The sequence below is a fragment of the Neolamprologus multifasciatus genome, chromosome 13, assembly GCF_963576455.1.
Source record: "Neolamprologus multifasciatus chromosome 13, fNeoMul1.2, whole genome shotgun sequence".
In the NCBI taxonomy this organism is placed as follows: Eukaryota; Metazoa; Chordata; class Actinopteri; order Cichliformes; family Cichlidae; genus Neolamprologus; species Neolamprologus multifasciatus.
The window spans coordinates 9,880,626-9,952,714 of NC_140451.1; the positions used below are offsets into that span (position 1 = coordinate 9,880,626).

General features: G+C 39.7%; 1 protein-coding gene across 2 annotated transcripts; it reads right to left on the reverse strand.

Annotated features, from left to right (window-relative positions):
- Positions 1–20,326: 20,326 nt before the first annotated feature.
- Positions 20,327–60,057, reverse strand: rab11fip2 (RAB11 family interacting protein 2 (class I)). 2 transcript variants are annotated; one of them, XR_014877735.1, is made up of 7 exons: positions 59,865–60,057; positions 58,581–59,157; positions 55,078–55,484; positions 53,208–53,562; positions 52,255–52,315; positions 40,580–49,629; positions 20,327–38,737 (listed from the first exon to the last, which is right to left on the reverse strand). XR_014877735.1 is itself a non-coding variant. In XM_085183475.1 (6 exons), the coding sequence occupies exons 2-6, from the start codon at positions 58,931–58,933 to the stop codon at positions 49,405–49,407; spliced, it is 1,401 nt and encodes a 466-aa protein (XP_085039601.1). In that variant the 5' UTR covers positions 58,934–59,157; positions 59,865–60,057; the 3' UTR covers positions 20,327–49,404. The 2 variants fall into 2 exon arrangements, 1 of the variants encoding a protein (XP_085039601.1); XM_085183475.1 differs by having other exon boundaries at positions 20,327–49,629.
- Positions 60,058–72,089: the final 12,032 nt, after the last annotated feature.

Consider the following 72,089-nt stretch of genomic DNA (forward strand, 5'->3'; position numbering starts at 1 on the left):
GCTGCCTGTTGTGTAAATGGATTTCTCCTCCATGAAACCGAGCGAAGGGCCAGAAAGAATGCTGCTCGGTTTCATCATCATTTAGTTGAATACATTAAGCCATCCTCACCATCATCATCCTCAAAATTCAAGAGAAAACAGCACATAGGCTTTCAAAATGTTTTTTTTTTTTTTTAAAGGCACTAATGTTAGCCTCCAACAGATCACAGGTTTCAGCTAGCAGTTCGGTTCTGTGCTACATGTTCTCTCCAGTAGCGGCGTCATTTATTTACAGGGGTGTTGTGTCGCCTTTCAGTACAGAAAAGCAGCCAGGCCTCTAAGAGGAGGCGCTGTCATTGTCACTGCGAGGTGTAGGATAACAGCTCTTGAGCAGGTTGTAATTAGAGTGGCTGAGGTGTAATGAGGGTGCAAGATTCCTGCTCCTGAAGCCGATGCCAAACTGGACAGGGGTGCCAATGGCGCATCACTGAATGGCATCCCAGCCAAACCGCGGTCACCACCTCACTGTCTCCTTGTGACTTAGAGCAGCGTGGTGGACACCTGACAGACGCCTGACAGACGCCTGCAGCATATCAAAAGCGCTTTTTCACAACAGCTTCTCGGCTGAACTGGAGAGTTTGCCACAGGTGGTAGTGATAATAATAATAATAAGCCTACGGAATAATAATAGAGTTATTAAAGCGATTCTCAAGTGGGGAACAGAGGCAGTGCTTTGGCACCAAAGCTATGGAAGACGTGAAAGAATTTGTGGTTTACTGATTGACTCGTAATGAAAACGTTTGTTCTCCACGGGTGTTGTTTGAAAACACAACATTTCACGGCCAACTCCTCTCTTCCTATGGTCACATTTTAACTTATGTTCGCAAGACGTGTACAGTACACCTCTCCGCACGCATGCGCGCGCGCTCACAGCACAGCACGCACAACCACACGCGCCTCTTTTTGCACTCTTGGCAAAATGAAAACTTCTGTCGGAGTCAGATTGAAATTTATATCAGTTTGTCAGGCGCAAGCCAAAAATGATCTTACTGCACATTATTTCGATAAGTTTGGTGCCAGAGATAGAGAAGAAATGGAGGAAAGAGGGAGGAAAGTACCCCACACTCCAAACAGCAGATAAGTGCAGAAGCCAAGATTCCTCTCACTGCTCCATCAGTAAGTGCTCAACCTGACCCTAGAAAAAAAAAACCTTTTGGTGGAGATGCTTCTTTGCATAATATTCCACCCCTGGCTACACTCTGTAAAGTGCAGACACTGTTTTCAGGGAAGAAAAAGCATCAATCACTCTCAAATTTTTCAAAAACAATCCAGCCGCACGGTGGGGTGTGTTTACTCAATGCTCAAACAGCACTGAGCTAATTCCCTACTGTACACACATATTTATTGTATGTGGGTGTGAGCCCATCGCTAGCTGTGATGTGCCAGGAGTTCGTCAAAGTACAAACTGCTACTACTGTACGTGATTGAACTTTTAAATTAGTTTGTGAGCAGTTCTCCATCTGACACTTTACAGACAACATAGCTGAGGAATCGTAATGAGACAAAGGGAGGGGGGGTGGAAAAAAGTGTCAATAATGTGTTGACATATCATTTTTCTCCTTTGTTTATTTATTTTTTTAATGAGGAAGGAGTCTTTATCTGTGGCTGAACCACCACCATGAAATTCTTTTCTTACTGTCTGCGGAGTCAAACACAGTGTAACACAGTTACACCGTGTCAGAGCTGCAGCGCCGAGCAATGGGACTCATTACTGCTCTGCTAGAGAACATAACCACAATAAAACCACCACTTTCCACGAGGGCAGGCAGCAGGGGCAGTTCCTTTATTTGCGTCCGGCTCCGAGGGCAAAGAAGTGAGCGAGCTGCGGTTTTTCTGACTGGGACAAGCCATGGTTGACTTTTAGAGTACTCTATTGTTGTAGAATATGAAATACTATTACATAAAGATGACGCCAGGCTAATAATGAATGTATTCCTTGTTTTATTTCATTTTTAAGTAATGCATAATATTCGTGGGTACAGCTAGAACAGCACGTAACGGCATCTGGAGTAAACTAGAGCCGAGAAGTCTGGGGAGCCAGTCGGGGACAGGCATTTATCCCAAAGTCCTGTTGGGCTAGTGGGAGCAGACCCCCACAGGCCATAAACTCCATAATGTAGGCCATCACAGCAGCTAGTCCATGTAAGTATGACTTCTGAGGGGCCTCCAAAATACCACGGCAGCGCTTTCATTTCCCCACCGCTCGCTAGGCAGCCGCAAGAATGTCAATACAAATGAAAGAATGTCTCCGGAAAATGTCCTGAGGATTAATCAACACCTGCACTCCTTGGATATGGATTCACAAATCGCTCTAGACTAACAAACAGTGCAAGTGAAGAGTTTGTATTTATCATGTCATAAACAGAAACAGACAAAGATCGTTGGGTATATGATGGCAAATACACAGAAAGTATGATTACTATGTGAAATACTCTACAATGGAATTTTACTATTTTTGAACTAACACGTTGGGAAGAATATTTTGGATTATTGTCAGTGTTTCGTTTGTCTGCCTGTCAGTTTGAGGGTAAATCTAATAAATGGCAAGTGCACTTTGAAAGAAATTTGACAAATTAATGTAAAATTGGAAACAAAAGAGTAACTCCAAACCACAGGTGTGAAATATCAATTCTAGTGGAGGAAAAAAAACACTAAACTTTAAAATGTGGCAAAGTAGGACCATTAAATCATCATAAAACAAACATAATTAATTAATTTACTCATTCAAAAAATGAGAAAAAAATACTGTCAAATTAACTTGCTGTTGCCCTGATATTCAGTATAATTAAGCACAATCTGACATTTGTTGTCAACATAGCAATTTGAATTTTCATTTCTGTCTTTCTTTAATCATACCACCGCTTACCTTCTTCTTCCCGTGACCCTTAATGGTTTTTGCACAATCCCCTCCAAAAGGTCTGCACACACACGGGAGAATGACAGGTATCACAAATGTGCTTATTAGCGCTTACATCTCTCACACTCACACTTCTTATAATGAACTCATTTTGCCGCATTAGCGCAGCGAACACTTAGCGACCTAACACTAACTAATACACAGCTATGTTTTCCGTGCCGATACGTGAGAGCAGATGATGTCTTGAGGTGATAATGACCAAGTCTGGGTAATTGCTCTGCCAGTAGGAGACCTGTAATCACTGGCGGTGTGATTATGTAATGGGCCTCGCTGATACGGAACAGGTGAACAGAGAGCAAGTCGATTCACTGAAAGGATCCACAACAGGGACTTCATTTACATGCCTGCAACAATCAAGATTGCGATGCTATTAAGACAACAAAGTATGCACACCCAGATGAATGTTTACATCTCTGTTATTGCTATTAACAGAAATTCATATGATCACAGTATGCTGATGTTTATTATCATTAGAGGTAGTTAGACTGGTAAACACTTATTTACCTCAATCATCCTTTTTCCTCCTTCTTCATATAAAATGAATTAGGCCTCCAGGTTGTTCAAAATGACTCTGTTAGAATACATTTGAACTTGTGCAAATAGTTTTGAAGGCATAAACGGCACCGTGGAACTCAAACTCAACTGATCTTTTAAACAACTTCTGAAAATTGAATTCTGCTCTTAGGCTTCACAACTATGAGTCTATGTAACTGGTGCCCTTTTGCATCAATGTTTTAGTATTCAGTCTAACAGCTATTAATAATAAATTTATTATTATTATTGTTGTTGTTGTTATTGTTGTTGTTTTTATTAGTAGTAGTAATAGATAGATAGATAGATAGATAGATAGATAGATAGATAGATAGATAGATAGATAGATAGATAGATAGATAGATAGATTAACATATTCTATGGTTTTCAAAAACACAACTTTTAGTGATTTTAAATTAAATCACTTAAAATCATGGAGTTCTACTGATTTCCACACATGGGTAACCCTGACTGTTGCCATGTTCCTTCACTGTAATGACCTGAAGCACTGTGGTTTAATTTCAGGTCGTTTCACATTCACTGTCCTGTAAACACTAAATAAAAGACCATATATGTTAATCTGCAGCCGCCAACAAATACTAAAAGCCATTAACATTGCTAAACATAAAAAAGATAAATTGGGGGTTTTGTTTTATGAGAAAAAGCCTTGGAAAAATTATTGATTTTTAGTCTCAAAGTCATTAGCAACCTGAAAACTTTATCTGTTTGGGCATTTCAATAAGTTTTTGATAATAATAGTAACATCCCTCTAAGCACCACAAATATATATATAGAGGCTCTACGTGTAGTATATATCTACATCACATCTAGCCTGTGTTTCAAAAATGCAAATGTGTGTCTGGTTTTAGTTATCCAATGCTGACTGGCATTTTATTTGGTTGTGGCTACATTTAAAAAAAATATAAAAACATATTTTTTTGCTTTTTATGATTCAATATATTAAAAGAAGATTGCTTCAGTTTCATTGTGTGTTGCATGTTGAGCTTATTTGTATGAGCCCGTGGACAGCAAAACTTATCGTTCCCACATGGCGGTGCAGCACTTAGCACTGCCGTCTCAAAGCAAAAAAATTCTAGGTTCGAATCTGTTGGTCATCTGAGGAGTTTGCAGGAGGCGTTGAATCTGTTTTCACTTTTCAACCACATTTAGACATAAAGGGACATCTTTTCATCGACCCAAGAAGACGGCTTTTCACTTTTTAACCAAATCATCTTCTTTATTGTCTCCTCAGCCTCTTTGCGTTGTTTTCTGGATGTTTGAGCGGTTCATAACTAGTACACTTAAAAGACTAAACTTTAGAAAAATGTTAATAATAATTTTAATAATCAATGCATAAATAATTTGTTTGCTGTTTAACTGTGTGCTACACAACCAAATCAGTTATGAAAGTTAGAAACAAGGCCTTCAGCAGAAGCCTTCGGGTATTCCCATTCTTGGTTTACCCTCCTGGCGTCAACCTCAGAATAATGTCGTTATTATTACCTTGCGCAATAAATCAGCAAAGTAAACCAAGAGATCTCAATCTCCAGCACCTCAGATACATCACTTGCACCCAATTGCCTTTCCACCTGTGTGTCAGAACAAGGTCACAGTGGCGAGAATATTGAGCAGAGCTCGACCTCCCTCAGAGCGCCAGACACCGTCTCACCCTTCACTGATCGGACACTATCTGTCTCCCTAAACAGGAAGATCCACAATTCCCAAGCAAGGTGCAGCGCGTTGCTGTCACTGCCCACCTCTTCATTGTTTGCACCTGCTAAAACATTTGAGGTATTTGAGCAGCAGGGCAACACATTTGCTTTTCATTTAACCTGCCTTTGGAGACCTTTGAAGTACATAATAGAAGAGCAGCATAGGTCCCCCTCCCATCCCCCTTAATCATTTACCTAGTAAAGGCACATTCTCTGCAGCTAACCCATCAAGCGGAAAACGAGTTTGGCCCACTATTTCTCTCCCTCCCTCCTCCCCCTCCCACCCTTCCTCCCTTGCTCTCTCTCTCGGCCTGTTTTGCTCCGTATGAGTCACTCCCTCCCCTTCCCATTGTGAAGCCATCATGCAGTTGCTCACTGACTCCACTGTATATGCACGAGGGAGGCACGGAGTCAATTTTTGGCCACGTCTGGGCGTGAAGGCTTTCAAGAGCCGTTGTGGCTGGCAGCCCATTGATACAACACGGCTAATTATCTGATGGGTCCAATCGTGAGGAAATTTATTGGCATAGGGAACACGGCCTTTGTATTTTGGGCAAGTTAATGAGACTTGCATGCTGTAACAAGGCACATGAAAAAGATCTGGTTGTAAATTTGAGTTGGGACCGAAGCCAGATTTAGGCTAAATGTTTAATCATCTTCACTGATAATAGCATATGCTTTATTTTTGCTTGTGAATGTCCTTATTAGACAGATGGGACTGTCTGTGTGTGCAAGAGTGTGTATGTGTGACGTTCTGTGTGTCCAAGGGAGAGTAGAGATGCAATTAGAGTAATTCTCTTTCAACTGTAATTTGATTATTATGAATTAGATAAACCCAATGTCTCTTTACATGTATTTCTTATCTGAGCTGTGTGAACTTTCTGGGAAATAGAAATATTTCCTTACCAATGAAACAGCTGCGGATGTTTTACATTATCCATTAATGAGAACCACTGAAGTGAATAATCTGTTTCAGATGATTTGGGCAAATCGCATAGCAACACAGAAGCATCAGCCAAATATATATCAAACACATACCGCAGAGGATGTTTATGGATCATTTCTTCACAGCCACATGCTAACTATCCTCACCTATGATGGCTCACCTGGACCTGGGAACCTTTAACAGACGTTATTAGTTACATTAAAGACACAGCCAAGAATCGGGAGATGCTTTGCTGTGGAATGTACTTAGGAAATGCCAACGGGCAATTTGCCCCACCAGCTAAGGCTATTTGTGCATTATAATGTGACTGTGCACAATAGCAGACCGTGAAAGGACATTCCTGTTAGAATGTTAGAAATAGCTGTGGTTGCAGATACTGATTTTCATGCTATTTGCAGCAATCTGTTGCAAATATTGCTTAGCAGCCAATGTGTGCAGCACAGTTGCACATAATTAGCTCTCTCTCAACCACTTTATTTGAAAAGTTAAAAGTCAACAAAAGTATATGTATTAAAACTACTGTCATATACAAAGGTCCTGTGTGTACACTGTTCAGTGTTGTGCATTGACAATTTAAGGTGCAGATGTTAACAGTGGGGTTAGAAACTACCACTTTATAAATATGTGAATGAGGGGCTGATAACAATCATGGCGAATCGGGTCTGTCCCTACTATAATGTATAAGTTGCATTCTCCAAAGTTACTTTGGTGCATCAAAAATTCAATAAAAGAGCAATGAGACAGAATGATTCTGTTGTCAGTCTGGTATCAATTTGCAGTTGAATAGGGTCAAGCTGGGAATTACATGTAATCTTTGATAATGTGTGATCTGTGATAAATCAGCAAAAAAAAAAAATCACAAATCTGTTGTTGTTTGGTTACAGAGAAATTCATATTAAAGAGAAATGCAGACTCCAGCCAGACCCTCACAAATTTGAAATAGGAATTCCTCCACAAATAGTGACATATTTGTTGCATGATGGTGATTTAAATTCAAAACTGTAGGTGCTCAGCAAAACTGCTTTTATATAGGGCTATAACCTAAATAAAACCAATTGTCAACCAGTTTAGTTGCTATTGACTGCTTAGGCTGTGACTCTGTTTACTATAAAAAAAAAGGAACAATGAGAGACCCAAGGTGTAAAATGCACACAATATTGCTAACGACATGAGCATATATAATAACTCCTGAACAGGATTTTATTACAATGGTTCTAACTATAACACATACAAAATACTGATGTGGGTTTAAAAGTGTCTTTGAACATTATTGGGTCAGCCAAGCTGCATGTTCTTTGTTTTTCCTGCAACCAGCCAAAGTGAATGTAACTTCATAAAATAATTCAAACAGCTTTGTACTTATCTTCTTGGACATATTGAGGAGGAAAAAGGGCTTTTTAAGACAAGGTTCTGATTAAAAGTGACCATACTGACATCTGTGGTCATCAAGTCTAAAAACGTCAAACATCAAGTCAAAATGCCACTAAAAAACCGTTTTAAACAATGCCAAAGTTCTTTTACGGCATAAAGAAGTGTTTCACTTTTGCAAATGGTCATTGAAAATCAAGGAGCACACTTGATGATCTAAATGTGGAAATATTTTAAATGGGTAAATTCATCACTCGAGATGAAAAACAAATAGCGAGCTTTTCTTTGGGCAGGAACATGAATCATCTTTGGTGGTTTAGCGTCAACATTTATACAGGCTGTGCAGAAATCAGTAGAACCACATGGTCGAGGCCTTACTTTATTTTTCCAATTCAAATCCATATAAAATCCATATCCATATTAAAATCCTCTTGCCATTGTCTTCTTCCAAGTCACTTGGCTCTGATGCACTCTAAGAACTCTGTTAGCCTTTCCAGCCAACCGGGAGTAAACCATAAACACCCACAATTATCTGAATTTTGAAAGCTAAATGGTAAATGTTCAATTACAGTGCTGCCATTTTTACAACCTTTCTGACTAATAAACTTCTGTGGGGGGAAACAAAAAGCTGAAAAATAAAAGTAGCAAGTGGGTAATTTAAGCCCACACATCATTAAAAACTTACAAGGCAAAACAAACATTAAGGGGTTGTAGGGTTTATGTACACATCACTGAGTATCAGCACACTCAGCCTTTATGGTGCTATCAATGTCAGTCACATCTCCTCACTCACATTTTACTAGGGCCCTTGAGTGGTTCCCTTTAATGCTCAATTTAACACAATCACCGTATGAAAGGACCACCTTAGCCACCTGGCTCTTTCCTTCGGGAGAAAATCGGGCTGCAGATCAAACTCTTGACCCTGGTAACTGAAATTGTTACGCACCCTTCCAAATGAATCTGATACGCATGCTTACTTAACATATCTCCTGTCCTCTTACCATAGAGAGGGGTTTTTTTTGCAGTGTATAACAAACTTGTTAGCAATGCTAGCACTCCTTTAGCCAGTTCTTATGACTGCACAAATTACTGGGCGTGAATGGTGGAAAGAAAGTAAAAAGAGTTTTGAGTCACCATTGAATTAAGTGTTTAACCAACTTGTGTCTTCAATTTGCACCTGCAGTGGATCATAAATCTGGATAGTCTACTTAAAGGCACTTCAGTGAGCCAATGAGGAATTACAGATATATTCATAAACAGGTATTTCCCCTTTTGGTATTTATTCACGTTCATGTGCATGACTCTATCTTTCTTGACTGTGTCAACCAGAACGAAAAGGCTTGTTAATAAGGAACAATTTTCATGTTATCTATAAATCCAAAATAATAAGAAAGGGGTTAAAAAAGATGGAAAAAAAGGACACAGGGATTAAAATCAAATAAATCACACCTGGATTCTTGGTCAAAACTGAGCAGAGCGCTCCCTATATTGCACTCAAATTACTCCATTTGTTCCCTAAGATATTTTAATCCTGACTGACCTCAAACTTCCCATGAACCAGGGCCTGAACAAAAGGCCGCCCACTGTCCCCGCAGTAAATCTGTTGTCTCCCTTCTGGGCCCTCAACAGGGGATCATAGATCAGCACTGCTCTGCAGCTTGCTTCAATTTACTCAATTAACTCTGGTAAAGCACTTGTAAGTTCTGCAGATGTTGGTTTATTATCAAGGCCTAAAATGTACAAGTGGGTTTAGGAGCCCGGGGTTGTGGCAAGGTTCACTAAAGGGAGGCAGGGCAAACTAATATCAACCAACGATATTGGAAGATACTGTGTGCATGTATCTGCAAAGGTTGATGCAAGCTCATGCGCTTAATGAGCTTGAACCACCAAAGCATTTACCTTTATAGGTAGGCAATTCAGCTCTTTGAGAAATCCAAAGATGGCAGTCACCAGGTCTAACTAAGCAACTGCACTGACAGAGAAGACTCCAAAAGATGATTACACACAATGTAAATTATTTCCACTGCTGCAGCTGTTAGGTTTCCAACTATCCTCTTTGAATAAATTTCTCTGAGGATTTTAGCCACATGAAGCTGCTTAGTCCCTTAGCCTGAATCATTTGCAGATGACTAACCTCAGGAGGCCAGCTATAAATCATGATCACAATATTATTTCAATCCTTTAGTTATCTCTAAGAAATAGCATTGCACTTAAATAACGTGTTAAACTCCGTTATCTCCTCCCAGTTATCAGAAAACTAGCGCTATTTCCTGAATCAAAGGAAAAACTGACTTGAGGTATGTAAAGTACACAGTGAGGAGAATGCTAATATTAACCAGGTGCGGTTACCATTACCATAAAGCATTCTGCCAACACCATCCATGTGTGCCCATATATTTCCTTGCTTAGCAAACTACATTTCAATTAAGAGCAGCAACACAGGATGACATTCATAGTGCTTTAAAATAAGGTTTTGACAAATTATCTCCGTCTGTCAGGCTAATATCCTAAGTGCAGGTTTGGCTCTATTGAGCGTGGGGCTTATCTCTATGCAGTTGGTGAGTCACAGGCCAAGTCAAAGTTGGAAGGCTCTACACCAGTTTAATGGCTTGCCGGTTGATGTTAATGTGAAAGGTACTGCTCGCATGCAGGTACAGCCACCGTGCACATTTCTAATAACCTCACTCCTCATAAAAACACATCAACCATTAGGTCCCTTTAATGATGAACCATGTTATCAGTTTGACCAGGATCTTTAATGGATCACTGATTTTGATATCAGATTAAGAGCTTTGATATTTTTTTTCATCTTGAGTTTGACTTTAATTATTATGTTCATCATTAATCTACTTTTACTTTTTCAGTTTAGGCTTGTCGGTGGGCTGGAGGCTAACCCAGCTGCAAGCGGAGGGGTTCACTAAGGAGGGTCACCAGTCTGTCACACTGAGAGCCAATTTAAAAGCACTAATTAACCTAACCCCATGCATGTCTTGGACTGTGGGAGGAAGCCGCAGTACCCACACAGACAACATGCACACAGAAAGGTTCCAGGCAGCTAGGGGATTCAAACCCAAGACCTTGCTATGAGCAGAACAGTGCGAACCACCATGGCATCGTGCCACCTGCAAATTATGATGCATGGATGACAAAAACTATTGCACTCTAATCATGGTCTTAGTTATGGTGGCTATGACGTGCTCTCAAATTGAATTTCTGCACAGTATTTAATGGAATATGTTTAGGAACTATTTGAGTTTTTGTGGTGACGCACTTTAGTGCTACTCATCAAATAGAAAATCATAAAGAAATACTGGAAATATACATAAATATTATAATAAACATGATTTAATTATAGCTGTGAAAGGTATTTGAGTGACCTTTGTGATATTTCATAGAAACAAAACAAGAGGTTATGCCTCCAGAGCATTTACTGTAAAACAGATTAGCGCTTTGCAAATGCGAACTGCGACATGCAGGGCGTTGTGAAAGAGAAGCACCCCACTGTAGACATTTCCTCCCCATTTAAAAAGATGAAAAGTAAGACAAAGTCTTTTGGGAGGCTATAAGAAGGAATTCCCCGCTAATGATATTCCCTGTGGGAAGAATGTAATTTATTCAAGTTAATGCGTCTTATTTTCTGTTCAAGGTGTATTCCATGGAATTACCAAACAAATTTAATTGTTAATCCATCTGCTTTGAAACAACCAAGATCTTGTTCAATAAGCTCTGAGTCAGCGTGATCCAATTATGCTAGAACGGAGACATTTGTAATCATCTGCCATCACACCACCCCTGCAACCTACACAGATACATGCACAAAAACCGGCTTATGCTATTTGGGAGAGAGCTTGAAACTTGTGTTTGGTAAGCACCAGAGTAACGCAAACTGTTTGAAATTAAGTAGTGACCCCAGAGAGTTTGAGGTCAAGGGTCTCGGGGTAGGAATTGTAAATGACATGTCCACCCTGGGGCTTTTCCTAATAACTTTTTGAGGAGAGGATGAGGCTCATTTCTCCACTGTCTTTGCTGACAGGTCTTTGGGGAGTGATATGCAAGTATGGAAGTGTAACGAACTTGTTTTTCTTCTCTAAAGCTCCTCGCTGTCTCTTAAATCACTTGTACAGCAGATGAGCCACCATCTTCTCTCCCACAGCTGCACTTGCTCTGGAGATCTAAACTACACAAAGTGGTGTAGATTGTAAGCAGATACTGACCTCCTGTCAAGTCCGCAGTTGAATTATTGGCCATGTGGACCTTTTCCTTGAATTTGCGCTTTGTGAATTTAAAATTATCTAAGTTAAACTTTCACAATATTAATGATGACAGAGTTCTTCAAACTTTTTATCAGCACTGCTCAATAAATACCAGACATAGCTTGTCATGAACTCTTTTCTGTGTTGTAAACTCTAATTATGTTTGACATTTACCACCAAACTGTCTCATTCTGTATCTGTAATGGTTTGAATGCATTGTTTGCTTTTTTTCTAATTGCAGTTCATTTTTTCCAGCCATTTGGTCTGTGTACTTATGTTTCCAAGCCAAATCTTTCAATGGGGCTAACAGATGCCTTGTGCACACTTCCAACCAAACTTTGTAACTAAAGCTTACATGTTTTGCTTAATTGGGATCTGGTCTGAAATATAGCGCCAAGGTTGTTGCAACTTTTATTCATTCTTATGTTTTAAGCATGGTGTATCCCCACAGTTGCTTGCATGTGATAAGTGATTACCACTTCAGGCCTTCTAAATACCTCGGTCTGTGAAAGATCTGCAGTTGCCATTGGTGTCATATCCCGGACAGGGTGCAGCAATAGGTTAGAACCAGGTCTGCACCTAGTTAGCTGGACAGATCGTAATCTTTTAGGGTAGGCCCAGCATCTGAAGTATTCAAAAAGGATTGATGGGCAGCATTCCTTGATTTTTTTTTTACCCCTGCCCTTCCCTGTGCCCCTCTCATGATGTAATGACATTATCAATTAGACCCCATTAATTTAGCAAAAACAAATAAGCACCTCAGTATGCGTACCTTCAAGCATGTGGTTTCGATTTCCTGAATGTTTGTCAGTGGCCGCTGTTTGGTTAATCCTTTGGCCAAGGTGGTGTGGCCAAGAAAGGTCATGTCTTTCTCCTCCCCTGAGTTTGTTTCCTTTCTGTCCTCTGAAGGACTTCTTTGAAAATGTGGCACACTGCTACGTTTTCCTGATTTACTCTATTTGTCTATAACAACTTTAATCCATATCTAGAAAGTTTAAAGGCATAAAACATAAAACAGCTTTCATTTATATTTCTCAGTGCTGCCCACAATATGGAAATGATCTAAATAAATAATCTAGTTGGTTGAGCAAGACTGATCTGGTTTTTGGCATCCATCCATTTTTATAACCACTTGGCTCTTTCATAGCGATCTGGCTCACGGTCACAGGTTCTACATAAGGTACTATAAAAATAACACAATATTCAAATTTACAAATTTGAATATTGTTCAAATTTACAGCTGGCTAAAGTTCAAATTTAAAAGTGCCAACTTTTAATTAGAAAAAAGTGTAAAGGTAGTACTCAGTAAATATGCTATCAATGCTATGTCCTTAGCTAGCTAGCTACAAACAACCACACTTAAAACAGATGTGTTAAAAAAAAAAAAGAAACATCATAAGTTCATTTTTAATGCATGTGGTCATCTAGTTAACCTTAACACACTGTGTAACTCTCTTTGTTAAACATTTCTACACTTTGTTAAAAGTAAAAACACATGTTATCCTTCACTCTCACTCTTTATGGCATCACTCTTATAAAAAGCTTTTTGACCAATACTTCCTGGACTTTACTGAGCTAGCTAGATATCCAAGTTTCTGTTTCCTTGTTTGTTTTTAATGTTTTACTTTTCTTGTTTATTGAAACAATGAATGCAGGAAACAGCCCAGGAGCCTATAGCAGGGACTTTGGGTCTTACCCAGGTCACCTGTTCCTTCAGGTGAGCTATAGTGGCATCCATCCAAACAAGTTAGCTTCTGATTTAGTGTCAGTGATTTTATATTTTTATGTTTCATGCATATTTTAACACAAGATATGTAATTACTGTGACATTATCATTATCCACTGAGTGATGTGGTTCATCCAGAAAATGAGGAGAATCATTATTTGCTGGTGAAAAGATGCTTTCCCTAGAATTGACTGAATTTGAATAAGAGAGTAGAGAGTTTTCAGACCTATACACGGTCAGTGATTTAGAATGATTTCCATGTATCTTATTGCTCCTGAGGGAAAAGCAAAAGTTCTGAGTAGGCCTGCAAAGACGAACGCAACAAAATACAGCCCAATTATTAACGACTGAACCACTAAAGTCAGAGAAGAAACCAGTACAGGCCTGTGTTCACACTCTACACACACACTCCACACAGCCACAAGCATGTAAAACTACACCCCACTTTACCTTCATGCTGGACATCTGGTAAAATTGCTTATACATTACATGTTACAGAAGCCAACCGACAAACTTGAATGGCAAAGAAAAACTTAGAAAAACATATGGCAATGTTTTTCTTGCCATCATTACTGGATATGGCTTCAGGGTTTAGAGAGGTCCGTTCAAGCGGTTTAGCTACAACAAACCTACAGTAGCTTATCGAAAAGCTAAAGTTGCCAACTTACATCAAAGTCCAGAAATATAACTTTAATAACTTATTTTTAGACTCTTTGGTAACAAAGAAACTGTGTTTCCTTTGCTCCACCCATTGTGGTCTAACACAAAAATTGAAATCTGCCCCCAGAAACCAACGTAAACACTGCCTAAAAGGCCATTGTACTCTTTATAATTGGATAATAGTCTCTGAAAATAGTTATACCCATATTCACAGCTAACACTGGGAAAAAACACACATTCATAAATACGCAAGCAAACAATTAGAAACATATAAATATACACCAAACAATATCAATCTGCATAATATGGATTTTATGTTAGTTACATGGAATTAAAGCTAAGTGGAAATGCATCTAAAATGAGCCAGAGGAGAAGTTGACAACCTCTGCTGCGAGCCACGCCGTCCCAGAGGAGCAGTTCATACATTAATACTCGACCCCTGCAGGAAATTGGGGCTTCCTCCCCCCCTGTATCTCTGTAAAACATATTCCACTGCAACAAAGGCTTTGGAAAGAAGCTCGATTTTTTATACTAATAATGAGGTTAAGACTGACGCTCATAGATTAGAACACAATGTCTAGCTGCATGGCTGCGCAAAGATGAGAAGTTGACCCCCTTTTTCTTTCTAGCTATGAAGTAGCCAAGAAAAAACAAAAACAAAGTCGTAGATCATACAGTTATGGCTGTGGCTAAAATAACCACTTTGGCGTGTTTGACCACTGTTTAAAGTCTGTTACTTGCAAATTAGAACATTTTTTTTATTAAAGCTTTAAAAAAAGTAACAGAAAGCTAACATAAATAAACAGCGGCTCTAATGATTTGGTTTCTTTGAATGAGTTTAATGAACACAAACTCACTTATTTATAAACTTTTTTTTTCTTTTTTTTTTTACAGGAGTCCTTTTAACCGTGCAAATATTCTGTTATTCAATGATGACTAAATAAGTTATTATTCTTTCCATCTGATCATTCAAAGTTTCATAACTTAAGTGTGGCTCCAAGTGTATCAAGTTCATCAGAGGCCTGTTTTCTTCCCCTTCTGTTGTTCTAAACCTTTGCCGTCTGGTTTTAACTGCGAAAAAGATTTCTAATTGTACACACAAGGTAATTCAGGCACACGCTATGGTGAGTGTTTTGTTTGAAATAAAATGAATTCAGCACTTGGCGAAAGGAGCTAAATCCACAATATATAGACAGACAAATAAATGGCAAAGGTTTCAATCGAAGGAAAGGCATCACAGACTGCTGACCACAGCTTCTCAGGTGATTGCAGTCCAAGTAAACAAATCAAACAAGCATGTAGGAAACTTTATGTAAACAAGAAACATTAAAGAGAAACACTAAGATGACTAAAGAGACTTGGTAAACCGCGTGCTACTGGGTCAGTGAATCTGGATTAGCTATAGGGGTCTGTTCCCTTTTCTTTCAGCAAAGCTGCTATGTGAATGGTGTCATGCTGCCTTTGCCCAGGCCACACTGGCACTTCAATCCTCATGGCTCATTTACTAACCACTGCAGATTTTATTGTTTCCGAGGACCACTTTTCAGAAGCGGCGAGACGCTCAAAACACTGTGAACTTTCCCTTATCGCTGGGAAACCATCAGAGGATGGGAAATGTTAAAGAGTTTATCTGCTTGCAGATTAATTTAAACGGCAATGATTTTGATTATGACAAAATCTTAATCTAGACTGCTGTGTTTTCTTGATAGCAAAGCAAGTGTTGCTTATGTGATTGCCTCCCTCTGCCTATCCTATTTACTTTAGACTGAAGGGAACAAATCTCCTGCTTCTCCTCCAGGTTGCCACACAGTAATTCCTGAAGAGGAATCAAGGACCTTGAAGCGTGTTAATGCTCACATATTGAAGTCTTACAGCATGGTTAAGATACAGTACCTATGAGGGAGCACAGATAAGAAGGTGTGGACAGTGATGCGAAGTTTCTGTGCAGCATGTTTTTTGTAATATTGCATCTAAACACTTGGACTTTTCACCTGACTTGTGCTTAGCCAATCAGTAATGCACATATTTATGCCAAAATCAACTCTGGATTAGGAGCCTTCTTTTTTTCCCCCATTAGGTTTTAAAAGTTTAGTGCTACATATCCCACTGAATAATGTTTTACAGAGGAGATTTCTTTATGAAGTTACTCATTATTCTTTAGATCAGACACGATGTTAAGACAGCTTAGTTTTGTAACTGCTGGACATCTTGAGCATTGTGCTTCCTGTGAGGACTAATGCTTATGAGTGGCATAAAAATAGCTTTGTCAGCTTAAAAGAAATGGTACATATATATCAATAACCCTTTTGTTCATTGGAAATAATTAACATTAAAACAAGAAAACGAATGATTAACTGAAATAGAGGGTGCTACACAAAAGGTATGGAATACGTATTGATCTATAATTATTGTGGCGAGGCAAACGGCAAGAGCAAACCAAAGGGGAGGCTTTTATTGTGAAGACACAGGAACTGTGGTACAACCTGTGCTTCGGCCTCCTCACGCTATAGAAAAATTTAAAGGAGGAGGAAATATTTGATATGTAGTCGAAAATTGACATTTAATTTCCTTTTTTTGTCAGAAGGTTTTGTATAAACAGGGTTAAATAATTGTATGAACATCCGCATGCCTTCTAATTTGTTGTGACTTTGTGGGCTCGTCCTCGGAGACTATACATTACAATCCACCAACTGTGCGCGTATACATCGGCCTTCAAGCAGTCGTCAAGGAAGTATTGATGACTACTCAGCCGTTGTGTCTCCAATCCGTGTCCACGTACGTAATCGTATACTCTGTTCTTCTTCGTTTGCGTTACTTTGTTTTGTATTACTCGAGGAAGTAAAGCAATACTCTCGCATTTCTAAAGTCTCGCTGATTACTCAAAACCCTTTAGACTACAAGTCGTGTTTTAATCACAGAGTGATAGTGCTTTATTCTATACACATGCAATTCGTCTACCTCGCCCCTATGACCAGTTTAGAATTAACCTAACATGCCCGTCTGGCCTCTCACACTGTGGCAGTTGGGATTTTTTAAAAATACAAACACAGTCTTATTTATTTTGTTCTATTTGATTTTTTTTAGTGGATATTTATTATTGATTTACTGACTGTTTTGTATAGTTTATATTTTGTATAACCTGTACAGCGCTTTGGTCCGCTGAGGTTGTTTAACATGTGCTGTACAAATAAATGTGATTGAAGACTGAAGACTTGATTTGATTCGACTTGACTTGACTGTGGGAGGAAGCCAGAGTACCTGTAGGAAACCCACACAGGCACAGGGAGAGCATGCATATTCCACAGAGAAGGGTCCCAGCTGGGGTTTGAACCAGGGACCTTTTTTCTGTGAGAGTGCTAACCACTGAAAAGTGCACTACAATAAAATTGTTTGAAAATATATATATGTGTAATATAAACATAATCTCATTCAGCAATTATGCTGTGTTGTTGTTGATTTTGCACCTGCTTTATCTACTCTGCTCTAAATCAGTTGCTGAGTCTGTAAAGCTTTCCCCACCACCCTTTTTTTCACAGAGAAAACTCCAAGCAAACCAAAATGTGTCACTAAAATCCTGTGAGAACATTGAATCCACTTATTGGACAGATGTGCCTGAGGCAATGGCAACAAAAGTAAATACTGGAAGAAGGTGCTGCGTTCTGAACTTGTGCAAAACAAGTGAGCACTTGGTTCATTTTATGGCTTGAGGATTGAGGATGGATTGCATTCTCACCATAAACGAACCGCTCCGGAGTTCATTTGGAACCGCATCGTGACCACCTGCCCCAGAGGGTCTCGGTGCGGTTGTTTTGGTCTGCACTTGAGTGCTATTACCACATCTGCATGAACACACTGCACCAAGGATTGATTTAAAATTTTAAAAACCACACGGGTGAAAACCCACTTTGTAAAACTGCATTCTGATTGGTCAGATGAGCGTTCAAATTCAAATTATTAAAAAGATCTTAAATTCCATGCAAACATCATGTCGTGTTTAAATCCACAGGCTCCTTCCCCTACCATGCATAAAGGAATTTGCTGATTGCCTATTGATTATTAGTGTTAGCTGGTTGCTAGTGGACGTCACAAGCTTGGCTGCATTTAAATCTGTTTCTCTCACATGCATCCTTTATTGGCAGTTGCTTCAGTTGTTCAAAGCTGAAATAGGTTTAAATACTGGATACTCAGTCCAGATGTATCCCTCTCATATATTCCCAAACCATCATTTCTCAGTCAACAGTTTCCTTTGATCTCATTGGTGTCCACTTTAATTGCTCACCTCTGAGTTAAGAGTAGTTTCTCTCGGTACTCGCCCACTTCTCATCACCACATTTTGTTTACATCTCATGGTCTCTGATTGGCAAATAACTTGTCTGATCCTGTGTGTGCACCCGTTAAGGCCACACATATATAAATGCCAGTCCATTTCCCATTGGCTCTAGAGGCTATTACAAAACCAGTAACAGATTAAATAATTACATTATATATGTACACAATTTAGTGTGGCGATGATGCTAAAAACAATCCAAACGTCATCAACATCTGACCTGTAATTACAGCAGGGATCAGTCTCTTTGGCATTACTGCAATAATAAAGCAACAACTTCCTTTTTCTCTTACCCTCACATATCCACAGCTGCATGTATGCATTGGCTGGGGAAAAAAGAGAGAATGGAATTTCTTCTTTGATTTATATGATGGACCTGCTTTTGACCCAGCCGTGCGGCTGGAAGCTTGCCATCACCTCATGCAGTTATCAGTAAGCACTTGAAAGTGACCAGTCAACTATTTATGCTACGCTTGGGTCATTTTGGGCAGGCTGGGCATTTAAGGAGTGGAGTGTTTAGTCAGGTGTATGAGTAAATATTTCACGCACGCATGTACTTCATTTATTAAGTCAGAGCACAATGGCTGCAGAAGTGAATTGATGAAAAGCTGTCTCCCAGTGGAGTAGTTGGAATAGCTGAAGTTGATGAAGACTCAGGGAAAGTAAAGAGTACAGTAGCTCCTTCCTCTTTTATCTCCTGAGGAGAGATGGTAAAACCTTCCAATGAGCACTTGTAAAATGTCTGTTGGTAAGCTGTGTAGTAGTTAGATAAGCAGAAAGGAAATCTAGAAATAAATAAAGTGGATTACGTCCTCTGAAAGCTCCATCTTTGCCCTACAGCCGACTGGGTAACTCTCCTGTCTGCATGATAATGGTTTTGTCAAGGCTTGTGACCCAGTTGGTACAAAGCGGGAAATTACGTCATTTGCAAATATGCTTTTATTCCATGATAGTGTATAATTGTACAAATGAAATGAGATTATCTCTCTAGTCCTCCACAAACAGCCATGCAACTCCATAGGGGGGGATTGGAAAAGACTGATAATTTGCCCAAAAAAAACCCCCATGGGGTGGAAGCATGTACTCAACCTTGGGCCCAGGTTATTTTAAGGAAAGCCAATCTTTGATCAGTCAAGCTGAAATGGCTAAGATAAGTGGGAGCTACATCTCGCGGCAGGACCGCGCACCAGTCTGATATTGCTATTTCCTCCCTGGTTTCTCAAGAGCGGTAAATAGCTCCTGCCCCCGCCAATCCACCCCCCCATCCGCACCACCATCCACACTCCCTCCCTGCATCTCCTCCCCTCCCCCTTATCTGCTCCCCACTTTCTTCTGGAGATCTCTGTCACTTTAATCCACAGAGTCTGCCGCTGGTTAACAAGGAAATCCTGTGTCAATTATCACCAACCACTTCCTGCTGGGAGAGCAGCAGGGAATCAAAGGGGCCTGAGAGTCTTTCACACCAGAGAGGAGCAGTAGGCCTAATTAAATGGCCCTTGTGTCCCGCTGGCTGCTGGTGGCCGGGTGACAGATAGCCCAGCCCAACGATAACCTCCTTCAGCAGATGATTGTTTAGATAGGGGAGCTAGTAGGCACTTTGGGTGCCCTAAGGTTGGCTGATTGCGATCCAGGAGTCCAAATGAAGTCCCATCGAGGACGTAAAGGTTTATGGAGGAAAATGATAGATAAATTCTTTGAAATGTAGGTAATTATAATGTAATGTGGGTATAACGGATATAAGAGATTCAAGCTTGAAATGAGCTCCAAGCGGTTCAAGCTTAACAGTGCAGCGTATTTTTCTGAGAGTCACCATAAGGTTTCCACAAAAAAATAAAGTGAAAAAAAAATTTCAAACTATATGTAAAAAAGTCATTAAAATTCTGGTTTCATAAATCTGGGAATGTGAACCCACGATGCATCATTTGCACACTAGTGGGGGAAGCGTGCATATTAAGATTTGATATGCCACATTTTATCTCAATTCTCAAAACCTTGCGTTTGGGGGGGGGGGGGGGGGGGGGGAGTTACTTGAAGCCCAAATATGCAACGCTCAAAGTGACAATTCCCCAGACCACTTTCAGGTAGTGGTCTGTGAAAGCACAACTTAAGGTTCAAACTGCTTTATATCATCTCTAAGCATCATATGGGGTCAGCAAATCACCAGCCCGCCTGCCTTGTAGTTGTCATTTCACTCTTAACTGTCACTTACAGGTATCTTGTGTCGCCTGCATAATGTCAGATTAAGCTATCACCCACAGTCACTGGTGAAAGTAGCTTTTTCTCTTCATTAAAAAAAGAAAAAAAAGTTACCTTCTAAAAACTCACCAGAATTATCATTTCAAATAGTGCCTGTATGAAATATGCTTCCTGGGGATTGGTTATGGATTGCGCATGATTGATAGAATAGGTAATTTAAGGGATGGGGTGAAGTGAATGTGAATGAACGCGCACAGTAAAAACTTTGCAGAATATTTAAACATTTAAACAGTCTAAATATAGAGCTGGAATTTTACATCGCCACCAAACAGTGAAAACAGAAAACCTGCAGCTGGATGAAGTTCATCACAGTGTCCCCTGGCGCCCCCACCCCTCCTACTTCTCTAAGCCTCCACTCCTGTTGGAGACAGCTTCAACCCCCTGTGCCTTGTCCACCTTTAAATTTTCATATGGAGGAAAAGGGCTGCAGAAAAACCAATTTACTAACAGAGCGACATCATCTGTTTGGCCGTTTATCTCTGACACACCACCCCTCAGTCCAGTGTTGACAGTACATGATATTCCATTAATCTGCCTAATGAAAATTTAACCAGTGTTATAAACAAATAATTGGCCATTATCCTCTCAAAGATCCCGAATAAATTACTTGGGCGTTTTTCATGGCTTCTGAAAGTAGAAGAAGCCGGCCCCTCCTGATTGATGTTGGAATAAATGCGGGGCCGGCTCCGACGCTGCGAGTGGGTCTCGGCTAAGCCTGTGATTGACTTAATGAGAGTCTTTGGGGTGAGTAAATGTTCCAAATTGCTCAGTCATTAGCTTTTGCTCAGCTGTCTGAAGATACCCCCGGATCTGCAGCGCGGGTCTCTCCTCTTGTACCATTCCGCCTGCAATTACATTTTCATTTAGAGCAAACCTCTGAAGTCCGATAGGCAGGCCCCTTTTCATTATGCTGGCCTCCTTTTTCTTTTTTATCTAAATGGTGTGAAATGTCTCTTCATTTAGACCAATTAAAGTTGAAAAAGACTGCGCTGTAATGAATTATCATACAAATTATTTACTTAATGCCACAATCTCTCTCCTTTTCTCCCTCTCCTCCTCTCTCATCCTCCTCTCTCTGGCACCGGGGATGCACCGAGTCAGGCAGACGGGGAATTCGGTGCGAGGGAAGACGTGGTGGGAGTCCACAATGGATCTACTTTGAAACTGAAACTCCTCTCAAAAAAACGATTTTGCTGAGGTTATGTCTCTGTTAAGCATTTATCTGTGTCTTGCACGAACTGAGCTCTGCATATCATATGGACAGTTTCCACTAAATGGAAGAGGATGGGGAACCCGGCATCGGAACAAAAGGGAATAGTATGTCGTCAATATAGCTCATTTCAGATATTTCATTTCAGGAGATGTCTAAGCTCTTCTTAATTAAGGACAAGCTTATGGTTTCAAATTAACTCATTTAATTGAGGGGACCAGTTCTTGTCTGGAAGACGGTGTGGAGAATGTCTCCAGTCTCTGTCTGGAGGCTGTTGGCTCACGCATAAACACTGGAAGAGTTCACAACTATCACAGCAGCACCATCCATACCTCTGGGACTGATGCTCTCCCTCTCTCTCCTCAGCGAGAGACACGCTGCCAAGACTCCCTCCATTAGCTTTTCACCAGCAGAGCAGCTATTCAGTGCATATTCTCCAGCTATTATTCGTGTTAGCAGCCAATGCACCATATTAGGGTTGTTTTTCACCAGACGACATAATGGGGGGAGAGGAATGAAACGGTATATTTTCACTCTTTTTTTTAAAGTCAGTCAATTCACAGGCTGATCGTGCTGGTTGAAGCTGGTGGAGGTGGAGTGACTTGTCACCATGGAGACGGCAGCCTCTACTTCATGCCAGAGCAGTTCTGCTAAAGCCCCAAGATGAGCGGGGCAGCAAAAAGGCGCTGGTAGTTTGTCCCCTTGCCTTACTACAAATGAGGGAGACTTCGCTGACCTTAGATGGAAGCCAGATTTGTAACCAGAGGCCATATTTCAAAAAAAAAAAAAAAAGTAGAACTGGTGAAATGAAAAGTCCCAGCCTGCTGGATAAATTAGTTTTACGTTCTGCAGAGAAGTCTGAAACCTTTGGGGAAAAATAAACTTAAGAGGGGTCAGTTTCGGAGGAGGTGCCAAACTGTTGCTAAACTCACTAGGCAATAATCTTAAGTACTCTGCGATTTGCACTAATTGGTATGAAATCACCCACAGTGCTTAAGTGCAGCTACCGCTTTGGTTTGCTGCATCTGCACCGTGTCAGGGCAGATTCCTTTTGACAGCCTGGAAATACAAATACGAAATTGCCATATGGATCGCCCACCTTTGAGCTTAAGTCACAGGTACAAAGCGGGAATGGATTTGCACCAGAAAATCTTCTCTATTGCTTTATTTTTTTCCCCCTTCCTTATCAGCGGCTGAAGAATATAAGTGCTATTTGCTGTCATTATCAAGAAACACATAAAAGCTGCAGATATTCTCTCACGCAAAGGGAGCCATTCTAAATATGACAAGAAATGATTTACACACAATGACAGGATTGCCATTTGGCAACTTAGACAAGCAGTTAAAAGTGGAGGGGCGACAGAATGTCACAATATTTCCAGATATGTTCATTATACAAAGAAATATTTTGCCTTTCAGCAGGAGACAAGTGATTATGACAGTAATAAATTGCAGCTGTGAGAGGATACGGAATGGGTTTGATGTCAAAGCCTCCACACTTAGATGTGTCTGGGGATAGTAATAACCGCATATGGAGAGATGAAACCATTTGTCTCTGAAATATCAAGCTGTCTGAGTACCCGAGTATGTGTGGCATGCACCTTAATGCATGCTAATTGCTTGTTATTAACCTAATATGTACTTCCATTAATAGAGCGAGCTCATGTTTAAGTAACATATAAACACAAGGAAAGCCGTTTATAATTCTGGATAGCAATTAAGAGAGGGTATGAATCCGTTCGCCTGATGCAGACTCAGATCCACTCTGATTAATACCTGTTCTTACGCTGGTTTGAATGTGAATGAATCTCTGGTGCTTATATGTTTTGTTCCCCTGCGCCTCACTGACCAAATGTGCTGACTTCAAGTGAGATAGCCACCTGTCATGAAACGCCTTAGTCTCAGAGCAGTGTCGTAAGTTGCGTTAAGCAGTTCGGTGACATGAGAGGAAAGTCTTTACAAACCTGCAGGCTAACATTACCTCCCTGTTACTCTAGCACAAAAGGGCTTGTTTCTACAGTATTAATAACTAAACCTCACCTAAAAATTAATTTGAAACTATGCATACAGTCCTGAATAGGAGAGGGTAAAACTATTAATTAAAAGTGGAACAGGTTCTTATTTTAGTGGAAAGTGGAAAAATTACGAGCCTTTGTTAAGGAGGGCCCAGGAGCAAAGCTTTCATTAGCCTACATGCATGGCAAAAGCAATTCATCAACTGTAATTTTGCCTCAATGGGCAAAAAAGAGGGATCAACCTCAGCATGCTATTTATGGAGATTTACGGAAGTCTGGGAAATGCTAATGTGATTAACATTTATCTACAACATGTTTCGAAATGGCCCTCGTGTCCACGTTTTGCCTTTAAGATTAAGTTATTGCACTTGCTCAAGAAAAAAAAGAGAAAATTGTGGAGTGATACAGAATCTGCTTTGCAGTGCAAGAGCACACAATGATGATTTTTTTTTTTTTTTTTAAATTCTCTGTCACATTAGTGGAGGATTTCTACCCCCCCTCCCCAGAAAAAAAATCCCTGCCCTCTCTCTCTAAATATCTCTCTTTATGTGTGTCTGTCCCCAGATGAAGGCGCGGCGAGCAGAGCGGTGCTTTTGTCCTACCGGAGTGTCTCTCTCAAAAAATGTGAACTGTTCCACGGATTAGCTGAGCAGAGATTTATTTAATGCATCCTCATAGAGTATTGTTGAAATCTATTTTGGGATATGGAGCTTGCCAAGCTCTAAGCCTGGTAATATATGCCTGCTACAGTTTAAGAGAGAGGGTTCACAGACCCTCTTTATGTCGGGATCATATGGATCATACAAAAGTCATTGAATATGAAAATATTGAGGGCTGGTTGTGCATTTAGTGTTTTTTTCGTGTGTTTTTTTGTTTTTTTGCACGGGGCACACAAAAGGCTTGTTTCCATGCCCTCCCTCCTGTCTCTTGTTTGCATGGACTGTTTAAATATTTGATGTCCTAGAGAATGATTGTGATATTCACCAGATAAGATACTGCACATGCATATGCCATGAGAGGCCCCTATTTAAGATACCGGCTTAAGGTTTCTGAGAGGCCAACAAAGCCATGGATGGAAAAGACTGCAGTGCATTTGCATTTAAGCTGTGGATTTAGGAAGAGCTAGAGCAGAATGAATACTAATAATGTATCTAATTTAAAATGCTAAGTATTTACCTAAGAATTTATTCAACCCTAAAACCTTATAAATAAAACGAAAAGACACATTTATTCAATATTTACAGAAAACGATAGTCCTTTTTTTGTGGAGCGTTTCTTATTAAAAAAGTAACAAATTCGACATAGCATTCATGTTTTTTAATTTTGACTTGCAATATAAACTGCACTGGACCACTTATGGTCTAGAAAAACACCCCCCAAAATCCAGAAACTTCACTTCCCAGCATGCCTGGGGGTGTGTGGGGGGGATAAGGTTTGGACCGGTTCTCCACACAGTGAATGGGTAGCAATGTAACAGAGAGTGACACAAAAGAGGAAAGCCAGGGGGTGTGCAGGAGTGGGGGAGCGGGAGCCGGACAAAAGAGAAGACATGGGCTTTGCACGGAGGACATGATAAAGCCAGGAGCATTATCGTCACTGTGAAAGACGGGGGCCATACTTCAAACGGGATTTTCTCTCCATGACAGGATACTCCGCTGACGCAGAGCAAATAGCTCTCTGTAGCAGTATATACCTTCAGGGCTTCTAGGCTTCTTTGTGAATTCAACAAACTACAATGCAATGATAGGATCTCATGCAGAGAAACCAGAGTCCTTGGTACCAAATTATAGATAAGGTAAATACAATGGTAGTTAGGACAAAGTGAAAATTCAACTCCAGCATTTGACAAATACTTTATTCCAGTATATTTTATTTTATAGCTGAAAAAAATTGTAGTAATAAGACCAACTTGAAAGCAGTTCAAGCAACTGATGCATTACTTTAGCTGCCATAGTGGAGGCATTAAGCTTTGCAAAAATGACTCTTGCAAAGAAGCCGCGGGGTTCAATCAATTAGTCTGTGATTATTATTACTTCTGTTGTTATTACTAGTCCCAGCAGCAAGGCTGTTATGGTAACCCTAGATGCAGTCCATACTACTAATCCTTGCCCCTTTGCTAACCTTAACCTTTACTCTCTTAATCAACATCATATTTTAAGCAAGTGGGCAAAATATTTACATGTTATCTCTCGCACCGTTCAGTGGGAATTTGCTTTCACTCTGGGAATTCTGAGCTGAAGTTGTTTGCATGTTCGCATGCATTGCTGTGTGTACAAGAGTGCGTGCCCGTGTGCGTGTGTACAGTATGTGCACGTGTGTTCGTGCGTGTGTTATTCTGTCCGGGCTCCACTGTTGGTTTTTCATCTTTTGTCTGAGTTAAAAGTCACAAGGACATTAGGGTCCCAATAAATTAGAGGAAGAAAGGCTCGCATTGTGGATGGGCTGTAGTGGGTGGTGTTGCTCTGACTTTATAAAACTCTGTCTTGCACATTATGGTGTCCCTGACAAATACGAGTTTAGGCTTGGCCTTAGAAGTTTGTTGTAAAATAGAAGATATTTTGAGTTAATAAAAGACAAAAATACAGTAGGAGAGCAACCACAAGTAGACAAGTTTATATCCCAGACTGGTGGAAAAGCTCCTTTTTGGGGATTTATTTATTTATTTATTGAAATTTTGTTCAATATTCAACCCATCTGTCCTAAATTCTGAAAATTACTATTGAGAAGTTTGATCCAATAGCAAACAGAAACTGGACAGCAAGATAAAGGAAAAGCACGAAAACACCGAAGCAAGCAAACATCACACTGAGACAAAGATATTTCCTATGCAAAGCTTGCACACAATGTCATGTGTGATAGCGGCGAATCCCGTCCAAGTCACACGCAGGGGGGTTGGTGGGGAGACAGAAACGAGGTCGACTGCCTGCATCTTCCAATGATTCCCCCCTCTTAGCTTTGATTCTTCTGATCCACTATCTTGCCATATAGCAAGGGGACACAAAGCAGATTTCAGCTTTGGGCTAATCTCATTAAGAAACTCTAACCACCCCTATGAGTAGTGGGGAGGAAAAAAAACAGCAACTCATTCTGTACTATGCCAGAGCCAAGGCTCAGGAAGGCAGGTGTAATGTTACATAATTAGCCTCTAAACGGTAAAAAGGAGATTATTGCAAATGGCCTACTAGCCAGCACATGCAGTGGACCTGGTCCCTGAAGACACGCCAGTCTAGTGAAGCTGAAAACATCCCTGGGGAATTGATGTGTGAAAAAAGAAAAACAGGTTATTTGCACAAAGGGTGGTTGAAACCCTCTGCAATTTTCCCCACTTTAACAAATGAACATGGGTTTGATTACCGTCTAAGCAGCAGATAGCCAGTTCGGAGCTGTTGTTAGTGCCGCAGAATTAGACCAGGAAGCTCAATTGACATGTAGCTTATCTTTCCACCGTCTTTCATAAGTGGAAATATTACTTTAAACTGCAAGCAGGGAATTCGCTGAGGCCAGAGTTTGTTCTCCTGCTGAGATATCCTGTCAGCCACCAGCGGTGAATCTGCAGCCGACTCCTGCATAGAAATGGCTAACAGAAGAATTGATCGAGTCGGTTTGATCCGCGGGCCCACACCTAGTCACACATAACCTCAGCTGGACTACCATGTCAGATTGTTGCCATATGCGGCACGGTGCACCGCTCTGCCAGTGACAGTGATCAACTACTACCGTTCACCACAGCCATCCACCAAACATTACTGTCAGAGTTCAAACGCTCAAGCGGGCTCAAATAAAGGATTTCTGCAGCACGTTGCGGCACAATAGCCCATACTGTCCACCAAACATGCTAATTAGAAAAACAGATGATATGAAAGTCTCTCCGGGCAGAACCAGTTAGGACAAAGAAAGAGAGAAGGGCGGCATTCCTTTGTTGCCTCTTCAGACACGCTGAAGCATCGGCTTGTTGTTACATAAAGTTGTATAACAAATGAGCCTGGGCTCTTTGAACTGGCTGACCACACAAGCCTGGAAGAGTCACTAGGAGCCTAACATGTGGCAGCAATAAGAAGGCCCCGCCCTCCGCAAGACATGTGGGAGACACTGCATTCCAGAGGAGCTCATTAAAGTTAAAAAACAAATCCGACAAACACTGGCGCAGTCTCAGAGGACCGCGAAATATCTAGAACAGGCCAGGGCATATGACGCCTGCCTTTACTGCTCGATTTTTTTATTTTCAATATTTGAATACGTATAATATATTTTTCATAATTTGAATATGTCCATTGTAACACCAGAAAGACACAAATCCTCCCCTCCAAAAAAAATTCTCATAACCCTTAATTCCATTTGTTCATCATCTCCGCAGCTTTAATGAATCGGTGTGAGCGGCAGCTGATTTTTCAGACACATTTCAAAGACAGTGACATTTACCATGCCTTTTTATAAAGTGTACAGATGTGGTTTAGTGTTTAAACCTGTCATTGAATTTGGCTTATTTATAATGCTGTTTGTTCCACCAGTCTGCCCAGTTAAGCTATGTGCTGTCTGTTTAACTTGGCTATAAACAGATCGTTGCTGACTGTTTGAACTCCTCCTCATGCATTCACATGAGCAAAGGGCGTGTTTGAGTTTTGTTTTGTTTTTGTTTTTTTACTGTTATTGTAAAAATGTGACATGATATTCAGTTTGCGTACATGACTTCACAACATGAGGCCGTGCATTACGAGGATCCTAGAGTGTATTCACTTAAGATTCGATAAAAACTCAATAAAATCAAATGCCCACCGGGGAGGTAGTCTGCAGCAGACATCTGGCATGATTATTTTCAGCTCTTCAGCTAATCCTCTCTAAATGTAAACTGAAGAAAAATGTGCCAAATGGCTTTAGAGCAAGACTGAATTTTGGACTTGTGGAAGATTTAAATGAGTTTTATAGAAATGTTAGAGGCATTATTGGAAAACACAGTGAGACAATTGTAATTAGTTTTCAGCCTGTCACATTTATAATCATTATCCCACTTTTTAGACATGCCAATTTTTGACTCCTGTTAACCATTGCAGCTGTGGAGAAGCCACAAAACATAGACCAGTTTTTTTTTTTTAGGTTTTTTTTCCCCGTGTTTTGATGTGCTTTCATCTGTGTTGCTGGGCGTTAGATGTTTGATATGTAGCGCCATGACTGGAAACGCTTGAGTCGTGTGCATGCCATTCAGAGGTGGCCCAGTAAGAGCTAATCTACTTGTCAGGGTTGACTGCCAAGCATATCAGCCCACACACTTCACAATATGACTTTATTCATACTGTAGATCTGGGACATTAACTGTCTCTGCCCACCAGAACACAACACTTACGCCCACCGCTCCCAATCAAAGGAACCAACATTATAAGCCTGTGCAAGTCATAAAATAACAACTGATCCACATCCTTTGCACCACTCATCTTCAACTCCCGTCACCTTAAGACTACAACCTGAACCTGTCTGAGACATACGCCTCACAAGGATCTCTACTTAATTTGTGCTACTTTGGGTTTCATGTGAGGAAGTGCAACACTTCTCTTACATTTGGATGTTTCTATTCAGCAGTGTTTAGGAAAACTGCCAGCAGGATGTTTGGACAATGCTCCACTTTACAATGGACGAGTTCTTATGTTGCCACATTTGAAATAAAAAGGCTTTGGGGCCTACGGGGATTACAGCAGCTGTATCATTAGGGACTTCTCATATGGCTACCACCATAGTGACTACAAAAGATACGGAAACATAAATGCTTTGTGATTAAACGAGTCAAGCCCAAAATGAACATCATCTCTGCTCTGACAAATGCGGTGCTGCCTTCCAAGCAGATGCCCTGGAATCATCTTAAATAAAAAACACTCCATATCGCATAGATGCATTTGATCAGGCTTATAGCACGTTCTAGTAAAATAAAATAATAATGGCTGGCATGATTTATTGAGCTCGAATAATAGTGCCTGGTGGGCATTTCATAAATCTCTAATAGGGCAGTGACCTCAGCCGCTGACACGTCATAAATCTATATCGAGAAAATTGGAACATCAAAACGCACAAAATGCAGCAAATCTGTTTGCTTCAATTAAAGAAACCGAGCACAGGTCAGAAAGGCAGCTTTCATAAATGCATTAAGGGCAGCCCATTGAGCTATTATTTAGAAAGTAATAACTCCCTGATAAAGAAGAGGCGACGCACACACATCTGCAGTCGATTAAAGCCTCACAAATTTACAATGAGGTGGAAAAGGGATGTCAGGTTTTTACACTAATTTAATACGGGGTCTTACTGACCCGGCTATTATGGGAGGGATTCTTTTGCATAACATATTGTAAAGATAATTTTAACTCTAACCCATAAAGCAGGGAAAGCTGTCACAGAAACGGCCATTGCCAGATGGAAGAAATATCACTCTGGACTGTATTGTAGCGAGACAAAATGAAAATAAAAACGTATCCAAAGTTCACAATAGCAAAGCTATTCAAATAAACCAATAAATAAATGAGTGTACAAATGTGTAAGCCTCAGGGCAAAGAGAGGATCTTGCTGCCAAGTCACAATCTCAATCTCAGTTTGTAGTACACCACAAGGGGCAGTGTGCAGTACATGACAAATAAGGGCTGCAGTGCTGTTTCACATTTGATTCACTGCAGGGGTGGGCTCACACAAGTCACTTAAGGTTATCAGCTGTTTGTGGTTCTTTTTCTTTTTTTTTCAGTACAAGTGTTCAAGATGAAGCAAAACGAACGAGTAAAAATGTAACATAGCGCTGTTATAATTTATTACATCTAACTCATGGGACATGTAAAATTAAACTTTATTGTCATCTCGGCTATATACAGTACAGTATATAGAGAGACGAGACAACGAGGCTCCAGTTCCATTCAGTGCAAAAAACCCAACAATAAATATAGGAAGAGTAAGAAATAAATATACACTTTAAGACTAAGGTAAGGGGAGTAAATATACACTTTAAGCTAAAAAAGGATCGATAACAGTCTAAATGTACAATTTATAATTGAGATTTAAAGGTGCGTGGTTCTTTTTGAGGATTCAATCAAAGTTTTTATGCAGAGCATGAGGCTGAAAGTGTGCTAACACCTAAAACTGCTGCGGATCACTGTTAAAATAATGCTCCTAGGGCAATACAATACTGAGATAATAATAATAATAATAATATATTTTATTTATAGGCGCCTTTAAGACCCTCATGGTCACCTTACAATAACACAAGAACAATAGCAGCAATAAGATATAATAAACATGGCAAAATAAAATTTAGACATAAGGTTAAAAAGAAAAAGCAATTATTTAATATTTAAAAAGGCACTCGAATAATTCCAAAAATGGCTGTTCATTATCAATACACCATTAAAATGGGGTGAGAGGAATGCTGAATGTTTTTCAGGATCATTTTTATTTGAGCTAAGAGACTGTTTACTCTGCTTTCTATGTCTTACATGTAGATTTGAAAGTGCAGTACTGATGATTGTGAATTGGGTGGTGTGTTGGTATATATGCATTTTATTATTTACATATTTTTAAGACATATACTGCACGATGCACATACATCTTGCAACATTACAGGATGTGTGTGTATTTATATATTCATATATAGTACAGGTATCATTTCATTATTATTACTATTATTATTTTCCTTCTTTCTTTTATTATTATTATTTTTTTTATTTCATGTTTAATATTTAATATTAGTTTTGTTATGTAATTGCAAAGGAATATCATTTTTCTACAACACACTGGATTATTCACATAGTTACTAAAGTATATATTGTGTTTGGCTTTTCTTATTTATTTATGTTGAGCATCGTTCTTAAATGTAAAGAAAAGGTCTGGCTGACCTTTTGAGAAAGGGAGGTGGAGGGACTGAGCGTGTGGAACTTGAGAGCGCAGCCTGATTCACTTTCAATCTGTGTACTAAATTGATGGCGATGAAAATAAGACTCCGAGACACAAAAAAGACACTTGTCTGCAGATTAATGTCTTGAATGGAGGCCTGTGAGGGCACTCTTTGTCGCAAGCCTCACATTGTGCCTCAGCCTTCATCTGAGACTAATGCTCAAAAGACCCTAAAATCACACTAGGCTGAACAGCACGAACGGGACACATAAAGTAATAGTTTACCTCACAGGAGCTGTTCCTCTAAGTCCTCATATAAGGAATTATTACTTTCTGCGTGTGTGTGTGTTTTTATTTATATTTTTTTTAGAATGTCACATTTAGGCTCTAATATTCTCCAGGAAAATGAATATATTTGTTGACTAACAGCATGGATAAAACTCTTAAATATTCTGAATTTTTAATCTGGTTTAATATTTCCACCCGTTTTATGCAAATTACAGTCTATTAACATAATCTCATTTGAGAATACATCCTTTTAAAGTAAAAGATTATAACCTATTTTTTTAAGCACATATAAATCAAGTGTTATATTGAAATGGTAATGTTTTAAAGTCTGTGAGCTCTGCAGAAAAGACGAGCATTTACATACACACTTTTTTTTCTCCTGCATTAGTGGCTCAACACTACATGAAAAGATACAAACGGAGCTAAAACCTCCATGAGGGAAATCATCCAACAGCTTAAATGTCTTGGCAAACACGAAACATCCATTTAAAGAGCCACAATAAACAACTGCAAATATTCGCTTTGTGATATTTTGTCTAAAAAATATATATATATGCACGCAGAGTGTCTGATACCGGTACTGTCGTTGACTAGATTAAATCAATTTTCCTGGCACGGAGAGGACAGCAGAGGGAAAGGTAGGACATTACCTTCAGGCATTTAAGTGGAAACGGGGTCTGTAAAAGCTTCAGCGAGATATTGAAGTGGATAAAGATGTAAGAAAGGGCCATTATGCTGCTGAGGTAAGAAGAGGGGGGGGGCTCTATCTGTCTCCATCCCCTCCTCCTTCGCTCTTTACGTCTGCCTTGAACTTGTAAGGAGTTCAGCAGGACTGAGCCTACAGTCCAGACAGGGCTCTGGAATGCGAGTGCAGCTACTCAAGCCCGTCTGACCTGCCACCACACCAGCTCCATTTCACCGGGCTAACTTACCTATTCATTTACAATGGGACTTCAACTTTATCTCCCCTTGTAACACAACATTAACTGCCAAAGAGCTGGAAATGCATTATCAGCCTGCCTCAAAGCTTGGATTGCTTCCCTCATAAATAAGATCATTATACGAGTGGTAATCCCATTAAATAGATCATTTTGCAAATATCTAAATCCAATTAATAAAGTGTTTTCAGAGGGGGTGCAGCAAACAGCGCCTTTTAGAGAGCTGACATGCTGTGACTCCAGCTCTTTGTTCCGCACTCCCTTAGTACCAAGGGTGGTATTAATAAATACAACCCAGAGTCTTACATACCCTTTGACAACAACAACAACACACACAAAAAAAACTGGGATTCAGTTTTAGCATGTTCTGGTTCATCAGTAGGAAGAAGGATATATTTACTTAAAGTTAATTTGACTACAAATTCACTTAAAAAAATGACCTCTTCTCCTACCTCTCACTCTGCCATGCACTGCAGTTGCTTGCATAATGTGCTTATAGGATGTCCTTATGCCGTAATCCTATAAAAATCCCAAGCTGGACTGAGCTAAAAGCTTTAAAATGATTGCCAGATGGTTTAACAAATTAGCCATTTATGGAATTAATTCAAACTTGTTTCCTAAATCATTACCATAACTCATCCGTGGAAGTGACCTCTAAGTGCCCTTTAACTTTTAGGCGTGTGCTCCTGCGCCGACCGTGTCACTTTCTCTGAACAATTAGTCAGAAAATAAGAAAGACAGAAAACAGTTCGACTAATTAATTGCTCTTGTACAAACTAACCATCAGCGAGTAAAGGAGGCATTAAAATCCTAAAGTAGATGCCCCTCAAGTGCTCGTGTTTGTTCCACTGAACTAATAAAGTGCATAATCCGATAAAGGGTGATATCCTAAGCTTTGATTGTGCCTGAAGTGGTTGTTTTACCTTTGTGGAGCGCATCTGGCATGGTAAGAATGTTTTCGTATCTTTTCATGGTTTTTAATTGCCAGCTGAAGCTTTTAGGAAAACACTGGTGTGGTTAAATGAATTAGAAAACAGTGCCCCTGGGTGATGTTAACACATTGCACTCTCTCATCCAGCAAGTATGTAAGGCAGCCGCCAGTGAATGATCTACGTGTCTTTTTATATAGCTGTTTATGGTACAGAGAGAAGAAGACCACAGCTCTAATTATGGTTTTAAATATGTCTTTCACTATCTAGATAACATCTTTGTCTTAGAGGTTTGCTTTCATAAATCTGAGATTGTTTAAATCACACTTGTGACAGTTTCTATTGCACCTCAATTCTTGACATAAATCATCAAGTGTAATATACACCATATATACCACAAAAGCGATAAGCACATCTCAGTACCCTAATGACACTAGAAATATCATAGCGGTAATTTATTTCCTCATCTGAGTGCGAGTCCACAAATAGGGGCTGCTAAAAAAGAACACCAAAAAAAATGGAGGCTGAGGTTGGGGCCAGTCTCCCCCTCTTCTACATTGCCTTTCCCCTGTCTAATCTGCCTTTTTCTAATGAAGAGAAGGAAAGCGAGAACAGTGGAAAGAAAGATGTCAAGAGCGAGGTCGGCCGCCCCCCTCACAGGGTCAAACTCGAGGGGTTAATACCTGGTGTCCGACACTGCACATAAACTCCGCTGAGCTCATCACACTAATTAAACAGACACACATCCTCTCGGAGCTCCGATGGCCAATCGCTGCCAGCTAAAAAAGCAGTCCATTCATGGAAGTTGGCAGGGTGTACATGTAGGGTGGGCTGGGGAAATGCTACCTGCCCTTCCTCAGTTTGATTAATGTGAAGAACAATGGTGCTCTTGTGGCCTGCCAGCCTCACTCCACTTGGTTCTGGTTCACCGCTCGAAGAGAGGGAACTGCATGTTCCAACTTCATACCCCCAGATGAACCACCACCTAGCCTAACTTCTCTACTACTGCTGTCTTCTCAAAACACCTCCATGCCATGCTAATCATGCTGAATACAATCGCTTCAAATGCGGGATGCTGTTAAAATAGTCTTAAAGCAAAACATTGATGGACTGACGACACGTTGTATATTACAGTATAGTTGTTTTCCATGTGCCCTAAATAGAGGATTTTTTCTTACTTGCTCTTTGGTTCGCGCGACTTTGGGAATGCTGCTGTATTTAGAGGTGTTAACAAACGCTCTGAAGAAGAACCTGGCCAGATGTCATCAAGGGAATCTTGGTCCTGGAGAAACCTTATCATTGTTCTCAGCTACAGAAATAATGGAAACAGCTTCAAAATTCAACAACAGTCAAAATCTAAACACAGTGTAACTGAAACGACCACGATAATTTCATTTAAACTTCTTTGCAATCTGAGCAACATCATCATCGGGCAAAATATGGGCAAAAGCTAATTCCTCCAGTCAAATTAATATTTTCACCAACAAACAGTTGGACAATTTTTCATTTTTATCTTTTTTGCTTTCATAAACTGACTTTGATACTCTAAATCTACACTAAAACCTGACAACATCTCACTTCCTGTGCACCTTTAGACTCAAGCCGTACCAAGGCTCCACTCTGATTCATGGTTTAAACCGACATTTATTTATATAAAAATGTCACAGAGTATTACGTTAATATCTCACTTGTTTGTCTTTCATCAGACGTAACAAGTGTTAAGTGAATGCATCACACAGTTAAGAGAAGTCAAGCGCCTTGGTTTTGATGTTTCCACAATGCATTAGCTAGTGTTTTATGTGAGCCAGATCAAAGTTTTATCAAACATGTCAGCCCTTTTTTTTTTCCTGGGGTTGCTGTGGAGAGTAAAAGACATCCGGCAATTACATTCATGGGAAAAAGACATCAGCGTCATCTCTCCGAGGGAGTGACAGCATAATGTTATGGGTGTCAAAACTTGGGCGACATAATTAATTGCAGCAACTCCTGAACCCAAGACTTGTAGTTTTTTACCAGCGCTTTGCCAATCCTCTGAGTTTCAGCAATATCAAAACAGGGAGACAAATTGAGCCACCTGCATGTCTCCAAAGCTTGACAACTCATCTCACTTGCAAATTGCGAGCGTTTTACCCCCCTACAAAGGAGTCCATAGAGGCTAGCGGGCTTCTCACCAGCCAAGGTTTGATAGGTCTTCATGCAGCTATGTGACACTTTGAAAACAGTGGAGACATTCCATAACACTGGAGGCTGGAAAAAGAACATGCACAGTCCTAATGATGATAGTCCATATGGCTGAGGCTGCACTGTTGGTCACACACTCTGGGCTGTTTGGAGAAGTGCTTCACAATTATCTGCAGTGAAGTTATATTTGAAAAACAAACCGTGATTAGTGTGCTCAAAGGCATGCAGTGAGGATTACGAAACACTGACATGTTGGTTTTGTGTTGCATAAAGTTTATGTGAGACTCGACTTTTAAAGCAAATCTGACTGGTTACAAGTCAGCTGAAAAGCTGTGTTTTAGGATTATCTATTTTTGAGGTGAAGCCACTTATTAGAAAAAGACGTGTCAGTAACCTGTAACTATGGAGGGGTCATGTGGTAGGAAAGAGGAACATCTTGCCAAACTGAGCACACGGTGTTGTAAACCATGCTCTCATTGGTTTATTCTAAAGACACGTTAAAAGATTCCTCCCAAAATGTACTATATGCTAGCGATATACTTTATCTGGTGACTGATGATGCCATCTTTAAGGCTGTGCTGTGCTAGGGAGCTAATGTGAGGAACTTGAATCAGTGGACACACTTTTGCTCATCAGTTTCCAAAGATTTCTTTTATGAGCCTCGGAAGTAACACCCTTCTATATTTAAGGATTAATATCATCTTATCAGCCACTAAACTCACATGTAAATAGGCACATATTAACTGAAAATAAATGCTAAAATGAGGTTGTGTGTGTATACATGAGTGTGCAAGGTAAATGCTCGCAGTTACTGAGCGAAGACCCAACAGAGAGAATGAGGCTGGAGACAGACATTTCAACGCCTTTCATTAAAACTTATTACTTTGCATGTTATGGTATTGCAATCCTCTCTATGAGCAATTTTGTAACGACATAAACCATTATTTATCTCAGATTAATTAGATTTAAGACCTTTTAAATCTCGTTTGGTGCAGAACGCCCATGGAGCTTCTCTTTTCACAGCAAAGAAACATCAATAGATCTTTCCTGATGATCACTTTTTGTAGATTAGAGGATTGTTATTAATTGGTCAATTGGTTAATTGTTATTTTTTTCCTAATTCGTCACCATAGAGGAATAACAGGCTTTCTTCAGTGACCCTCATTTATAGAACTGTCCTTGTCACACATGTTGTATAGAGAGGTTTCAGTAAAATGCAAGCCAAAATCTGAATTATTAGGGCAGAACTACATGACTTGGTTTGGAGTGTTCAAGTCTGGTTAAAAATAAATAAAAGATCATGGATAATACACCTAACTCGTTTAGAAAAAACCTTATCATCCACTGGATAATGTAAAATATTCATCTCAGCAGCCAAACTTTGGGAACATGTCACAGAGCCGTCTGTGGTATGTGTAGGATGAAGAGAGGTTACATTGCACGCACAAGTGGAAGCTCCCTGGATGTCTGCAAAAACACATTTGCAAATATGTGTAAAAGGAGAACCCCAGGAGTCACTGGCACTAACAATGGGAGGCCACACAGAATTAAATCCAGAGGGTATGCTTTTTGTTCTGACTTTAAAAGTTCATTATTAGTCATATACTGCACATCTTAAAAAAGAAGTCAAAAGACAAAAGAACCAGTATAAAAATCAGGTGACCAGTCCAGGAACCACAGGGAATGCAAATTAAATTATCTTTAGTTCTGATGCCTGCTCTTCCCTGGTGGCTCCTGGCATTACTTATGAACTATATTTCCTCAAACAAAAATGTACCGCAAACCTGATTCTTTCCTTTCCAAGAAAGCAGAGGAGTTGGCAAATGGCTCACTTGTGTCCAAAACCAAACACTTTCTTTCTTTTCCCATGAGGTCAAGCAGGAAGAAGGTTTGTGAGCAAGATTTAGCAAGGTGTTGCTCCCTTTTTTTAAAAGTAATAAACTATTTGTCATCTTGGTGTATAAAAGATTGATGTCACATTTGTGTCACAGCACAAAGAAATGTGGCAAACAGCCACGTATGGACTCAATTTGAGTCTTGTGACTGTCGCCATCTTGTTTTTTTGGTGTCAGTAGAGACTACCTACATAACCTAACACTTTGCTAGTTGTCTCTTTATAATCACATGGGTCACCTTTTTAGTCAAAGCTGTAAGTACTTATATTTACAAGAGCTTGTGCTAATTAGAAGCCATGAAGGTCCCATCTTATACTGATTTTGTTTTGGTTTTTATCACAATTAATCACTATGTATTGACTAACAAATATTCATGGTATTCTGGAAAGCATTCTAACCTAGATCCTGAAACTATTCCAAAATACGACTGTTGAGAAACCTTAAAAATGTGTTGCTTTACATAGCAATAAAATTTATAGAAATTTAGAAATAATTATGTCAAACTAAATTGAAAGCGATGCCAGGCAAACCAGTGTTAAATCTCTAAAATGTCTAAGCAAGCCTCAAATCAAAAAGCAGACTGAGTTGTGGTTTATTAAAGTAACAGGTTAGAACTCACTATCACGCTGGTGTGCTGTGATGTCACATCCTCCCGGCCATGCCTCCTCCTGTAAACCGTCCACTACCATCATCTGTAAGAAGACCGGGCAACGCGTCTCAACAAGGTGCTCTGTGTGAGGCACCGTGAAGCCAGACTCTCTAAGACATTGGCAGACTTTGCTTAGCTCAGCCTAAAATGTGCAACACTCTCCCCTCAAACCAGGGCTTGTTTAGCTGCTGGCACATGAAGGCATCAGTCAGATGTATGCCAGCTGAGCTGAAGTGTGCCCACAGAGTACACACTGCAACATCACTACCAGTACTCGTGCCCTCACCTTGTCTACCTTGGCACTTTTTGAGTTTGATGGAAAGTGCCAGACAGCATATTTATACATCTTAATTAGCAATAATGAAGCCCGGTACCTGCCAACAATCTGTTGCCAGTAGTTACTGTGTGGTGTTGACTAGACTGTATGCCTGTTGTTTGCCTGCTACTCACATGAGAACTGCACAATTGAAATAGGTGAAAGGATCATGTGTTTTTCCTAAAGCCAATTAGATTCACTAACAAACACGTAACGATGATGGATATTTAACACTTGAGGATGGAGATGTTTAGTCTGAAAGGGCCTTTTACAACACGTAATAACTAAGCCTGTATCTATAGGACGGTAAAACCTGCACCGTGCCCCAGATTTATAGCAGATTATGAATGAGCGGGAGATGGTTATTAGCTGTTCTAACTGTTTGTCACGCTGCAGATCATTCACTTTAAAGGGCCTGTCAGGACATGGTGAATGACAGCAGATTCTGAGGATGTTTAAAGTCCCTGTGATCTGAAGCCATGTTTGGATGCAAACATGTTTAGATCTGTTGGCCAAGATAAGTTTGAGCTCTGCACAGCCAGACGTTTTTATGGAGTTGTGAAAACAAGTTGCATGAATTTTTTTTTTTTAAACCGTGAAATAGGCTACAACCATCCTCCTGACGTCTGGATTTATGGCCTGGTAATTCCCCTCTGGAGTAATTTGGCTGGTACATCTGCAGCTTAACAGCATTCCAGCAGAGCTCTCCTGTGCTGTGAAGTCAGGAGATGACTGATTGATTGATTGTATTACTCCAGTTTTAGCATGGCTTTGCAGAGCTATAGCAGTGAAGTTCTAATGTGATCTATCCAGCGAGCAGCCCGCCTGCTTTTGGGTTAGCCTGCTGTGACGATCGCAAATCATGGTTAGAAAGTGAACTTTGCAAAATACCACACAGTAATAACAGGAAACTGATAGACACTGTTTCAGATTAAAATCTGTTTAACTTAATTCCAAGCAGAATTATATGTAAGATTTAATGGTTACAAATTATAAACACAACAACTGAATACAACATAGCATTTATGGTGTGTTTTTCCCTGGGAACAACATGAAAATTCAATTATCAAAGTTCCTCATCACTGACTTGATGCTTCCACATGTTATTTCTGATGCTAACTGCAGGCTAAAAATGATTACAGGCAAACATGTAGTGTGCTGATGGAAGTCTGCAGTTTCCAAGTGCCACTTACTGCTGAGGCAGTGAAGAGACCAGTTGCTTACATAGCCTACAAAAAGGTAAGTCTAACATAAATAAATAAATAACAACATTAAAAAATAAAATGTAATAAAAGGATTCCAAGTGGTCCTCACAAGGCGCAGGTAAAATTAAAGTTTACCTGCTAAACTAAATTAGCTGATGCTAACCGGGAAATTAGCTAAATTAACAAGCTATCAATTAGTTATCTAGCAGCTATCTATATTTACAGAATAATTTCACCAGATACTATACAAAATGATAATGCAATTAGATGAAATAAACTGTAAGGTTAGCTAAATCTGAGAGGAAGCACTTGAAACCTGAAGTACACGAATTCATTCAACTGTTAGAAATACAAACTTAAATACCTGATGGAGAAGGAAAAGAGAGACATGCTTGAAGACATGGCGTGGGGGGAACTCGCCGGCCACTTTTTTAGGTCCACCTGTTCAACCGCTCATAAACAAGTATCTTATGAGCAGACATGTAGACATGATCAAGTCGACCTGCTGACGTTAAAATCGAGCATCAGAATGGGGAGGACAGGTAATATAATTAGCTTTGAACATGGCATGATTGTCGGTTGCCTGTATGAGTATTTCATAAACTGTTCTCTGCTGGGATTTTCCCCCACACATCCATCTCTGAGGTTTGCACAGAAAGGGTCTGAAAAAGACAAAATAAGACCTGAGCAGCAGTTCTATGGCCAAAAATTCCTTGTTGATGTCAGAGGACAATGGCCACACTTCTTCCAGCTGATAGGAGGGCAACAGTAACTCAAATAACGACTCTTTTCAACCGAGGTATGCAGAAGAGCATCTCTGAATGCACAGCACATCAAAGCTTGAAGCAGATGGCTACAGTAGAAGAAGACCTGGGTGCCACTCCTTTCAGGTAAAAACACTACAATGACAATACAGACGCCAAAACTGTACAACAGAAAACTGGAACAACATTGTCAGGTCTGAATACTTTAATGGTAAAGGCAGAATTTGTCATAAACAACAAATGATATGGATCCATCCTGCCTTGTATTGACAGTTGATGTTTTCTTGGGGATGCTTCATTGCCATGCTTTGGGCCCTTTAAGTACCAACTGAGCATCATTTAAACTCCACAGCCTACCTGAGTATTGTTGCTGACCATGTCTGTCCCTTTATATAGACCAAAATCCTCTGAGGGAAGGAAAAAGGAAAAAGAGGATCCAACCTGGTACTAGCAAAGCATACCTGATAAAGTGTCCAGTGAGCGTATATTCAGGATGAGCTAAACCCAAAAAGGGGGAATTTGTTTCTATCTTACCCACACAACTTACAGTCTTTAAAAGCAAACAACAACAAATCATAACAATTATAAAAATATTAACCTAAATTAAAATGGTTAGTGTTAACTGACCTAATAGCTGTGGGAATGAAGGATTTTAAAGTTTCTGTTGATTCTTCTTCGGGAAGTTCAGTTTAAAAGTGTCTATTATATTAGAGGTTAATATATGTTTATTTAATGTCACCGCATCACTTTTGCAGTTAAATGAGTTCTCTTCCTTCACCTTCACACTTGCTTGCGCTTCACTGCTGATAGGTTTCTCTTTGCTCTGGTTGTCATCTGGCTTTGTTCACCTGATACCAGACGCGTGGCAGCTATCAGAGGAAGACAATGCCATCAACACAATGCTCAACACAGGGATCCGCAGCGTGTTTGACACCTGATTTATCTCAAGCACCTATGCAAATTGTTAACTATTCAGCAACAAAGGGTCCTACGCTTGATGAGCGGGTGGGGTCTGATTCTCTTGGGAGCTGGAGGGGGTTGACCTTGACATCTGGCCCCCGATCACGCAGCTAGTTCGAGCCAGCTGCCCAAATAGGTCTGGTTTTTCCCCTAAAACACCTCATCCATCTGCTGAATTTCTTGTCATATAAGTTTCTCCATGATTGCCCGAGGCACTTCCATTCACAGACGCGTGCAGGGTGACACTGATCCCCGCTTTGACGCCCATCCATATTTAAAGGGGTGCGCAGGTGACCTGTGGGTGGCCCTTTCTGGCACGCTGAGGGCACTCCTGCGCCCACAGAATCTTGCATAACACGTTTGTTAGATATTTCCTCAAATTACAGCCATATGATATAACGCACAATGAACTAATGGGGCTTCAGTCTAGTAGGCACTCAGATGACACGTGCCACCACCGCACAAAAGATGGGATCAGGGAAATTCAATCTGTTGATGAATGTGTAAGGATGACAATGAGCATGCCAATTACCTTATAAATACAACAGGTGACACCTACATAAAGCCCCAATTACATGCTTTTTTATGTCCAGTGTCTGTCAAGGCAGACTACAAGTTAATAAACATTAAAGAAAAAAATAGATTTATTATGTATGATGCCACTTCTGTTACCTATAATTTAACATTATGACATTATGGTGGTGTCTAAATGACAAGAGCCAGCTTAAATTTAGTCTCAAAATTCAGTGACTAAGCCAACACAGGTGACTGTGCTGCCATCTCACCTGTAACATTTATTATATTACTGGTGTCTGTCATTTTCACTGTATGCAGCTTCTATTGTCAGCTCCAAGGTGGTGCTGTGGTGGTGTGGACTGGCACCTGGTGCACTGCTGGAGATGCACCGTCACGCTGAGGTGACGAGGGAGAGGTTGCGTTTTAACCAGCTACGTGGCAGGGAGACAGGGAAGCGAACCGCCTCTTACAAAAGCCATTGGCTGGTAAACACCACAAGTGCTTTTCCCAAAAGATTTCACACAGCGCTGTTGCACACATAGGCAAATGAAAGTGCAGTTTTTAAAAGCAATCTTGCTACTCAGTTGTCAGATGATGCCACTTCTCTCTTTCGCCTGGAGGGCATGGGAATTTCTCCAGAACAAAGGGAAGCGATGCTTTGAGCAGGAAGAAAACAAAAGCTCTGACACAAATCAGCGCAATTAGAAACACTAATTGTAGTTCAACTGCCAGTGAGATCAGAGTTAATTGAGAGTGGCTTGTATTTTATCCACAGGACAGGTGTTAAATGGAAGAGACGGCGATCCACTTTATGGAAGATTTGCATCAGATTTGAGCTGCACTGATGGATTAAACAGCCACCCTCCCAGTCTCCCTTAGAGATAGGGTGAGAAGTTCGGCCATCCAGGAGGGGCTCAGAGTAGAGCCGCTGCTGCTCCACATCGAAAGGAGCCAGCTGAGGTGGTTTGGGCATCTGACAAGGATGCCCCCTGGGCGCCTCCTGGGTGAGGTGTTCCAGGCATGTCCCACCGGGAGGAGGCCCCGGGGCAGACCCAGGACACGCTGGAGAGATTATATCTCTCGGCTGGCCTGGGAACGCCTTGGCGTTCCCCCGGACAAGCTGGAGGAGGTGGCTGGGGAGAGGGAGGTCTGGGCCTCTTTGCTTAGGCTGCTGCCCCCGCGACCCGGCCCCGGATAAAGCGGATGATGGATTAAACAGATCTACTGCAAAAGAGACTCACAACACATAAAATCCTAATTTATTCACCATTACGGGCTTTGATGCGACTCAAAAGTAAATAAATAAATAAATTAAGCAAATCACCAGTTTTCCTTACTGTAACTTTATTGAAAAGGACTAAAACAATCGTACCTGTGCCTTTCAAGCTACATCCAGTGAAACCTTGGGATTTAATTATAATAGTCATGGTAATATCTAAAAGTTCGTGTTACAAACTGTAGCACATGGAGAATTGGTGCACGTTAAACTGCATCACCAAATTCTTATGAAGTGCTTTTGTTGGCACTTTACATACAGTCACCATTAACAGCATTACACTGTTATAATACATACATTTTCTACACCACAATGTATAACTACAATAATTATAAGAATAATAATAGAAAAAAAAAACATACATTCGTATCCCCAAACATCCAGGAAAGTTTTGCATATTTGCTAAAGTGTAAAGATTAAACACAAAAAGTTGATCTACCTTCACATTTGTTAACTATACAGTTTTGACTTAAATAGATTACAACATGGTCATGTGATGAGGTTTGATCAAAATGAACCCACTAGAACCCGATCAAGTGGATCAAAGGTTTCTAGATGAGTAAAAGCTATACAAGTTGGCTTGTGTGTAGGGCTGCCACAAATGATTATTTTGATAGTCGACTAGTCACCTATTATTTTTGCAATTAGTCAACAAATCAGATCGTGCATCCATTGGACGTAAAACGTACAGCTTATTGCCCCAGCATGCCTCTGCTCTTATATAACTATCATTAGCTTACAGCTTTAAGTGTTTAAGGTATGTGCTAACTAAAAATAAAGACAAGATGATAGTTTATTAAATTTTACTTAAATTTGCAGATTGTTTCGGTGAAGTTTAATAAACTCCTTGCTATCTAAAATATAACGGGAGTATATTCTCAAGCATCTCACACTTCTGATAATCAGTTGTCTTCTTGACGTTTATTCAGCTGTGTAAAAACTATAACTTTAATCTCAGCCAAACCGATTTACTGAGGAACAAATAAAATACTAAAAAAAAAAGCCAAACAATAACATTTTGAAGTTATCTAAGTGACTTATATACTTAACCTGAGTAGCGAAAGACTGCAGTGGGTTTGAAAACGATTTGCTGGGAGTCCGGTGTTCTCAGCGGCTCTAGTGAGCCTTGCCCCCGGCTAGCTATCGAGCTAGTGGGTAACAGACGTCTCCGAAAACGTCGGAGCGCTTTTGAAAATATGTGGTGTCTTGATAAACTGAGCAGATATTTGAGGTTTATACAGTTACATTCTCGCATGAAAATATGTTAAACGTTTATTTTGTGACCCAGAAAGAATAATAAGAGTAATATTAAAACTAACTAGCTGCCGCCATTGTTGTAAACTGAGCTGGGCTGCGCTATGAATTCTGGGACACCGCTTCTTCTTCTTCGGGGTTTAACGGCAGCTGGCATCCTTGTACATGCAGTGCTGCCATCTTCTGTTTCAGTCCGTTATTACACTCTTAAATCCTACTTATTCCTGCGTCTTTTGTGATCTTACAAAGCTTCAAACGACGCGTCAACTATTAAATCAGTCGTCAACGATTTTGATAGTTGATGTAATCGTGACTAGTCGACTAATCATGGCAGCCCTACTTGTGTGTAAGTGAGACATAATCAAAACATGTGGTCGACATGCAGGAATGACAAGAATTCAAACATCCATTTCATTGATTCGTAACATTAGAAAGTCTGAATGAACTGTGAAACCAATCACACACACATACACACAGACAGAAGTAGACCCAACATGTTTACATCAAAAAAGTAAATTTTAGGTCTCCATCATATTGGAGCCACTCATGTTTCATTGTGTTGGCCCCTGTGCAGGCGACGCCATTCACTCCTCTAAACTCGATGACGCTTTGCTAAATAGCGAGATCTTTTATAAACGCAGTCATCATTTCCTTCAAAACTGTGTGCCACATTACAAGCACCGTCAGGGGATTTAGCTGCAGCTTAAGTCTTAGTGTCTGGCAGCTGTATGTGGCCTATGGCAAGCAGCATCATATTATCAGTAAAAGACTACCAGGAGGAGGATTGTCAGATCCCCAACTGGAGCTTTATGTCATTTTCATCAAGAAGGAAAAAAAAAAAAAAAATCCCAGTGTATTTTCACTATTTGTTGAAACAGGGCGGAGATTTACCTACAACACATTTAAGGTGTACACTGATGCATATACACAATTAATAAACTTAAATTATGGTGGGGGGAAATTTTACTTTCAAGCATTTTAAGTGCTTTGCATATTCAGATTTATTGTATGAGAAACATTATGCAAAGAGCCAAGGAATATAGATGCAGATCTTTCCTTTTTTGGGGTGCAAAATATCTCTTTGCACTGTTGTTGTCAAACATAATTTCACAATGCTTTTCATTTAGATTTGTGTTTTCATATGACATCTACCAAAGCACCAAATTATGTTAAAGCATAAAGCAAATGTATCAATCAAGCTAAAAGACAAACTGACAACCAGAATCAATTAATTTGAACTAGTCACCCCCAGTTTTCATTCGAACTAAACAACCTGAGGGTACAAATGTACTGACATTATATATAATCTGAGAAAATATATTTTTGTTAGTTAATCGTCTGAACACAGGACCACATTATAGACTTGAGAGTTAGTCGCCCGAACACCACTCCCAAGCATGTGAAATAAATGATGAAAGTGAATCGCTTTTTGGAACTCAAGTAAAATAACACCTTCCCCAGGAAGCACAATTTCAAACATTTTACAAAATGTGTATAAACTCAAAAGCGCTTGAAGAAACATTGCGAGCGACTATACATAATGTACAATAGAATTCGTAAGAGCTTGAAAAGATCAATGAACACCTGGCAGCCCACCAATACAGGCTGGTTAAAGTGGTTAGTAAAGCCCAAAACATACGAGCCCAGGATTAACACTTCAGCTAAAGTTGGAAGGCAATCTTGGAAGGAAAGCTTGTCCATCATGGAAAGCAGATTCTCAGCCACAAAGCACTCATGATTCCAAAAAGCTAATTCAAACACTGTTACCATTGCAAAAAAACATACAGATAAAACATCAGCTAACCATTTTCGATACAAAGAAATAAACCCGATGCCTTTGTCACATCATCAGACAGAAAATATTAGCAGTAACTTCTTGTCCATAATGTGTCTGGGTAAAAAGAAATGGGATTAAAAAAGAAACAATAGAATAAAAACACACCTATGAAATGTTTTCTTTGGATACTCCAAATACTTTAAAGGCAAGCAAGGATCGATCACCTTGTTAGTGTACCGTATACATACATTTCGGACTTAAGTATTTCAAAGTCGCCCGCAAGACATTCAGTAACAGAAGGTTTTGGCTTTACGTTCGCACAGCATCCGATAAAATGACCACTTCCACAGCAGAAAGAAAGTAATAACTTTTGCATGCCAAAAAATGTGTTTGATGTAATGTTCATGAAAATGTAAATTGTGTTTGTGTTGAAATTCCACAGATCTAGTGTAGCAGTTTGCCTCATATGGGATTTGGTATCATACAGTGTAAAGGTCAAATATTTCCAAGACTGCAAAACAATTAAAAACTCATAAATAGTACAAAAACCACTAAACGGGATAAGATGGATCCTCCTCATGGCCTCATATATCAAACATCGCCTGATGCAGATGTTTGATATATTGTTAAACATGGCAACGATGAGTAAATGACAGTTATGTGACTATTAAACATGTTTAACACTGTGAATACAGCTGAAATAAACAATTATAGATGTAACCCTAACCATCACTAAATGACTATACTACAGGTTGCACAAGCCATAGACTGTATAAAAGAAAAATTTAGCCCTGGGTCTAAAATCAAAGCCAGCCACCATTTTTTGTTTTCCAATGACCAGCAGGAGATCATTATATCATTAGAAAAATGTTTCTAATGTTTTAATTACCAACTTCAAGCCTGTTAAATCAAGTGTGGCATTTTTAAAAAACTTTTTTTTTTAACTTAACCCTACGATTTATCAATTTGTTAGCATATGATGCCCTTTGATCACCAAGTTTGGCTTCAGAGATGGCTAAACAGCTGGAGCTGTAGTCTCAGAATGGGGGTTTCCACAAGCCAAAAGCTCTAAGTGACACCACAGTGGCTATATCCATCCATTTTTCTACAGTCTATGGCACAATCACACATAAAAAGTGGCTTTATCCAAGAACAACCTTACTTAAGAACCAGCAGCTGCCCTGTAGCTGTAGCATTTGGTCAGGACAAACGGATAAATTAAAATTAAGGAGCATGGTTTAACATAGAAACCCTAACCCTTAAAGTGAAATGAGAACAGTTAGCTTCTCATGGTTAACATGTTATCTAAATGGCAATCACTGGTTATTTACCCTGAAACGTATTAGTGAATTCTCATTAGCACCCCATAAAGTGGTAAGACACACAGTACATAGTGAATTTGAGCCTAAAATAGGAAATATATATGCATGAATTTTTGTTTTAGTTACAGTTTTTTCACAACAGGATAGGTCGTGGGAGGGGGTATGGGAATACAGTGTCGCTTTTAACATCAGGTACCTTACAAACCCATTGTAAATGAGCTTTAAAAATAGATACGTAAAAATGACTGAGCATATACCCACATGTGCAGATGGTAGCATTAACACAATCTTGAGCAAAAATAAAAAGTATGAAAAAGAGGAAGGCTGTTCAATCAGTAACAAAGAACTCCAAGCTTTTTTATCAAATCAACATAAAGAGAGGAGTTTTACTCCAACATGTGATTAAAATGTAAACAAGACCATTACCAGCAGAATATAAAGCATTACCTTCAATATGATTATTGCACTTAAAGTAAAAATTATCACCTCCAACCGGGGACTTTAAGAGCCTTGGTCAAAGAAAATTAAATGATAGTCATCACAATAAGAGTAAAAAATAAAATGTCAGTAACTGATAAAAGGAATGTGCATTTGTTCTTGAGGAGAAAAAAAATGCACACCTCAGGAAGCTAGAGACAAACCAGGCTTCCAGGAACTGTCAGCAAATTCTTACAACCATCTTCCAGTGTTTCTAAGAAAATACATCAATCACTAAAGCTGAATGTGTCCACATCTGCACCACGAGGCAGGCTGGGGACAAAAAGCTGATGCCGTGACGTGCACCTCAGTTTAAGTGGCAAGTTTTGGACTTGCACTTTGATTGTAACGCAGTACCTACAGCTTCATCTTATAAACCTGTAGACCATCTCTCAGCAAACAGCACATAACTGTGACTACAACATCTGGTAAACACGAATTTGGCAGCATTTGCACCGTAAGAGCTTCTCAGCAGCTGATGGCAGCTGTGTGTGCAACAGACCTGTGTTGGTTTACAAGTACAGTACAGCTAAACATAGTTGGTGTGAAAAGATTTGATGTGACTTCAATAAGCTGAATGTCTCCTGTTTAAGTACCTAAGAATACACTCCAAGAAGTAATCATGAGCAAAATTATAACACGGAATTATAAGAATGCAAAACAAGACCAAAACCTGTATGACCTACATATTAAAAAAATAAAAAAGCCTAGAAAAACTAACCACTGAATAGTAACTCAATAATTGATCAGTTCTATTTGTTCCCACTCACTTTAACACCTGATAACGATTCGTGAGCTATTGCTAAACCTTCATTAGTACCTTTTCATCCTGGGTCATTTTTTCTACTTTTTGGAAAGTTTGCCCGCCTTCTTTTTTGGCTCATAGGGTGTCCGTAAAATACTCGGCGTTTCCTCCATGACGCGTACCAGCAGGTTATCAATGTAATCCTCCAGTTCCCTGATGTGGGCATCTTTCTTTTTCACCACTTCTTTCTGTTTGATGAGTTCCTGCACAACCTCTTCAAAAGACAAGTTGCTATAGGCAGCCACGCTTTCCTGTGTCACCTCCTGAAAGTGGAAAACAAAGAAATGATCATGACCATGTTGTGCATACATATGTTTTGTAAAAGGGGGCTTAAATCTTTGACGATCGGGGCACCAATAAGTCTTTATGCTCCATCATTGCTGACTAATTAGGCTGTTTGGCACAGAGTCACATGTTTATCTTTTGTTGTGCTACTAATAAAGGCTAACTGAGGATAGTAGGGTTTTAGCTCTGACCTGGTCAATGAATTCGGTAATAAACATTCTGATTTACACTAGCGCCTGAAGATTTACTGTTTGGCTGATATTGGCCTATCACACATGTGACCACAGGGAAGTTTTTCTTTTGATCCTTGAAGAACAAAATGCAGAAACGGATGTTGGAGGCAATTCTCAATTGTTTCATTAAAGTTTGAAAGATGAACCTGACCCCTCAGACAACAGTCTCAGTGGACAGGTGGCTGTCAAGAAGTCATTCTTGAGGAAAGTTATTATACAATTTACACAAGAACTGACCTGAAAATCAGTGGCAACAGATCTTATGGAGTGAGGAATCCAAATTTGGAATTTTTGGTTGTAATCGTCATATATATGTATGGAAGTGGTCAGAAGAGAGGTAAGTGTAAGCTCCTTCATGCTTTCTGGTGATTGAGTCTCTGTCAAAACTGATAAAATTATGAATGCAGAAAGGTTTTTGCAAAAAGCTTCCCTCAGACAATTATAGAATAAAGGTGGTCATATCAAAAATTGACTTTCAAGGTTGTTAGAATTGCACAAATTCTGTTTTAACTTATACTGTATTTCCATGTATGTTTGCACATTTTTCAGTAAATCAAATAATGCCAGTAGGAACATGACTTTTGGACAGTAACCTATCTAAAGGTGAAAAACAAGCACCCTATAAGGTCCCTTATAGCTTAACTACTCTATTAGGACTTAGCTTTGACACTACAGCACATCTTTGTCTTTGCTTTCTAGTGTTAAAAACACATACTCTTTAATTCAAGACGACTCGGGCAAAAACTCCAAATAATCTGCCAGTACTTAACAATAAAGATTACCAAAACAATTTAATCTTTGTTTTGAGGGGGAAATGCCAGGCTGCATATTTCTACAAATAAAGGTCACGCTAATAAATGCCAAAATACGAATGCAACCCAAGCCCAGCTTTGCTCTTTGAGGACAATCTAGTTGGACAGAGCAGGGTGGTACAGTATGTGCAGATCATATTGCGCGGGTATGAGAGGAGCTGTAATCGTTTTTAATGAGGGACCACTTTATCGCTTCAGTGCTGGGCATCCTCCCCTGAACGGATAGAACAGCAAAGCCTTCACCCTGTTTAAAATACCACACTTATCAGCTTCCACTCCCATGCACCATTCAAGCCTTCACTGCTGGGTAAAGACAATGCAGAAAGAGCTGGAGCAGGACTGCTTACCAGGTATCTTATCGCTTCTAACAGCATAGAGGCTACTGTGGGGCGACACAAACCAAAATGAAATATTTGCCACAGAGATTAAATGTCCAACGTAAGGAGGGTTTCAGGAACAGAGCTCGGTAACCTATTCCTCACACAAACACACCTACCCCCCAAAAAAAGCCATCTCACTGAAAGATACTGCACTTAAGCCATCGGAGAGGGAATAAGAGAGCAGACAGCCATATGGAAGGATGCTGGTTTCACGTACAAGCGTGTATACATGCACACACTCGCTTTCCCTCTCACATGCACACACACACATATATATATATATATACACACACCCCCACGGCATAATAATCAGGAGCTTTAGTGGTTGGTGACAAAGGCCTGGAAATGACCATGAACTGGCAAAGTAATGATGACCATTTTTCTGCGATCAGTAGTGAGGAGAAGATAAGGCGCACACTTGGCATTCTCCAGTTGTGTCATTACAGTTTCTAATGAGCTCAGCTTTGAGAATCTAAAAGCTCAGTCCTTTGAAATCTCTCACTGCCCTCCCTCCCTCCTGCGTGTAGTTAATTAGGGCCTTGAAGCAGAGGAAATGGGAGCTGCCATTTCTGCGAGGCACAGCGGCATGCACGGGGGCACATGTGTGGATACCGACAGCCCTCAACACCCACAAAGAAAGGTGAGGAAAGCCATTATCAGCATTCTCCTTCTCATTTAGGCATCACTTCGGCTATTGCTCCCCCTGCTCCTTCATCTATATCAGTTTTGCTGTGTAACAGTCTGCGAATTTTAACTACTGAACAACTAGCAACTACTAAAGAGTTAAAAACTTTATCTACAAATAAGGTAAAAATGATATCTTTAAGTATTTCTGTGCCCTGCCTCATAAAAAACCCCAAACAAACAGCAATTAAACAATCTGTGCACATCACTACAACTGACCTTACAGGCCGAAATTTCACACCACTTCAAACTATGATTAGATCGGACATGATGACCGATGTGTGCAGCTGCTAATTAGTTGAATGGCACGTCTGAGTTTTCAGGGGTCTCACAAATCAATGTCACCAGCTGCTTAAGAGTCCTCAATAACAAAATCTGCTCAGCATTACATATAAAATGTACACAAATGTAACTGTTGCACTCTTTTTTTCCCTCTACACTTTCAGCCAGTCAGGTAATATGAAACTATATCACTTTCTAAAACATATTCTTACTATTTTTTTGTCCTTCTTCTTCTGGCCAAAGGTGATGTTGGGTCCGGTTAATTTTTTGTCACTGCAAAACAACCAAATGCAAAGTTAGTAATCACATTAAAGCATTGCACTCTGTATTTTAGCAGACTTTTGCAAATATAGAAGCTCTGATGTACTCATGTCCTGCGCTAGGAGAATAATAATAAATACATTAACAAGGAATAAATAATAAACTTGAAAACACCTTTTTTCACCCATGCACTACATTACAAATGACCGCTGAGCTAGTGTATGACAAAGGCAGCAGTAAAGATGATGGACTAGTGCCTACAGAGATAAGTGGTTAATTGGGTGGTCTATCTCTTCAGGGGATCTCATTACTATAGCTCAGAGGGCTCTGTTATCAAACCCAGGCACTCTAAAGAGCCACTAATGACACCTTCCACTCTGATAAACCAGAACTTAGCTACAGTGCTCACCAACTCTTTATGTAACACCGGAAAAAGATGTAACTGGCTCAGTGGAAATGTTTAAATAATATTTGACAACATAATGAGAAAGAGAGCGAGAGAGGGTCTATCAGAAAGTAGATTTCAATCAACAAGGTATTGAGAACTTTACTGGAATGTCAAGCAAATATCCTGTGGAGCAGTGACTATTCCGTTGGCATTCCAAGATGATGTTTTGGGATTTTGAGATTCCTTGATTGTGATGAAAAAGACACAAGTAGCATGCTGCAATCATTGCTCTGCAGGAGCCGAAAACGGACTTTGTCTTTGTTTTAATAAGACAACATACATTTTGTTTTTAAGTGTGTTCTCTTGTAAATTTCTGCGTTTTTTTCTTTTTTTTTAGAAAAAACTCCCATTGTTATTCCTGACTGGGACAAGAAAAGAAAAAGTCAAATAAAGTGATGATGCTAATATAGCCAATAAAGCTAACTTAACCACAAATACAAACAAAAACAGGACAACCTGGCTTTGTAGTTGGAGCTGAATGGGTTAGTGTCTGCTTGCGAGTCTCCACTAAAGGGGTTTGGGGAACGCAGATCTCCAGAGCTCCCTGAACGCCCCCCATTGCTGGTCTTGCGGCCTTCCTTCTTTCCTGTCACGCGTTCCAGTAGGCTGACCTTCTCCTTTTTCTCCTTCCGCTCTGGTCGGTCCCACAGCTGCCCGTGCTCCCCCTCAAATGGGTTGCGGTTGCGTGGGAGCGTGGCATACTTCTGTGGCAGGGTGTCAGTGATATCAGTGAAAGGGTCACCGTGTGCTTCGTCGTCCTGGAAGCCTGGCACCTCACTCTGGGAACGCCTGTGAGGGCCACCTGTACTTCCTACAAGATAAATTAGAAATGTAATAAGAAACAAAATATGTTTTTTTTGTTTGTTTTTTTTTGGGGGGGGGGGGGTTAGTGTTTTGTTAAAAGGGATTGGGTGAACTCAATTCATCATCAGTTTAGACATAGAAGAAATGATTAAAAAAAACACTTGTACCATTCTTTGAGGTGGTCAAGCAGCCTATCCAACTAATATTTTATCAGCACTGGTTTACATGAGTCTGCCATACAGTTTTATATATTTTTACGTCTGCCCTTTAACCTCTACAACTGCATTCAGACCTTTAGAACTTGAGGTTGGTTTCCCCTCCACCTCAAGGCAAAGAAACTTTCAATACAAATTCAAACTTATCACAGGGTACTGATTATCTACCCGTTGATTATCTGTACCCTTAGTGGACAAGAGATGACTTATTGATAATGTAAATCAGATAAATATGATAACTGTCTGACTGCAGCTTCACTTGGTAAGAATAAGAATTTTACTGTTTTATCACAAAACTACCACATTGCATCTGTGGAGTCCAGCATGATTAAAATCATAGATATTATATTTTTAAATATAATGATGCAGAAGTGTGCAAGTGAGCCATGTTTTTCATTCAGGTTTGAAAACCCAAAAGACGAATTTATAGGTAAAAGTGAAGCAGTAACATAAATAAGTAGCTGGTCAAATCCAAATGGCAAACCCTGGATTGGGTATTTGGTCTTGAAAATGAACACCTCCACTCATTAACGAGTGTTTTTCTTTATGTTGTGAATAAAATACTGTGTCAATATATAGAACCAGAAGAATCAGTGTGATCACAACAGTTAAAAACTAGCAACAGCAAAAATAAAGAAAAATATCTTCTTCTTTTTTTTGTTATTATCACTAAACTTATTTTTCACTCTGACATGTTACATTTTAACAGCACATTCTAGTGAACATCTCACCTTTACTATAAGAATCACAACTACTGTTTGCATGAGTTACAGCTGCACTAACTTTGCAGAAAGAACTGGTAAATTGGAGACTGGTTGAGATGGAAAATTTTAGCTTAAAAACAGAAAACGACTAAAATGTCAAAGACTGACATAAATGGCCTACATTACTACCTTATTGAGTTGAGACATTGCACATGTACAATGAAATTGTGGATTAACACTATAAGAGCCATATATTTGTAACAAACAAACACTAAAACATTGTCCTGACAGACAGGATGCCACAATGCACCACAGTGTCATTCTGACTATTCTCTATAATTTTAACACTTAAGATTGAGTCTTCACTGAAATATTTTGGATCCCAGTCGACTGCTTAAACCACTTTCCCCCGTTCTTATAAACACAATAACGAAAATGCACCGGCAGCTTCAGTTAATATGAGAACTGGTTTTAAAACAGTATCAAAATCCTCTTCAGAGATCGCTCTAGCAGCAATAAAAGTATACCAAACCAAAAAGGGACAAATGTACTACTGTGTATGGATACAAAACTACTGTGAAAAACAGAAGCGTTGGTCCTCACCACTCTCCTCTATGGAGTTCATGGAATCCAGTTTGGGTCGAAAGTGGGTCCCGATGAGATCTGACATGGAATGCGCTGCAGAGAGTTTATGGGCCCCAGCGAGTAGCGGTCTCTTGACTTTTGTTTCAGGCTGGGATTGACGTTCTGGTGCGCCGGACTGACGGCTGGGCTCCGAATCACACACGGCGGACCGAGGCAAGATGGCTGAAGAAGCGTCACCGAAGCCGCTGTCGTGTTTTCGACCCTTCACTTTGTTCTTAAGTTTGGAAAAAGGCGAGCGGGGCTTTTCCTTCATGGAGAGGTCAAACATGCTGGCCGTCATGTTGTTCCTCATGAACTGAATGCTGACTTGAATGCGACCTCGTTCTTTCCTCTTCTTCCCGGGCTTGGACTCCAAGGAATACCAGCTAAAAATGAGAGTGCAGGAAGCTTAAGCTGAGCAAATTCAATGAGACAATTTATATAAAAAGAGCAGGGTTTATAGAAATCCTCTGAGTTGATTACGCATAATGCAACATAATTCAGCAAGACAGGGATACAAAGTCAGAATGTGGTAAAAGTCCTTACACGATCAAACAATATGACAAATGGAAAAATAGCCCTCATTCCTTCTAATGGGCTTTACATACATCTTTATGGCTACTACTGAAAAGGCTAATTTGAGAAGACTAATCCAAAGGCGACACACAAATGCAGGGGCTTAAATCATTTGAACTTTTTTATGACACATATGAGAACACAAATTTATAACTCAAAGGATAAACATTCTTTGCAAACTGAACCTAAAAAAATAAATTGTCTGCTGCCGAATAATACAGACCATTTCAGGCTGTTTTTTGGCTCCTATTTGTTTAACCTCTCTGCTTTTTTCAACTGGAAGTAATGGGATTTATGCCTTCGCTCTGAGCGAAATAAAGTGGCATTTGCACAAATCTGGCCTTTGTTCAGAAATGCAACGACAAGCAATTGGGAAACTGCAAAGCCACATCGCAGGCTTTGCACACAACAGTTCATACATGCTAATGAGACACATCCTCTGTATTAGAGGGCCTGTGAAGGAGGCCATTAGGAAACCAGCATCAGGATGAAACAAGCGTCAATATTTTCTCACTGCCTTTGCCACAAACATGGAATATATTCTAAAATGGGATGCTTTATCAGTATAACCAAGTCAAAAAAAAAACATATTTGCTTAAGTGTATCTGCTTGACTACAATTACTGATATTTTCTTCTAGATTTAAATGAAGATTTATAGTACTCCTTGCAGTCTGACATGAAATTTGAGTTATCAATCAATTGATTTTTTTTTTGCTGGTATTAGCTTTATAAGAAATCACAGCTGCTGAACGCTATTTTAAGCAGTCTAGCTCGCATCCCAGAAGCCTCAGTCATGAAAGGCCTTGTTGGGGCCAATTCCCAGGCTGCGCGCCATGCTCCGCCTGATCAGTAGCCACAGCATGCCGCTGCCGTGGGGCCGAGCCTGCACCTCACGTGTGTCTCAAGGCCAAGATAAACCTCCCTGTGCTTGGAACCACAATCCTCCCACTCCGGTCCAAGCCGCTGGGAAACTCCTCACAATCAACAAACACAGGTGTGCGATAATTATGGGCTGCCTTCTCAGATATCAGTACGGGCTTTCCTCCCCTATATGCCAGTTCAAAAACACTGCGGATGGGCCGTGGTGAACAGAGACCCTCTGTGGAGTGTGGGTATAGTATCGAGAGCCCTGGCATCATTGTCAAGTATGGCTGCGGCGTAGGTATTAGGCCAGCAAGCAACACGGCGATATCCGTTACAGAACCACTGCTGAAAAAGTGCACAGCCTCAAGGTGCATCAGTTGAGGCACCTAAATAAATAAAACCCGTTCACACTGATTATAACATATTGTGATTCTTCCAACTGATGGGCAAAGAGGAAGTCAGCTAATGTCCTTCCCCCCCGAAACGTGCAGTGAGCTAATTAACACCAGATCCAATTTGGTTTCGCAGTTCCTGTTTGCTTAATGTAGGGTTAAGAAATGTGTGTGTGTGTGTGTGTGTGTTGGACTTGTGAGGCTCATCAACCAAAGTTTAGCCAAACACAGCAGAGTCTCTCCAAGCTCTGATGGTTTACACTGTGTTAGTTTATTTGAATCTACATCTATACATCGATCTCTCTCCTCAAATCTTTTTTCAGTAACTGTAAAGAGGACAAACCTTATTCTGGCATGGCTTTACTTGAAGGTAACCAAGCAGCCTTAACAAGTCACCCAATTATGACTCATAGAGACGCCCACTATTGTCCACCAATATATTGGCATAGATAAATATCTGTTTCCAAACTGGAATGTATTTTGTGCCAAGAAAGGCACAATGCATAGAGGCCAGATTTTAACTTGAGGGGAACTAAACTGTACAGAAACAAGCCAAGATTTAATCCCAGGTGTCTTTGGCTCTGAAGGAGAGACCATCTTTCATTCACACCTTTGAAAAAACAAAAACAAAAAATGGAGTATAGGAGTGGCTAACAAGACATGTTTGTCCAGCTCCACTAGTTTCAGTTAGGTCAACTGGTGTCAGTAATTACTCTAAAATAATCTCTCTGCAGCGTAGGCCAATCCATTGCTAAGCCTCAAACAATACAGTGTCATGAAGATGGAGAAAAAAAAAAAAGTACAACCAACATGTCCTTGCTAACTGAGCATGAAAGTGTGTCACTGGTGTGCTAAATAATTTTAAAGTGAAGTGCTTCTGTTAGAGCATTTCATTTACTCTGCTCTTAACATTAAAACTTGTGTATCTAATAAAGTGTATTTCTAAACCAAGTGCACAAAGAAAATAAAGGGCAACGCAATGGTATTTAAATCATGTGGAGCAACAGGGTTGGGTCATGACCTTAATTGAGACCACAGTGCAGAATATAACACGCAAAAGACAGCACATTTGTGAAGTCTACTATGGCAGTAATACTTGTGGCAAATGTGACAAATAACAACTGACTTAGCTCATGGTGTAATCCACTTATGACTGGAAAGGCTGTGGAAATATTTTCCACTTCCTCTCAAAGGTCTGTCGCTATACCAACAAGACACTACAGACTAAAGACCCTGAATAATGTACATGTGATGCTAATGTCTAAGAACTATACTATATAAAAACATGCTGTATGTCCCATGATTTTTGTTAGTGTTAAAACCGCCCCAGGTCGTCTCTTAAAGGGAAACTATTGACCTTGCAATCACTGCAAAAACTGCTAACAGTAGTATTTCTGTCCCAGAAAATCTGAAGGAATTATATTTTCCAAAAAGTATATATACCATAAATATCAGAGAGCAAAAATACATGGTTATAACATAAGTACCTCATTCTTAAGTGCTGGTTGTTAGCACGTTAAAATGAGGATACAATAATCATTCTTGGAGCTCCCTGCAGTAGTGCTTATGCCCCAAAAAAACTTCTCAAAGAACCATTGTGACATTTTGTGATATCTAATAGACTTTTATAGTTTTTTTTTAATACTTACTCTGTTTTCTTTCTCTCCTTGTTATCAAAGATTTCATTAAGATTTATGCACTTCTGACCCAGAAACTTGTCCATCCCAACCAAAGAGCGATGCATCACTATGAAGCAGAGTTCATACACTTCTGGGTTGCCCTCCAAAAGTAGGCCAGGTAATTCAAAGGAGGCTTCTTCCCTCCACACAGGGTTAAGGGTCTTCTCTGCCACTGATGTTGAGTACTTCTCCTTGCCCAGCTGGATGATAGTGTAGGCATCATTGGTGCCATTTTTGCCTTTGGCCTGTAAACCAGTTGCTTGAAGAACAGTGGCTTGGACATGGGTTGGAAACCACTTTTGAGACTGCTCGCCCAGTGACATTGTAAGCACTGACTGTTAACTGAAATCCATTCAAAATAAAGCCAAATGTAATTTATGCAGCAATTTTTTTCAGTGAGTGCGACATGCAAGAAGCAGCAATCATGATTCACTATAGTTTGACATCAGCGTTTAGCAGCACTTTTTACAGTGGACCATAAGTTTGACAAACTGAGCAAGTCTCATCTTCTGTCAGATCACAGATGTCCAAGCCACTGCTGAGTCATCTGCAAGAAAACAGAACAGAAAGAAACAGGAAAACATTATCATTTTTGCCAAGAATGAAAGCCTGGCTTATGAAGACACAGAGAGAACTAATATTAAAGCAGGCAGCCTGCTAATAATTTGATGGCAGCCACTTTGGAAGTAATACGGCTAAGCAGAAATCACATTTTGCACTGTATGATTTGCACAATATCTTTAAATATATGTCCCTAAGATGGAGGTTCAAGGCAGATATTGATGATCTCATCCAGTGACACATTTTGGTGTCATTGTCACTGAATTAGTGAGTCACTCAGTGAGATATGGAGCGACCGTTTCATGTATTATTTTCAAATTAGTTTAGACTGAAAATAGAGGTTTTGACTGAGATTAAGAAGCTGTGCACATATTCAAGTAAAGCAGTCATGGGCTGTGGCTCTAGATAACTCTAGATGACGCATTGACGCAGGTATACATGAAAGAAGTGGTGTAAGTAGCCACGTAAGTCAGCAATGCCCCTTTAAGTGAGCGTCTCTCCACAGGTTTGTCAAAAGTAAATATTACTAAACTGATTACAACAATTAAATGATGCGAGGCAATATTAAATTGTCACTTTTTCGTAAGGCTTTGTTAGGGGTAAATTCAGTTAAGACTGGAGGACAACGTTAGCATTATGCGGCTAGCTGGTGGGCACACAGAGAGCATCACACACAAGCACACAGCTTCTTACCTCGGTGTCATTTTCACCAACACCACATGGACATTCAGCGCTTCAGCTCGGCACAAACTCTTCCCACAAACACGCTCATGCGACACTTTCGGCTAATCTTCGCTGAACTTACTGTTGTTGTTGCAGTCCATTACTGCTCACTGCTGACGGCCAGTGGCGAGATTGACTTCCTAGTCTGACATCACTTCCGGTTCACCCCGGTGAAAGTTGAGGTGTCAAAATAAGGTGATAGCGCTCGCTCGCGCGTTCTAAGGGAATTAGATAAGTGAAGGAATATAAAAAAAATTCAGTGAAAGCTGCATAAATATCCAAAGGCGAAGAAAAATCTAAAAAACAAAAACAATGCAGCATAACCGAAGAATGTTCTCCATACTCGATACTGGTGCTGGGTTGTGGGTATACTGTACAGGTAAGAAGCAATGACAGGATATATAAATATGTATAAATTTTTAGCAAACACACTTTCTGTGAGATATTGTTGCGCATGTGTGTGCACAGCGTGCGTGTGCTCGCGCGTTTTCTTGAGAGGTAAATCATACAAACATGGGAAGTGCTTTTGTCTCATGAGTGGGACATGGAGGTACCGATAAGGGGTTCACTTGAATGAACACAGACATGCTTGTCACCCCACTTGACAAGTGCATCTTAACCAAACACACCTGCCTGTGTGGGGTTTTATCGTTCTGCCGCAACCAGTGCAGTATGTACACACCACTGGCCCTAGGCTCCGGCTGGGCCATCCATCAAACTGAGATTATTGCACTTATCTAGAGTACATCTCTGAATGAAATGCTAAGGCTTAGTGAAATATTAGGCTGTACAAAAATGTGAGTCAGATAGCATTTAATACATTCGTGGATCTCACCCTCATGTTTTACATTAGCTGTTCCATTAGGTGAATATGAAAGTACAATGTCTCTTTGTAGCTGTGGCTTTAAAGCATTTAGAAGTGGCCAAATGTTGGCCATAGCCTGTATATCACATTTAGTCTCGGAAAAAAGGCTTTTGTGTCACCTAAAACGGATTTATACATAAAACATATTTTTTTAAATATAGCATATATAATATTTACTTTTATAGAGGTCGATGTGCACCTTCAGATTTGTTTTCTCTACAAAGCTCTTCCAATTATTCCTTTAGCTGTAGGATTTTTTTTTTAATAGTGTATGATCCAGTATGATCCACTCTGCTAAAATAGTAACAATATGTATTCTACTCGCTTTGTGCCACTTTTTTAACGTATTCATCCTAAAACCTATTTGAATTTGATTTATTTTATAGCTTTAGAAACTTTAAAACCTTTGCTGTAATTTAGGATATTAAGTTTTCAGAAACAATTACAAAATATAAAATATAATAAATGTAATATTATAAAGCATCCTGTGTATATTTTCTGAACACACTTTAATGAGTACCCTTTTGAGGGGATAATGCATCTTTATCTAAACTATTTATTGTGTTTGTGTAACTAGTTTAGACGTGTGTAAACACATATCCATAATACAAATGAAATCCCACTCCATTTAGTTGTAGACCATTGTGGATATTTCTAGAAATTAGCAGGCTAGTTGTAGTTTGCAAAATGTAAATTTTATCTAAAGACTCTTGAGTATATAGTAGTCAATTCACTTGATTTAACTAAGGCAAAGATTATTGTCTGAACACAGTGTCTGTTTTATTTTTCTAACCTGTTTTATAGTCTATCAGCAGAAATGGAGCACAAAACCTGTAAATGCATCCACACCACATGCACCAGTCACAATGTAAAAATCAGCTAATTTCAGATAGTAATTATATAAATATAATTATATAAATAATTATGCAATGCAATGAATGCCAGCTGAGATATTGTACTGCTGGATCATCGAGCAGTTGAGATATGGGCACATCTGTGCAGTTTTTTAGAAATGTAAGTTCAGTCACTAAATGTTTGGGAGTGTTCAGTTCTCACATGAGGGTGGAAGCTGTTCTTAAATCTGTTCGTCTGTGACATGATGGACCCGAAGTTTCTACCAGGGGGCAGCGGGTCAAACAGATGGTGTCCTTGGTGTGACGGCTCTTTCAGTATGTTGGCTGCTGTACTGAGGGAGCGAGAGCTCAGTAAGTCTCCCAGCGAGAATATAAAATTGCATTAGCTGTGACAGAAGCTTTTATCCAAGTGACACACTCCTATTAGACATTTGATGGAAGTGGGATTGTGCAAAATGTGACTGCAGAGCACGAGTTCTCAATGACTGACCCAGTGACGGGTTAAAATACAATAGCAAAAAAAAACCACCCAAAACAAAACACAAAGAAACACATCTGAGATTTGTTTGGCTTGATAGATACTCATAAATGTTTGATTCTAAGCAGGGGCAAAGTTACAGAAAAACAAAACCGCAAAAACCGTTGGGAGTCTGCTGATTTTTGTTTACAACTCAGGTCAAGATCTGATAATACTTCAGTTTGAGCAATTGCCCTGCACAGCTGCTGAGTAACTTCCAAGTGTTTATGATTTATCCAGTCGCATCACTACTCACATTCCTTCTCAGGAGCACTTCACTGTCTGTTGTGGTTAGCAGTGTCAGGACCGAGCTGAATGAAATAACAACCAGAGGCATGCAGATAAACAACCAGGGTCATGACACTCTTCCCCTTAATTTGACAATAAGTCAAGCATTTTCATATATTACCCCCTTTATGAACATAATACCACAGTGCCTCTTCTCTGTGAGATAAAAACATGAAAGACACTGCATTCCAACATCACCTGTATCCTTTTATTACTCTCCTCTCGTGGAGAGGTGCATTTAAAAACAAAATACCACTCTATAAAGTAGAGAATAGTAATGTAAGGACGCTGTCTACATTTTGAGGGAACAGCGCTGAAGGTCATAAACTGTCCAACATGTAAGTGAACCTTCTAGCATGGCCCGGTCCACATGTTGAACCACATTAGCTGTGGCCCCTAACGGCCGCCATCCACTTCCCGCACATGGTTCTGGTTTAGGGCCCTTTCTTCAACACTATATAGGTTGTATTACATTTATTAAACACTTAAAAAATCTCTGGCTGCAAGGTTGTCCATCTGTCGAGGACAAGAGAAAATATATGAAAGAGGCATGAGACTCGGCGGGGAGAGGGGAAACAGTTGTGATGTCAGTGCTGGTCTTAATGTGGTGCAGGTCAAAGTTCTGGACGGATGACTGATTTAAAAGGTATAGCTTTTAGCTGAGCGAACAGTCAGATCACAGATGAATTTTAATCAAAAAAGAAGGAGAAAGGCACACAAATCACCCCTGCTTTGCTCTCAGGAATGTTTTTGTGCATGGTTTTGATATATAGGTGCAGATGTGCGACTGCAGCATGACGAGCAGAGCTAAAAAGGGCCGCTAAGCTGGGGCCACATGTCAGCCCGGTGACTCCCTAAAGGTCTTGATTTCTACCTCATAACCTTAGAAAAAGTCAGTGAAAGTAACACTAGAAAAAAATTGCATCATCCTCTCATGACTTGTGCTTTTCACATAAGTAAAGAGCAGGACAGTGTAGAAGGAAATAGGGAACTTTAAAGCTGTGGCTCTAATTAGCGTTTTGATAACATTTGGCTTTGTCATCACATTCTAAACGTAGTTATTATAAACTGAGTATATATTAAGTTTACCATGTATTGAGCTGTGTAGAATTATTTTTCTTCATTTCTTCATCTTTATGTAAAGACGTGTTATGGAAGCTGGGCTGCTGCCTGGAGCTATTTGATGCTTGTATAAACAGAGCAATTGTTGTGCCAGAGGGCATGGGCCTCTACTATAGTCTTGCCCTGTCCCTGGCTATGTTTATGGCTGTCTTGTGTCTAGTTTGCTGACTTGTGGATTATAGTTTAGATTTTTGCTGTTGAAGTAGTTTTGCTCAAATGTTGTTTGTGATTGAAACAAGGGTCAGCATTTCCAAGCCCAGACCTGTGGTATACTGGGAGCCACCATTATTTATATTATCCCTAGTGTAGAAATTAGAGCACTGGTAGCAGGAGAATTGCATTGCACAGTTAGGCAAGGTATGAGCTTGAGATCATGTGCAGGCATCCTGGACTGTCATGGTGAAAATGTTAACAGCCGACTTACAACACATTCCAGGACTCATCTATGTTCAGTAGCTCTAGATAGTGACACAATGAGATCTCAGGGATAATTCTGGTATCAGAGTGCTCTTCTGGCATCTGACGTCCTGGATGTTGGGCACTGGTAAAGATATTTCACCAGTGCCCAACAGGAGGCAACCTTCAGCAGTCCCAGTTGGAGGGATTTTACATGTCTCATCCTCAAGCACCTTTCTGAATTCAAAGCAATGATAGTGTACCTTATTTTTAAATTTGCTCAGTGCATTGGTAGAGGGTTAAATCTCCTGGTCGGCTGTGTGAAGATTCGCATGTTCTGCAATCTTCACATGTTCTGCCTGTGCATACGTGGGTTTCCTCCCACAGTCTAAAGCGGTTAACTGGTAATTCTAAATTGGACTGGCCACAGTCTACCACAGACCCTGTACCCTGCTTCTCGCCTTTTTCCATTTGTAATGTTTTCCTCTTGTCTAAATATTGACGAGTGTACATTGTGTGTATTTATTATCACAGAACACAGAGAAGGAATGGCAAATCTTTAAGCTCAACAAATAATAAAAGCTTTTAAAAATGCGTCTTCCACTAGCGCTGTGGCATTTTGGTATTGACCTGATACTAAGTAAATACAACGCCAGTGTTGCCAATACCAGACCAATACTTTTAACTTTTGTGAATGATCATCAGTTTGCAAATTCTGAACACAATTTAAACACATTTTAATGTCCATTAAATCACAGAGATTTTTACTTTTCCACAATAAGTAGTTAATAAAATAAATTGAATGAATTGTGTAAATGTAATGACACGTGTAAGACACATCTTTTATTATTATTTTATGTAGATGTGGAGTTAACTTTATGCTTATTTTCAAATGTTCATATTAAACATGGCCAGCATTACAAATAAATAAATAGCAATAAAAGTAATTCTTTTGAGCCAAAAGTTTTACTAGGTTTTTTCCTCCTTTTGTTACGAGCTGATGCCAAGTCACCATAATATGCTGCTCAGCAGGTGACCAATCAGAGGAAAGTAGGCTTTTAGCATGGCCTAAAGAGACAGCTGATTTAATACTTAACTGAGCAGCTGTATAAAGGGCTAGACTAGTTTAAGGTAAATAAGGCAAATATATGTATTGTATTGTTTTTATTGGTGAATGTTGTAAACCAACTCTTGAAACTACTACCAGTTTATAGACGCTACTTTAATGTAAGTAAGTCCATATAGTAGCCGTACTTAAAGCCCGTAGGCCTGTGTAAATTAGTGCTCTCTAACATGCACAGTTTAATGTCAGCAGCACACACTAGGGTCGTGTATAACAGGGCAAGGAAACAGGTGTCCGTCCTGCACCAGTATGAAAATACTCTACCCAGGCCAGAGGAAGCACCTACATGTGTATGCCCTGCAGTCAGCCCAATACAGGATGAAATAATTCATCAGAACTGTTCAGCAGAGTCACTGTGAGGCAAAGTTCAGAGGCATGCTAATGACAAGAGCATGCTTGCAGAGAAAAGGGAAACTGTCAGCTATGAATGAATTGGGAATGGCAGAACAGAGGTTAGGCTCCTTCAGACTCCTTATATCTTTGTATAATCCATGTAGAGAGCTTGCAAATGTCCACAAGAAATTGGTGGTTTTGTAGCACATGGTGCATGCATTATGTTGTACTCTCCTGGCTTGTTTTACTACAGCACAGCCTGTTAGATATTTGAACCTGCAAATGCTGGGAAAATACTTTGCTCATTTGCAATAACTGTCAGTGTAGCTTTATCAGTTGATTTCTTTTCTTAAACCCTGCTGCTGTAAACAGTAATTTGAAGTAATTATTAATGATTGAAGAGCCTTTGCAAATATCATGTATGTTAGAAAGTAGAATAGCTACGCATATTTGCATAGGCATTTGCATAGCCAGTGTTTTATCTAACTGTGAGACATTTACATGTAGAATAAATACCACGTTTGGACAGTAAGTACATTCAAAAACACCAAAATATAGAGGATAGCATTACTTCAGCTCTCAAGAAAGAAAGGAGTGGGCTGTATCATTACATTTACCAGTCTTCAGAGCTTGGAGCAGGAAGGAATGATCTTATTACCACTTTCTACAAGGATAAACATCCCACACAGTTACTCAGTCTACAGTTTAAAGTAATTTGTGTATATTTAGTCTCAAATTAACATTTTTTTGTATACAAATATATGTATCAACACAATGTAGCAAAGTCAGACTTAAGTATAGACAACCAATATATGAATACAACAATATATGAATAAACAGATATGATTTATGCAGTTTTTACAAAATGGAAAGAAAATCAAACATGCTAAATAAAAAACTATATATTAAAAAACATGTACAGTCTAAATTGTTTGATTTTTGAATTTTTTTTTACATTTGTAATGTCTGGATTTGCTTCCTGTTGATTTTGGTTCAAAGGTTCACGATTTACTAAATATGAACCTTGAAGTGAAATGCACGACAGACCAAAATACGAAGAAAAGCTTATTTTATTTTTAAAGTCACATTTTTATTTTTTTTAATCCACTATATGATGCTTAAAAATGTAAACATTTTGTCACTAGTGAATCAAGATTTCCTCTAAAATCGAATTCCCTGATCGTCGATTCATCAACTCTGACATCAACTTTTGACCACTAAAATGACAGATAGCTGATATTAAAAACTTAAAGCAAACTTTGAACCTTTGACCTCTGGATCTACTTATCTGTGCAGAGCTTCAGAGACGTGGGAAAAATATGCCAAGGTATATTGAAGCTGTTTTATTGGCCTGCAGTGACACACTTTATATTGAATGGTCTTACTTTGTCACCCGTCTTAATATCATCTAAATTAAATGACCAATTTTATACTTAAAAATTACATGTAGAGAATAAATTTAACTGACAGGCTTACAGTTGTGCAGTATACAGTGAGACGCCCATAGACACTTTCTCAAAAATTGCACGCATAAATCCAATGACAAGAATTTATGCAAAAAAGCTGGTATATTGGTCTGAGTGTTTCACTGACAGGGAGGATGTCAGCAAGGTCATGTATAAAAAAAGATAACGTCCCTCCTCTTTGGAAAATAAATCTCCATATTGATGACCTTTATGTTCACTCTGCTAAAGGCCAGGAAAGTGTGAGCACCCACAACCCAGAATGATGCATTCTATGGTTCATTTGGCAGGTTAAATAACAGCTGCCATGATCTACTATACAGATCAGCACCTCAGAGGTGATGGCAGTGTTAGCACTGTCACATTATTGCAAGTAACAACTGTATGGAGTTTCCACGTTTTCCCTTTGCTTGTGTGAGTTTACTCTGGGTTCCCAAAATCCAAAAACACGCATAGTATGTTAACTGGTGCTTCTTCTTGGCTATAGGTTTAAATGCAAGGTAGCAGAAGTGCATGGAATAAAGTACTGTATGAACAGATGTGAAAAAGCCAAATGTGGTTTCTATTGTAAAACTTTTGGAGAGATCAGTCAGACCAAAAAAAGTTATATAAACGCCATTCTGCTCCCTTGTAGCATGGCTGATTAAAACTGTTATCATCTAGGCTTGTACTGACAGTGCTTGTCTCCACAAAAAGCTAAGAAAGATTGTAGGCCACAACATAAAGCGAAGACTGACACAGGAGTTAGCAAAAATTAGGGTTTCATTCCAATAAATATCTTAAAAAGCACGGGGTAAAGCAAGCTCCATCACCAAAAGAGTTGTGACCATGCAACCCTCTTCAAGTAAGCCTTTTTATTCATACCTTCTCCACACATTCTGAAGCCCATGCACCACCCAAAGACTCTTGCCTGCAACTGCAAGGCCAAACAGGGGCTGCAGAGGGGATAACAATTATAGTTACAACATAACTAAACAGCTGATTCCAAATTTTGACATCTAAAATTGGAAATGCAATGCTTTAAGCCTTTTTGTTGTTTTTGTTTTTCCTGCAGCACACAAAAGACACATTAAACACTGTGCTCTCACTCGGGTGAGACGCACTGTTGTACCGTCCTTCATCCTTCTCCGGGACACAGCGTTTACACTTTGCACTGTCAAACACTACAATCTTCAAATGGGTTAACATGTCTTCCAGATGTTGTGAACATAGCATATTCACTAACACAACTACATTCAAACTATATTAGCCCTCATCTTTCCATGAGGTGATGGCATATGATAATTGTTACATTGTTAATGTGACAACAAAGGTCAAGGTCTATGATGGAGAAATGCTGAAGTATTGTCTAATTCCTGTGTCATATCAACCACAAAAGGTTACTCAGATGACATTAAGCAGAGCTGACATCTCTGATTGGCAATTTGAGACTCATGACCTTTTGTGATGTACACAGTATGTACTGTACTGTGATTTCTCGATATTACAATGACTGGTTTGAGTAGATCTCTCTCTTTTTTTTAAAGCATCAAGACATTTCTATTCAAACCAGCTGAGGTGTGTTTTTTGCAACAAGCTGCCTCGCTGCTCCCACACAGTCACATTTGGCAGAATAGCCTACTGCTGCACGTGCAAACTACCTGTTCCAGTAAGTAATCAATATATTTATTACTTAAAGGATCAACCAGCATCCTAATCAATGACCTTTTGACACCATTAGGACCGTCAGTGATATGTGAAACAGATTCCATCCGATGGTTAATCCCTTAAATTTGAATTGACTCCGATAACAACGCTATGCAGTCTAAGCCTTTCCATCTGTTTGCAAATAGTTACCCATTTTCAATTATGAATATGTTTAAAACCTCATTTTAATGCCTGCAAAAAAAAAAGGTCACATTCAAACATGGCTTTTGCTGCAAATATGCTATTTTCTAGCAGAAAGGCCAATTTGATGCTCATCATATGCCCTGGTGTACCTAAGCACTGTTTAAAGAACATCAATGCAAAGGGGGATTAAATATTCCTGTATTTTGCTAATCATTTATGAAATGCATAATTATCTCGGCTGCTTGTTGAGTGGATTAGGAATCATTGATTCTCTCTCTCTCTGTCAGCGTATATATAGTGTCTACCTAACCCTTTCAAACTCCCCAATAGAAATATTCTGGATAATAAGTATGTATATAGTTGGCAGAGATGCACTCCGGTTCATATTTCATGCAATGTGAATGACTAATCCATGAAATGTGTGGGTGGGATGATTAACACAGACACCAGCACTGAAAATATGTTTGCTTTGAAACTCTGAATGTGATATGAACATGAAACTATGAATAATTGGCAGAAGAATAGGAGCCTGTGTAGATTTAGAACTCCGAAACGCAGTTTATGACTAATTGTGTTAAGTGAAAATGAAGTGCACTTTTGTTCCTGGGATAATTAGCTTTTAAATGTTGCGAGGGTGATTGTGGAGGCTCTCCTGGGCTCCGCTGCTTTTGGAGTGAGCCCTCTAGCTCTCCCATGGGGTAGCAGCGCTTGTTACACGCAGAGCTGCAGGCCAGAGGAGAGAAGGGAAGGCAACACTTGTTAAGAGAGCAGCAGGCACAGAAACATTTCTAGCTGTTAGACAAAGTGTTGTTTTGGCTAAAGCCAGAGGTTACAGTATCATTTTCAAACTTAATCAGAGTTGTTACTATTTGTGACAAAAAAAGATTCATTCGAGTCTTTTTCAGCTGCGGGTTTTTACACACGTTTAACACGTACAATAAATTTTGTTAATGAACGCGCAATTTTGGGAGCTTCCATTCTAGATAACAATGGTGATTTATTTACTATCAGGACTGCAGTGCGGATAAAAAGGGCGTGCGTTTCTTAAACTTCACAAGAAGAGCTGTTAAAAAGTTTCAACCTTTTGCTTTGTCCGTGTAGTTTGGTTGTGTTACACGTACACTGCAGTAACTTTTTAAACTGTTACATGCAATATTACAAATATTTTTGCAGTTTTTACCTAATGCATTCATAGTTTTGCTGAGAGGTCGGTCCCTTTGAGTCTTTGAATAAACTCACATATCAAAGCGCTGATTGCCAAACCTTTGTGACCCCCTCCAACACGTCCATGAAGGTTACATTTTGCCCTTCCTGTGTAAGGGTTCCTTGTGTTAACAGAGATCTGGATGGCTAATCAGTATTGCTGGGATAATTATTATTACTTAGTGAAAACGTCTTTAAATTGAACTGAACGTTATTCAGATAGAAGCGGGAAATTTACCTCAGAAAGAGGCAAAGGAAGGAGGAGGATTTAGTAAAGGCGGGACAGAAATAGGTGGTTGTGGTGGGAAGACAGCGAAAGAGTAATTATTCGTTGCAAAGGCCACAAACAGAACTCCTGCTGTCGCTGAAAAATCAAATCTGTCAGCAATTAGAAGGAGGCCAAGCAGCACTTGTCGGTGGACAATGGGGCAAGAGGAGAGGGGGTTAGCAATTATTAGAGCTGATAGAGTACCTTTATTTATCTAAACAGCAGGTTAGTTGCCCAATCTCCTTCTTTGTCACTTGTTGCTTATGTGAAAGGGGCACCACTTAATCCGAATAGTGTTCCTTCTGGCAACCAATGGGTATTATACCCGGGCCAAGAGCTGGAGAGGGCTGCTTTTCAGCGTATGGAAGAATAATCCAGGGGTTGATCTCATGCTCTTGCAATGCTTCCTTTGCTCAAAGCACTGATCAGGATCCCTTACTTTTGAAGCTATTTATTAGAAGTTTAGGGTGGGGTTGGGTGGGGGGGGTCACTAGTTTAAAACATCTAGTCATTATCAAAGACTTCTGCTCCTTCAAGGGGCAAAAGCCCACAGGGTCTCAGAGAAGGGATTTAAGATGTGTGGAGCTTATTTTCATTTAAAGCCAACTGCAAATACAGTCCACAGTATTTAACTCTCTGTGGTTCTCACAGAAATATATCAGCATCTTGTAAACTAGGTTCTTTTGTTGAGCTAATGAAAGACGTAGAGAAATGTTACTGAATGGTGGCTCGGGGGGAATATTCTGGCTCTTAGTGGTTGCTTAGGCTCAAAACTTCACAAATACTCTGAGATGACTGTTTAATAGTTGGTAATTTGTGAGAACAAAGATACACATTCTCACCTGAGGTTTTAGCACTGCATTATGAGCCAATTTAATAAGAAAACAAAATGATACAAATATCAAAGATACCGGTTTGTCCTCGTTCGACCGCATAATTAATACTTGAGAACTGAGAAACACGCCGTGATATTTATTTATTACACATGCTCTGTGCGTGTCATCATTTATTTTTCCTAATTTACTTCACGATACACAATTTGGGGTAAAAAGTTTCTTGCACTTTATAAAGTTGATGAATGTAAACCGGTTCGATAAGTGCTTTGTTTCAGGGTTGCACTGAATTATTATCATATGTTTTCCGAGCGTGTCTGTTGAAAGGTAAAATTTGTTCATGCAGTTAATTGCATTAGTATCTCTCAGGTGCAGAACGCAGATGCTTTGCAGCAGTTTTTACGTCAAGCCAGCAAGAACAATTTATGTTTGACAAAGTCAGCAATAAAATACGAGTGAGGAAACGGGCTGGAGTGACTATAAATTATTAGATAAATTGTTAAGTTTATGGTTCCTTAAAAGAATCATGCAGAATAACTAAACTATGTAATTTGCTGATGACGTGAATTCATTCCATTAATGACAAGCGTGTATTTGCAGTGTTTTCGACTCGCACTTTGGAAGTTAAGAGCTCAGAGACATCAGCTCAAATGTGCGGTATCTTCCAATGTGCTTGATAACTCTTGTGCTGACACAGACTAATTTCCTCAAACATCCATAACTGGGGAAGAAATTAAAATCAGCTTTGCTCTCGAACGCTGCGTTCAATTAAAACTCAAATTGGAAATTTTATTAGTAATGTTTCAACAAAACTTTGAGAATAACAAGAATTGGCAAAGTTTATTTGAAGCGTCGCTGTTAGAGTTAGAAGGTTATAGTTTATGTCTAAATGTTCTTCAAATATTAAACATAAATTCATTTTTTTTCACTAGCCCATCATGAGGGTCCGAGCTTGCCTGATAAGATGAGTCACTTCTGTGTGTTTGGGCTGAATTACAGTAAATTGTTGCTTTGTGTTGGTGAGCTTTGGCTCCTTCTGGCATTTGCCTCCTGACTCATAAAGAGGAGGATATTCGGGGTGATATAGCTCGATTGTCAAC

Bases quoted from the DNA above. Each gene is read 5' to 3' on its own strand.
- rab11fip2 (XM_085183475.1), bottom strand. From the start codon at position 58,933: ATGTCACTGGGCGAGCAGTCTCAAAAGTGGTTTCCAACCCATGTCCAA. The intron at 55,485-58,580 runs GTAAGTATTAAA...TCTCATTTTTAG, and splicing joins AAGGAGAGAAAGAAAACAGA to CTGGTATTCCTTGGAGTCCA. The intron at 52,316-53,207 runs GTTGTCCTGTTT...GTTGTTTTGCAG, and splicing joins AGCTCCAACTACAAAGCCAG to TGACAAAAAATTAACCGGAC.